The sequence below is a fragment of the Ceratotherium simum genome, chromosome 30 (assembly GCF_057802395.1).
Source record: "Ceratotherium simum simum isolate JZ-2026a chromosome 30, ASM5780239v1, whole genome shotgun sequence".
Lineage (NCBI taxonomy): Eukaryota > Metazoa > Chordata > Mammalia > Perissodactyla > Rhinocerotidae > Ceratotherium > Ceratotherium simum.
The window spans coordinates 28,241,639-28,302,612 of NC_141929.1; the positions used below are offsets into that span (position 1 = coordinate 28,241,639).

The following is a 60,974-nucleotide window of genomic DNA, read 5'->3' on the forward strand; positions in this document are numbered from 1 at the left end:
TCACATCACCTGACAGAGGTGAGGGGACACTCTACCTGGAGTCGAGGCGGGAAGGTGACCTTCTCTATGGGGCAGTTGGAAAGATTTCATGGGCGACATGATAAATAGGCCACTGGGAATTTCAAGAGATCAGAAGACTGAGAAATTGAGGAGTGGGGGGACATGTGGCAATGGCTGGAGGCTGCACTGTGTGGGGAATAGTCCTAAAATGGCCAAAGGCCAGCAAGGCTGGAGAAGAGGCCACTCTGGGGAACGTGGAGGAGGAGGTGGCAAAGCCAAGGGAGAGCAGGACGTGCCTAATGAGGAGCTGGGCCTGTGACGTTAGCAGACCCGGGCCTGGGGCTTGGAGGGGTTGGCCTCTGAGACCCAGATGACACTGTTAACAATAATAGCAAAAATACTAATGATAACAATAACAACCATTTATTGACCACTTACCCTGTGCTAAGTGTCTTTATGCGGATTATTTTATTTAATCTTCAAAATAGGTACTACTAATGCCCCTCTTTTACAGATGGGAACACTAAGGCACAGAGAGGTTGAGTGACTTGTCCATCGTCGTCACAGTGAGCAAGTGGCAGAGCTGGCCTCTGAGCCCGGGCAGTCTGGCGCCAGAACTTGCACCACTGATCACCTAGTGAAGGGCTATTTGCATCAAGAAATGAACAGTGGGCAGAACAAAAGGGATCCATCTCAAATTCCCTCCCTGTGCCCTTCAAAGTCATTAAAATCTGTCCAATGGCCTGGAGCAGGGCCCTATCCCAGGCCACTGCTCCAGTGCCGGGTATATGCCCAGAGCACAAGACCCCGAGAGCCAGAGCTTCGCTGGGGAAAGAGAAAAGGCCGTGAAAACAGCGCGAGCATTCCCCCTGCCCATCACTCAGCAGGCGCAGTCCACGAGGCACAGCCTCTCCACCTGGTGTGTCCTGTCCTCAGACAGGTGACCCGGGCGTTTCCAGACATGATGTTGGAGCCAATAGCCTCTGAGCACAGGCCAACAGCACCCCCTGGTGTGCAGCCTGGGAAAGGCTCTGGATTCCTGGGTCTCCAGCTTGGTCTGACGACAGGTCCAGGGCAATGGTGATTCTCTGCACCACGACCTCACACCCACCAAGGGAAATTCCATGCTACCCAGTCACCAAATAGCCAGGACCCTGGGCCCAGCGGGCTCAGGTGGAGGGAAAGAGCCCTCCCCTCCTGCCCTAAAGAAGCTCTATAGCCCCAGCTGCTGGTCTAAATGGCTAATGGGGGTCTTGGGAGCACTGGAGGAGGAGCCTCTGGGAAAGATGGGACTTCCTGATCTTTGCGAAGGGTGGGCTTGGAGTTGAGGACATCATAATTTGGGGAGGTTAAGGGAAAAGAGGCCCTGGGCACCGGCTGGTGAGGTCTCAGACACTGGGTGGGTCTTTAAGCAGGACGCGGTCAGACCCTCCTCAGGAGGAAGGTGGCAGGGCCCAGTAGGCACTTCCAGCGCAGGCTGGCCGGGGCCCTGCCCCCAGCAGGCAGGCAGAGGTAATGGGGCCGCTATGACCCTCCTCCTCCCTGGTCTTATTCAGTCTTCACCGAGCTCTTGGGCTAGGCAGGATGGGAGCCATCTGCTCCATGTCACAGACGTGGAAACCAACAGTCAGCGAGAAATGACAGACCCAAGGTCTACAGTAAGACCCAGAGCCAGGCCCAGGCACCGGGGTAAAGTTTGCTGTCCCTGGAGCGGAATGCCAGGGGAGGCAGAGCAACACCCTGCCCTCTGGGCCTGGGGAAGCCACGGAGGTGGAGAAGCCTGGGGTGGGGGGGGGGCGCACAGCGGCCTCTGGTGTCCAGCGGCTGGCCTGCCACCTTCTCTGGTGGAAGCGAGGGCCTCGGGCTGCAGGCACCAGGGAGGCTGGGGGTTCCCGGCCAGGAAGTCCAGACTACTGCATTGTCTGGGAGGAGATGAATGCCTCCATCGCCGCCTCTGCCTCTGCTTCCGAGCGGCACCTCTGAGAGCAGAACCACAGGAAGAGGAAGAACCCTGTAAGCAAAAGGCTGGTCAACGGGAGCATCGCGGGAGCAGCGTGGGGCCTCACCCAGAATCCAGGGGCCTCCTTGGCTGGGGGGCCTCCCTGAGGCCCAGGAGAAACTCTCAGAACCCCTTACTGGTGGAGGCCAGAAGGGGCGAAGCGTAGGAGCTGGAGGACCAGGCCACTCTAGCCCACAGGGTGCCTTTGTGCAAAGTACAAGGTGGCGCCCCTTCCTATAGCAGATGTAGCCCCAAACCAGCTTGTCAGGGGGCTAGATTTCAGCCCCCAACTCGCCCTCTGGACCTAAACATCTACCAGCTGTACAGGACCCCCGGGGGCTTCCTCCCGGCCGCCCACAGGTCCTACCGTAGAGCGAGTTGAAGATGGTGAAGAGGAAGAGCTGGGGCAGCAGGAAGACGCCAAAAGAGAAGAATGCCAAGGCCCAGGTGGTACCCAGCAGCACGGTGAGGCCCAGCACGGTGACGGTGTCCCGGCAGGCCCGGGCGCCCGGCGCCTTCTCCCGCGCCTGCAGTCTGCGCAGGGCCCGCAGCGCCCAGGCCAGCACCACCAGGTTGAAGAGGGACGTGAGGCCACCATAGCCCATGACCAGGACGCTGTGCACCCCAGGGCTCCGCACCCAGCACCTGTGGGGGGTGGGAGGCGAAGTGCCAGCATCGGTGTGGGCCGGGCGTTCCCATGGTTTCTTGGGCCCCTAAACTGCCTCCGGAATCCAGGCCCGTCTCCCGGCTCAGACCCGTTGTTTCTTGCCTGCCTGCACACGTGGTGAAGTCCTGGGCCTGGCTTTCCAGCCAGGCCACCACGATAGGGCCCACCTGCCACCTCGCTCCCTGCCTGAAGCCCCCACATGCCTCCTTTCCAGCCACGCCAGTCTCTCTCATGCCCCCATGCCTTTACCCACCTGAAAACCCTCCCTCCCATCCTGTACACCCAACTCTCCACTGGATCATTGATCCAGGGTCCTCTTTGCTGGAAACTTCTCCTTCCACCCACCACATAGTGACCACCATCTCATCACCATCTTTGTGCAACGGGCACCCTCCCCAGGACCCCCTCCCCACCTAGACTGGGCCACCTCGCCCTTCTCTGAGCAGTGAATGAGCTGCTGCAAGCTCTCCATGTGTCGACGGAGGAGCAGACGGAGCAGCAGGAAAACTCCACCCACGGCTGAGGGGAGAGCCAGCAAGGCCTGCTGGGGGCCCAGCCCTGGTCCTAGACCCTCCCTGAGGGCTTCACGCCCTTTGCCTCCCCAAGACACCTGCAAGACAGGTGCTGACTTTGCCCAGAAACGGTGTCACATGCTTTCGGTGGATTAGCCCATTCAATCCTCACAGTGACCCTATGAGGCAGGTAGGTAATCATCCCCATCCTACAGATGAGGAAACTGAGGCTCTGGCTTAGGAACACACACTAGCAAGAGGCAAAAGTGGGACATGCGGCCCCATGGTCTGAGCCCAGAGCCTGAGCCCTGTTCACCATCACCTGCTCGGGCTCCTGCCACCGCAGTCACACAGGGCCTTGCTCATGATTTTTGGGATTCCTCTGAGCTGGTGAGTGTGGTTGTGGACCATTCCTTTCACCGCCAGATAACCATCTAGCAGGGCGGCTCTGCCACATTATTATTGCAGGTTCTGTCAGTGGGCATCGGAGTTATTTTCAAGGGTTTTTTCAAATTGCTGTTTGTGTTTAGGAATACGTATATGTGTGATCTCACACCTGTTAGAACGGCTATTATCAAAAAAACAAGAAATAACAAGTGCTGGTGAGGATGTGGAGAAAAGGGAACACTTGTGCACTGCTGGTGGGAAGGTAAATTGGTGCAGCCACTATGGAAAACAATATGGAGTTTCATCGAAACATTAAAAATAGAACTGCCATATGATCCAGCAATTCCACTTCTGAGTATTTATCCAAAGAAAACAAAAACACTAACTTGAAAAGATATATGCACCCTCACGCTCATTGCAACATTATTTACAATATCCAAGATATAGAAACAACCTAAGTGTCCATCGATGGATGAACAGATAAAGAAAATGTGGGGGGTGTGTGTGTGTGTGTGTGTGTGTGTGTGTGTGTATAATGGAATATTATTCAGCCATAAAGAAGAATGAAATCTTGGCATTTGCAACAACATGGGTGGACCTTGAGGGCATTATGCTAAATGAAATAAGTCAAATAGAGAAAGACAAATACTGTATGATCTCACTTATATGTGGAATCTAAAAAAAAAACAAACAAACCAAGCTCATAGATACAGAGAACAGATTAGGGGGTGGAGGGTGAGCAAAATGGGTGAAGGAAGTCAAAAGGTACAAAATTCCAGTTATAAAATAAATAATTCCTGGGGATGTGATGTACAGCATGATGACTATAGTTAATTGCACCGTATTGCACATTTGCAAGTTGCTAAGAGAGTAGATCTTAAAAATTCACATCACAAGAAAAAAAATTCTGTAACTATGTATGGTAACAGATACTAACTAGATTCACCATTTCACAATATATACAAATATCGAATCATTATGTTGTACATCTGAAACTAATATAATATGTCAATTATGCCTCAATTTACAAAAACTAAAAATTAAAAGAAAAATTTTTAAGAATACGTATATATGCAGTACGAGTGTTTTAAGTGCAGGAGAATGAAAGTCACCAAATCCAGGGAAAGAGGGGCAAGGGAGAGGCGGGCAGACGGGGGAGAAGCTGGCTCTTAGTGGGGAGTCCCCTGATGTCCTGTCTCGTCTGCCTCCTGTCCTGCAGAAGGCTCACTTCAGCTCTTTTGTCCACGTCACATATTATATAATGAAACACAGGTTTAAAGAGTCCTGGGTCACACGTCCTCTGGGAAACGACCCAACCCTCACACGAGAGGAGCTAACCCCCTCGGCTCCACTCCTCACCTCCCGGAGGCCACGAGGGGCAGTGGTTGGGGCCCGGCTCTGGAGCCAGCCTGCCCGTGACCAAGTCCCAGCTCTGCCTCTTACCAGCTCTTAAGCCATCTGTGCCTCAGTTTCCCCAGCTGTAAACAAGGGCTGACGACAGAACCTACTTCGTGTTGTGAGGATTAAACAGGCTGATACACCAGGCCCGCCACAGAGCCGGCCCTCAGCGATCTTGAGCTTGCGTCAGCCAAGCCAGGAAAACTATGGCCAACTGCTGGTGATGGGTCTAGGGGGTTTATTTAGCTATTCTCTTGATGTCGGCTGTTGGAAACTTTTCATAACAGGAAAAAGGTTAAGGTCCTAGGGCGCTGGAAGAGGCAGCAGAGTCCGTCCCCCAGGCCCCCTGGGCCCACCTCTAACGCCTCTCCTTGCACCGCACCCCCGCACCTGCTGAGCCCGGTCTCTGGGGTGTCCCAGCCCCCACAACACTCTCTTCTCTGACTCGGAGGGTGTGAGGGCTGGCAGTGCCGTGCCAGACACAGGTCGGGGGGAGCTGGAGCCGGAGCGAGCGAAGCAAGGCGGTGGGAAGGGAGAACAGGCAGGCGCAGGCTGAGCTCCACCGGCAGGGGCGGAGAGCCCAAGGGTGGCTGGGCCGACAGCTGTGTGTTGCCAGGAGGCCGTGAGCGGGCGCCAGAGTCCATGCCATGGCTTCCTAGAGGTAGCCGGCATGGAACACGAGCCTGCCCCGCAGGAGACCTTGGGGATCCAGCGGAAGGGTGCGGCAAAGCCCCCCGTCTAAGCAGTGGCCCCTCCCTGCCCCACAGCCAGCACCCTGCCTACAGGACACCCCGTTCAGAGCCCCGGGGCCATGTGGCCCTTATTTGGCCCCAGTACCAGAGCCTGCTGCAGCCCTGAGGGCACTCACATGGACATGTTCTGGAAACCTGTGCTATTTCCCTGGCTGTCGGAGACTGGGATCGTGCGGGGTCCGTAAGCTGAGCTCTTGACAGCAAGGAGGAGCAGCACTAGGAAGGCCGGGACCCCTGAGGAATGGGACAGAGGTTCAGCATCCGTCAGGAGACCCCAGGCGGGCTGGTCGTGGGTCCCTGGGGCTGCTACAACAGAATTCCGCTGGGCGAGGGGCAGGGGAGAGGCTATTTTGAGCCCCCAGCCCCTGTGGTCCAGCTTCACAATTAGCCTAGTGGTCTTAGAGAAGACTGTCTCCAAGTTGACGTGAGTAAGGGCTCTAGGGTGGGAGGTAGTGGTAGTAGTAGTGGTCACACTGGGGAGGTAGTAGCTGGAAGCTAACAGGAGAGAGGGTCGGGGAACTGGTGAGGAAACAGACAATAAAGAGAGGGGCTAGGATGGTGGTAGAGATGCCAGTGATGGTGGTGGAAATGATTGATGAGGATAGTGGTGATGATGGAGGTGGTAGTGGGGATGTTGTGAAAGTGGTGGTGGAGGTGGTGGTGGTAGAGGTAGAGGTGGTGGAGGTGATGGTAGAGGTGACGGTGACATTGGAGGTGGTGGTGATGGAGATGGTGGAGGTGGTGGTGGAGGTAGAGGTGGTGGAGGTGATGGTAGAGGTGATGGTGACATTGGAGGTGGTGGTGACGGAGGTGGAGATGGTAGAGGTGATGGTGGTGGTGGAGGTGGTGATGGAGGTGGAGGTGGGGGGTGTTGGAAGTAGAGGTGGTGGAGGTGATGGTGGTGGTGGAGGTGGTGATGGAGGTGGAGGTGGGGGGTGTTGGAGGTAGAGGTGGTGGAGGTGATGGTGGTGGTGGAGGTGGTGATGGAGGTGGAGGTGGGGGGTGTTGGAGGTAGAGGTGGTAGAGGTGATGGTGGTATTGGAGGTGGTGGTGATGGAGGTGGGGGTGGTGGTGGTGTTGGAGGTAGAGGTGGTGGAGGTGATGGTGGTGTTGGAGGTAGAGGTGATGGAGGTGATGGTGGTGTTGGAGGTGGTGGTAATGGAGGTGGGGTGGTATTGGTGTTGGAGGTAGAGGTGGTGGAGGTGATGGTGGTGATGGAGGTGGAGATGGTGGTGGTGTTGGAGATAGAGGTGGTGGAGGTGATGGTGGTGGTGGAGGTGGTGATGGAGGTGGAGGTGGGGGGTGTTGGAGGTAGAGGTGGTGGAGGTGATGGTGGTATTGGAGGTGGTGTTGATGGAGGTGGGGGTGGTGTTGGAGGTAGAGGTGGTGGAGGTGATGGTGGTGTTGGAGGTGGTGGTGATGGAGGTAGGGGTGGTGGAGGTGATGGTAGAAGTGATGGTGGTGGTGGTGATGGAGGTGGTGGTGGTGTTGGAGGTAGAGGTGGTGGAGGTGATGGTGGTGATGGAGGTGGGAGTGGTGGTGGTGTTGGAGGTAGATGAGGTGGAGATGATGGTGGAGGTGCTGGCAGTGTTGGAGGTGGTGGTGATGGAGGAAGAGACGGTGGAGGTGATGGCAGTATTGGAGGTGTTGATGATGGAGGTGTTGGAGGTGGAAGTGGTGATAACAGTAATGTAGGAAGTGGTGGCGGGAGTTTGCAGGGATGATGACTGGTGGTCACGGCAGTGGTCACCACGATGAGGAGGAGGAGAAAGAGAAGGACAGGAGGGGGCAGACGCCCTGTCCAGCTGAAAGCCTGAGGAAGCAAGAGGGGCGGGAGGCCGTGCTTACCCCAGCCCACCGCGCAGAGCTTGAGCAGGTATCGGCGGATGTAGACGTTGTAGACGCGCCCCAGGAGAAGGTAGAGGTTGAAGCCTTCGATGGCCATCCAGGTGAGGCAGCTGAGCAGCGCGTAGTGCAGGATGGCGGCCAACGCTGTGCACGCTGACTCGGGCACGGGGGGCACGGCCAGCGCGGGGCTCAGCAGGAAGGCGACATTCAGGAGCAGCACGGAGGCGTGCAGGTTCATGTGGATGCGTGTTATGGAGTTGTTCTGTTTCCTGTGGGAGAGCACGGCCCTCTGTGACCCGGGGACATCACCCAGGCAGCGCCACCCTCTGGGCTCACAGACACGCAATGACGGGGACATAAGTGGAGAAGAGGCAGGGACCCAACGGCAGCCACACAGAGAGGCTGGTCTCCTGCCTCCCAGCCTCCCCCCTCTGGAGAAGCCCACCCCACCCTGGGGGACCAAGTGGGAAAGGAGAGGCGCCGAGCAGCAGTGGGTGGGCAGGGAATACCTGGAATAGAAGTGCAGCAGGATAGCGAGCAGCGAGGTCACGACGGAGATGCCGCAGCCCACGAGGGAGATGTACGTGAGAGGCGCCAGCAACTCTGCGGGGACCGGGGCCGGGGAGAGTTGCTGTGGGAGGGAAGGGGGGCTGGAGGCCAGAAGCATGGAAATGCCCTGCCCAGGCTCAATCAGAGACCTGCCAAGACCTCAGCTCCAGGCCCCTCTGCCCCACAATCCTAGCCATGGTCCTGACATGAAAAAAGCCATGGCAGACACAGTGGTATTGCCCCCTCCCAACTCCCGTTTCCCCTTCCTCTATGAGCCCTCCACTTCTTCTGTGAGAACCCCCCCGCCCTCACTCTCTGTGCACATGGGTGGACCCCCACTTTTCCCACTGAGTGGACAGCTGCACCAGGCCTGGCCTCTCAGAGCCCTCCCTCCTCCTGCCCACAGTGATTGGTTAGGAGACGGGTATGGGACACATTCTCGGCCAGTGAGACTCAATCCCAAGACTTTGGCTGGCAGAATGGGTAAGAGAAGCTCTCATTCTACTGGCCTGAAAGCTAGTAGGACATGAGCCTGGAACTGCTGGCAGCCATATTATTATCCCGTGGGGAGATCCTGTCTGCAGGCTAAGCCAGCACAGAACAAGCACAATTGAGAGACAGAGGTAGAGTTCTGTCTTAGTGATATTGAGCCCCTGGATCAAGCCGTGCCTGAAGCCTAACCCAGCCTTTTCAGGAACATGAGCCCATAAATTTCTTTTTTTTTTTTTCCTTAAACCCATTTGAATTGAATTTTCTGTCTCTTGCACCAGCCTTTGCCTTGCTCCTCTATCCTGGACATGGGGCCCTCTGCAGCTCTGACCACCCTCACCCGGGCTGGATGCACACATACCATGAGAACAGCAAAGTAGCTGAGATGGTTGCAGCGGCAGAGCACCTGGGAAGGTGAGGGCTGCTCTGTGTGACAGCCCTCAGGGCTCCAGAACCCCCAGTACTGCTTGCTGGCTCCCTCCTTCCAGAAGACACAGGTCACCGTGTAGGCTTCCTAAGGGAAGATACTAGAGTTGGGTGTCGCCAAGAGGTGCCAGGGTGGGCTGTGGTTCAGGGTCTGGAAATTGTGGGGGCAAAGGTGACTCAACCGCACCCTTGTCAACATTTTCCCAGGCACTGGCTGGGCTTTGGCTTCAGACAGACCCAGATTCCAGCCCCACCTCCACCATGGACACTGAAACTGACCTGGGCAAGTCACAGAGCTTCTCTGAGCCTTAGTTTATTCATCTGCAAAATGGGACCGTTTACACCCAAGTCACAAGGATGGTGGAAGAATGAAAGGCCATGAGGAACCCTGAGTGCTGGGCTCTGGCCTATACAGTAGGTGCTCTATAATTGACTGTCCCCTTCCCCCTCCTCCCCGTCGGGAACAATGATGGTCCAGACCCGTCGATGCCCGTGGAGGAGAGAGAGACTCATCCACAGACAACCCTGACGCCAAGCCGTGTGGTTGGAGCTGTGGGGGAAATGACACAGGCAGTGCCGTGGAAACCACGGAGCAAGGGGCAGAGGAGCCCTAAGGAGGGAAGGGACGATTGGGACACTGGGGCCTTAGAGGACACGTCAGATTTGAACAGAAGCGGAGCAAGGACATTCCATGCTCCAGGGAACTGGGGGCAAAGGCCCGGAGGACTGAAAGGGAAGGACCGTGTGACACTGAGAGTGCAGAGCGGCCCCGCTGAGGCTGGCGGGGGATGGGGCCAGAGCAGAGAGGCTGTGGGCTTTCCAGGAATGCCAGGACAGAGGAGCGGAGGCCTCAGGGCTTGTGCCCACCCAGCACCCTTCTTCCTTCCTGCAGTATCAGCATCTGCACTTCCCTTGAGGACCCACCCCTCCCCCAACGATGGGTCAGATGACCCTAGCCCAGGCCCCAGGCCATGTGACCCAGCCTGGCCAATCCACATATTCCATCCCCCTGGGCACAGTGGTGGTTCAGGGATGGATGCGTGACCCAGCTGGACCTCTAGGACTCCATTCTGGGACCCTGGTTTGCACCCGTGAGAAAGAGCCTGCTGAGAAGAAGGCTGCCATCTTGCCATAGATAGACTGGAGAGCCAAGGCAGGAAACCATTGCTGAGAGACGGAGAGATACTGAGTGGTTATAGCATTGTATCAGCCCCTGGATCTGGCCATGCCTGAAACTAGAACAGCCCTGGACATTTCATTTACATGAGCCCATAAATTCCCTTTGTGCTTAAGCTGGCTTGAGTTGGTTTTCTATCACGTGCAACTCAAAGTATCCTGACTAATGCAGCCAGTAAAAGCTTCTCTCTCTTATTTCTTTGGCAGGAATTTTCAAAGTATGATGGATTTAAAACAGTTTGTTTCCAAGATGGTTCCACAGGTTTGGGTTGGGTAAACCAACGTTGAACAGGACAGCCACAAGGGGGCAGGGGTGGGGTGGAAGTGGGGGGCCCCCAACAGTACCAGGCTTTGGTTGTGCCAGACGCTGATGTTGATCGGCTCACTGAGGTTGTTCACGTGTTCATGGCCCAGCTGGGCCCCCAGGACATAGTTATTGAGCAGAGACGAGTTGATGTCAGTCTGGAAGGACAGCAGAGGAAGAAGGGCTGACTGGAGGGGACACGACGAGAGCCTGGATGAGGTCCGAGAGCCCCCTTCTCCAGCCCCTCCTCTCTGGAGGAGAACAAGCAGATGCCTTTCACGTGTAAGGCATGGCCAGCCTCCCAGCCTTTGCATATGCTGTTCCCTCCACCTGGAAGGCTGTCCCCTCACCAGCCCCCTGCTGCACCTCCCATTTGGTTAGTGCATTCCAGCCTCGTCACCTCCCCCTCACCACTCTCCTAACTCACTTTCAAACCCCAGGTTAAAAGGCACCTTCTCCAGAAGCCCTCCTGGACTGCTCATTGGAAACAACCCCAACCCCACCCTGACCCATCCATCGCTTTCTATCTCTATGGTTATAATCAACCTTGAGCTAAAAGTAAGTCTCTAAGGTTCTAGCCTAATTGTCGAGATAGGGAGAGTTCTCTGAGGGGGGGATCTTGTGACCTTCTTGTCTGTCTCTCGCCTGTCTGTCTGTGTCCCAGAGAGGCGCATACACAGTAGGTTTCTTAGGTCTCACTTGCACCTTGTAATCGCGTCTCCCCACCATTCTGCTAAAACTGAGGCCCGGAGAGGGGCAGTGGCAGGCTCAGGTTGCACAGTGGGCTGGTCCCGCGTGGTGCTGGTCCCCACCCAGAGGCCAGACAGTGGCCTGGACGCCTGCGGTGCACCCAGGAAGGGGCGAGCGCCCGCCCTCCTTGGCCCCCCTCGGCGCTGACCTGGAAGAAGTAGGTGGTGAAGAAGTAGACGCAGATGAGACGCAGCTCCCTGGGGCGGGTCCTGCAGGCGCCCCGCGTCAGCTCTGCCGGGAACTGCATGGCGTGCCGGGCCTGGGCTTGCGGAGGGCCAAAGACAGGCTGAGCCTGGTGTCCGAGGCCGCCAGACCCGGCCCCAACGCCTTCACGGCCCCGCATCCCGGGAACAATTCCCAACCCTACCCCAGGCATTTCCTTCCTCGGAGCCTCCACCTGCAGAAGCCTCTCCCCCCGGGCTGCACCTCCTCCCGGACTCCCTGAGACCCCAGGCCTTCCCTCCAGGCTGCTCTGGCCTCGGGTTTGGGTTCTCTACCCGTCTCAACCGGGGCCCCTGAGGACGGGGCAGCTCAGCCCCAGCGCCCAGGCATTCAGCAGGAATCACACCAGGGTCCTCAGAGGAGCCTGGGTCCCCTGGCCTCTCCCACTGCTGCCTCCCCCCAGGGACCTGCACATGCAGGAAGAGGACGCTGCCCTTGAGGGGCCACAAGCACCCCCCTTCCCATCATTTCCATGAGGAACATCAGCCCCGTTTTACAGGGGAGACGACTCACAGCTAGTTAGGTCAGACCCCGGATTTGTGGGGGGCGGGGGGGCCAGGGAGCCTGGGGGACTCCTGACCTTACACCCCTGGAGGGTTTCTGGGGTGGTGGCACTGGCTACATCGGCCGCTGGCCGCCTCTGACCTGGGGGACCCGCTCCAGGGCAGCGCTGCTCAGCGAGAGGCCGGCGAAGTCACAGCCCAGCTTGAAGGCCAGCGACTGGATGGTGCGCGTTTGCAGGGTGAGGTTGCGGCCCCCGAAGCTGGTGTTCAGCAGGCTCCACTCCAGGCCGTGGATGAAACTAAGGGCGCGAGAGGTGGCCAGAGCCGGGTGGGTGGGGGGCAAGAGGCGCTCCAGACAGCCTGGGAGGGCAGGGCCTCGCCCATGCCACACCCCTGTCTCTCCCACCTCTGGACCTTTGCACAGAGCGTTCCTGGCACACTTTTACTTCCTCACCCTACCCACCTCCTTCTCCTGATTAACTCTTGCTCAGGGCCAGTTTGTTGACACCTCCTCCAGGAAGCCTTCCCTGGCCACTCCCCACTGACTGAGTGAAGTGCCCACAGTCCCTGTGCTTCCATGGCCAGTCATCAGCACTGGCCTCTCACCAGAGCTGCTTGGCCTTTGGGTCACAGACTCTGGAGAGCCCAGCCAGCATCTTGGAGCCCCTTCCTAGAAAACAGCAGAGACCCACAACTCTGCACCTGGTTTCATGGCATCCACGGTTCAGGGCCCTTGCCCCAGAGAGTAAACTCGATGAGAGAATCTTGTGCCAGGCATACAGTAGGTACTCAATAAATGCGTGTTGAATAAATGAATTAATGGTCTACACTGGACCAACCCTGGACCACTGATTCAAAGACAAGCAGGGGTGGGAGGCACAGCCAACTCACTCAGCATGAGAAGACGATCTCCTGCTCCTGGCAGCCGCCTCCATCGTCTGCATCCATTGCAGAGGTTCTTGGGAGGCCCCTGTGGGGAGGGAGGCAGACCTCCACCTCAGCCTCTGTCCGCAGCGGCCCCCGTCTCTGGGCCTTCTGCCCCAGCCTGAGACCGCCAGTTCACCGGAGGCTGCCCCCGCAGGCCTAGGCGCCCCCTTTCAAGCTCCCTTGGTCTCAGGCCTCCACCTCTGCCATCACAGCTAGGGGCCTGGGCCACGACTGCCCCCGGGGCCAGCAGAGCCCTCTTACCCGCTGTCCCGCTCTGCGACGTCACGAGGCACAGGCAGAGGAAAAGGGCCCCAGAGTGCTCCATGTCCTGCGCCCGGTCTCCTCCAGGACGGGCGCCGGCCCTGGAAAAGGTGCGTGCCGTCGTCATCATAGTAAAGAGTGACTTCTAACCTAGGCATGTGGCATATCTCCAAGGGAGGACGTGCAGCATCTTATGTGATCCCCACTCCTCCTGCATTTCACAGATGGGGAAACTGAGGCTCAGAGAACAAGGGGCTTTGCTCTGCTTGAGGCCACCTGAAGCCAGGTCTCTATGACTCCAGAATCTCCGACCATTTAGTAATCCCGCCATTAGCAGGTCTGCCTGAGACACTCCCCCACCCCCCCCCAAAAAACGGGCCTTTGGGGGCTTCTCCTGGGCCCTGGCCTCACCCAGGGGGAAGTCGCTTGGGGGCAAGCAGCACGTAGCCCTGTCCAGCCCTGTCGTTCACTCACTGCGTGACATTGGGCAAGGATCTGCCCCTCTCCGCCCTCGTTTTCCTCGGTTTTAAAATGAACTAATAAATTTCCGCTGAAATATAGCAAATTTATGTCTACCCCCTGAAACTCCACTAAAACGGGAGTGAGTGAATAAAGCAGGCACAAAGCCACAAAGAACAACGAGAAGGAAGACAAAGGCACATGAGACATGTCAGCAAAACTTCAGAGGCTGCAGAGTAGGCAGCCACCTGGTAAGAAATGTAGCAGACCAGGAAAAGTTGAACCCAAGTGCCCCCGGTGGGGAAGGGTGTGGAGTTGGGGGCAAGGGGACAGGGAGAAGCCAGCCGGTTCAAGCCTCACAATCTGGGGAGAACTTGAGAGCTGGAGGCATCAGGAACCTCTGAAAGTGGGGGTGAAGGGTGAGGTTGAAAAGGCGGATTATTGGTTGTGAGTCTTTAAAATGACCAGCTGGGTCCTCAGATCTCCTCTGCCCCCTGGGGTATCCAGGAACATTCCACACCATGCCACCAGCCTCAACCCCACCCAACACAAAGCTCGTTCTCTGGAGATGGTGCACCATGGAGAATCTGAGGGGAAGGGTGGGGTGCCGTTCTGGTTTAGGAAAATCAAGCCGGATCCCCTCCCCACCTCCTCCTCCACTCAGCTTCCAGAAGGCTGCAGCAGCCAAGTGATGATGCCCCAAGGCAGGAGGAAATTCTTCTCTGGAGAACTGGATCATTTCTTGGTCCATATAGCTACTCATGTTTTGGTGTTCCTCAAAGAAATGGCCAAGACCAAACTCACGGTGAAGCTTCACCACTCACCAAGCCCTGTCAAGCAACTAAGTTTTTTAGTGCTCCACTCTTAAAAGATGAATGGTCAAACAAGGATCACCACGTATTTTAAAACATACACCCTCTCTCAGAAAGCTGCTGGAGGATGCGCTCCAACAAAATGAGGGTGTAAATCAAGAGCGAAGACACAGGGTACAGGAAACCCCACCAGAGGAGAGGTGAAGTTACTTCCCAGAAAATGAGTGAAAAGAAGGCCGAGAAGTCCTGGGCAGAGGAACTAAGGCACATCCTGTTCAGAAGGCAGCGGGAGAAAAGAAGGCTCCAGGAGGGAGGTCTTGATGAGTAAAAGGAGGAGGAGGAGGACGAAGAGAATATACAGACTATCTGACAGGTTTGAACACGTAGAAACATTATTTTGAGACATGTCTCACAGAAAGCTTGCAAATGAAAAATAAAGAGAGGCAATTAGTTTCAGGAAAAGCAAGTTGTACAAGAAAGAAAATATAATCTCGCTACACAAATTGACTTCATACGGAATAAATTTATATAGTCATAAGAGATACACTGAATGGGAGACTTATCTTTTTAATTGTGTAAAAACTGTATTAAAATGATTTCGATTTCCACTTATGATGTAGAGAACCACAAAAGAACATCACTTCCATCACGACAATGGAAAGAGCCAAATAATGTACAACATCAATTTTCTGAACCCATTAGAGAGCTGAGGTCACAGGTAACCAAATAAACCGATTTCCGATGGTTGATAAGCCCTTTGAGGATGAACCTTTGACAGAACATAGGAGGAAGGGGTGGTTGCCACAAAAGCAGACAAGAAGAAAACTCATAATGAGTTCTTGAAGGCTGAGTGTGAACTAGAGGAACAGTTTAAATCCCCTGAGAGCCCCAGACACCAGGGGAGTCTGTACCCACTCAACAGCTTCCCCCACAGTCCCCTGCTGGGTGCCCATGAGAATGACGGGGGTGGGGCAGGGACCTGAGAGAGTCCCTGTGTGACACAGGCACACAGGACCTGCCAGGGTTCGAGGTGCAGCAGGAGTACTTGGAGAAGCCTGTCTGAGCTCTGGGCCAGGCAGGAGTACAAAGTGGGGACTGGTTGCTACTGAGAGACAGACATCTGCACCCTGGCCTTGCTCTGATGTGAGACCCCCACCCCACAGGTCCCTGACCTGCTACCAGGCCAAGGTCTGCTGCCTCTGGTGGACGAGTAAGAAGCCCACCAACTCCCTACCCCACGCTGACACTAGACTAAAGCCGTCTGCCACTGGCAAAGAGCAGGAAACCCACTGCCCAGGATGCTGCGCCAATATAAAGCAGAGGCCTGCTGCTGCCACCGCCGGGGGAAAGGCAGGAACCTCATCCACACCCAGGACCCCTCTACCAACACACTGAGTTTGGCTCTCATGGGGGCAAAGGGCAGGAAGTCTGTCTGCACTCTAGTACCTGCACCGAATGAGAGGCAGAGGTTGTCAGTCACTGGAGGAGAAGCAGGAAAACTAAGAAAACCCCTCTCCTGGGGCTCAGGCACAAGGGGCTGAGGCTAGAGCAAGAGAACCAAGAATCCACTGCCTCTACCACAAACGTTGCACCAAGGAACAAGAACCAGCAGTTTACCACTGCCAGAGGGGCTAGAACACAAAGAGAGAGTCCCTCTGTGTTGCATGCAAAGCTGAGCATGGAGCAGGAATACTGGGAAAATCCCCGTGGGACTAAGCACAAAAGAGTGGCAGTCCACCATGGGAGAAATTTGAAGCCTGTGGTGCACAGAAGGTATCTACGGCAACAAAACCTAGACCCAAATCAGCTACAGACTAGATTGACTCAACGCCCTAAACTAAAGCCGTGACATAAGAAATACGCCCACTTCTAGGCATAAATATCATTTACCTCACTCGCAACTGTTCTTTTACACACAATGCCTGGTATTCAATCAAAGATTATAACACACACATAAAATCAAGAGAAAGAAAAGATCCACTGTCAAGAGATAAAAGAGGCAACAGAAGCAGACCCAGAGATGGCCCAAATGTTGGAACTCTCAGATAGGGACTTTAAGATAACTGTGATGAATATGTTAAAGGATGTAGTGGAACAGGTGGACATAAAGATGTCTAGAAAATCCCAAATATTTGGAAATTAAATAACATACTATTAAGTAGCCCAGGGGTCAAAGACAAAATCACAAGGAAAATTATTAAATATTTTCAACTGAACAAAAATAAAAATTCGACAAATCAATATTTGTGGGATTCAGCTAAAGCAATGCTTAGAGGGAAATTTACAGCCTTACATGATTATATTAGAAAAGATGGATTCAAGTCAATTATCTAAACTTCCACCTTAATAAAGTATGAAAAGAAGAGCAAATTAAGCACAAAGTAAGCAGAAGGAAGAAAATAGAGAGAAGAGTATAAATCAGTGGAACAGAAAATTCAAAAGGAAAAGAGAGAAAATGATGAAACCAAAAACTGATTATTTAGAAAGATTGATAAAATTGATAAATCTCTAGCCAGAATGATGAGGGAAAAAGGGAAGACACAATTACCAATATCAGCAATAAAAGAGGGGATGTCACTACAGAACCTAAAGACATTAAAAAGATAAAGGAATAATATTAGCAACTTATGCCAATAAATTATATAACTTAGATGAAATGGAAAAATTCCTTGAGAGACGTAAACTACCAAAGCTTACTCAAGAAGAAATAGGTAATATGAATAGTTCTTTATTTATTAAAGGAATTGAATTTGTAGTTTAAAAACCTTCTCACAAAGAAATCATTAGGCCCAGACAGCTTCACTGGTTAATTCTCTCAAACATTTAAGAAAGTGATAATACCATTTCTACAGAAACTCTTCCAAAAGATAAAAGACAAGAGAAGAAATAATAACAATCCTAAACACATCCCTTCAGAAAATAAAGGAGACGGGAATGCTTCCAAACTTACTGTAGCATCAAAAACAGCCATTGATGTTACAGTCGTGTGTCGCTCAATGACGGGATACGTTCTGAGAAATGTGTCGTTAGGCGATTTCATCATTGTGTGAACATCACAGAGTGTACTTACACAAACCTAGGTGGTATAGCCTACCACACACCTAGGCTGTATGCCATAGCCTATTGGTCCCAGGCTACAAACCTGTACGGCATGTTACTGTACTGAATCCTGTAGGCAACTGTGGCACAATGGTATTTGTATATGTAAACATATCTAAACATAGAAAAGGTACAGTAAAAATATGATATAAAAGATAAAAAATGGGACACCTGTATAGGGCACTTACATGAACGGAGCTTGCAGGATGGAAGTTGCTCTGGGTGAGTCAGTGAGTGAGTGGTGAGTGAACATGAAGGCCTAGGACGTTACCATATGCTACTGTAAACTTTATAAACACTGCACTTAGACTATACTAAATTTATTAAAAAAATATTTTTTTCAATAATAAATTAATCTTAGCTTACTGTAACTTTTTTACTTTGTAAATTTTTAATTTTTTTAACTTTTTGACTTTTTTGTAATAACAGCTTAAAACACAAGCACATTGTACAGTTGTACAAAAATATTTTCTTTCTTTATATCCTTATTCTATCTTTTTTCTATTTTTAATTTTTTTTTTACTTTCTAAACTTTTTTGTTAAAAACTAAGACAAAACACACATTAGGGAGCCGGCCCGGTGGCGCAAGTGGTTAAGTGCGCGCGCTCCGCTGCGGCGGCCCGGGGTTTGCCGGTTCGGATCCCAGCACGCACTGGTGCACTGCTTGGCAAGCCATGCTGTGGCGGCGTCCCATATAAAGTGGAGGAAGATGGGCATGGATGTTAGCCCAGGGCCAGTCTTCCTCAGCAAAAAAAAAAGAGGAGGATTGGCAGATGTTAGCACAGGACTGATCTCACAAAAAAAAAAAAAAAAAACACACACAGTAGCCTAGGCGTACACAGGATGAGGATCATCAATATCACTGTCTTCTGCCTCCACATCTTGTCCCACTGGAAGGTCTTCAGGGTCAATAACACACAAGGAGCTGTCATCTCCTATGACTCCTTCTTCTGGAATACTTCCTGAAGGACCTGCCTGAGGCTCTTCTCGAAGACATGCTGCTCTTTTCAGAAATATGTCCATGGTGGTTTGCTTGGTTTGGTTTTTTTTTTCATCATAGATTGAAAGCAGATAATGCACCAAGAACATTCCTCTCTATTAATGAAAACCTTTCAGAGTTGGGGTCCACGTTTTCAAACATTTTTGTGTGTGTGTATGAGGAAGATTAGCCCTGAGCTAACATCTGTTGCCAACCCTCCTCTTTTTTGCTGAGGAAGACTGGCCCTGGGCTAACATCTGTGCCCATCTTCCTCTACTTTTTATATGGGATGTTGCCACAGCATGGCTTGACAAGCGGTGCGTTGGTGCACGCCCAGGATTCGAACCTGCGAACGCTGGGCTGCCAAAGCGGGGTGCGTGCACTTAACCGCTGCCCCACCAGGCAGGCCCCGATGTTTTCAAACTTTTTAAGGAGCTTGTTGAGGTCTGCAAAAGCTTCTGCTAAACCCTTCACGGTGAATTTCCTTGGGGGTTCTTCTTTTTCTTCTCCTGCAGTTTTCTTTTCTCTTGCTTCTTCTTCAGCTATGCATTCCTGTTTCAGATCCAACAACTATTCATTGGTCAGTTCCTCAGGGACCACCTCTAGGAGCCCCTCAATGTCATCCTCATCCACACCCAGGTTAAAGTTGTTTGCCATCTCAACCAAAGCCTTGTTGATTTTTCCAACCTCTTCATCCTTGGCAAATCCTTTGAAGGCATGAACGAACCTCTTGAGTGTCTTCTTCCAGATATCATTCATACACTCCTTGGTGACATCCCCCCAAGCCCAAGCAAGGTTCTTAATGCAGTCATAGATGTTGTAATCCTTCCAGAATTGCATCAGCATCTTCTCCGTGTCTTCCTCAGTTGCAACAATAGCCTGGGCAAAGGTCCTCCTCCGGTAGAAGGCCTTAAAAGCTGCTATAACTCCTTGATCCATTGGTTGGATCAAAAAGGTGGTGTTTGGAGGGAGAAACACTGCTTTGATATTGGGATGAAAATCACCAATAAAAGGAGGATGTCCAAGAGCATTATCAACGATGTGCAAAATCTTGAAAGCTATGTTATTCTCCAAACAGTACTTCTCCACTCCGCTGGCACGGTAATTCAGAAGGGCATCTTGGGAGAGGAGCTGGGTCATCCATGACTTACTGCCCCTGTAGCACACTGGCAGTGTGTGCTTCTTGATATGCTCGAAGGCCCTGGCTTCTCACTGTGCCAGATCACAAAGGGTCTCAATTTGTACCCTGCAACATTGCCCTCAAGCAAGACTATATTCTGTCCTTAAAAGCCTGAAACCTGGCATTGACTTGGCCTTCTTACGGATGAAAGTCCTTTCAGGCATCTGTTTCCAGAATAGGGAGGTTTCATCCATATTGCATATTTGCTCTGGCAAGTAATTTTCCTCCACAATCAGCTTATCCAGAGTTTCCAACAATTCTTCAGCTGCCTTCACATCAGCACTTGTAGACTCACCACTCACTTTCATGTTATGTGATGAATAACAATTCTTGAATCGTTTAAACCGTCCAAAGCTGGCAGTAAATTCAACATCGAAGTCAGGTCCAGCCTTTTCTTTCAACATCACAAACAAACTTTTTGCTCTGGCTGAGATGAGAGAGATACGCTTCTTTGTCTGGTCTTCAATCCAGGTCATTAAAAGTTTCTCCATGTCAGAAACAGGAACCCTCATACACAGCTGGTGGGAATGCAAATTGGTGCAGCCTCTATGGAAAACGGTATGGAGATTCCTCAAAGAATTAAAAATAGAGATGCCCTATGATCCAGCCATCCCACTACTGGGAATCTATCCAATGAACCCGAAATCAACAATCCAAAGAGGCTTATGCACCCCTATGTTCATTGCAGCATTATTCACCATAGCCAAGAAGTGGAAGCAACCTAAGTGTCCCTCGACTGATGATTGGATTAAGAAAATGTGGTATATATATATATATATATAATGGAATACTACTCAGCCATAAAAAAAGACAAAATCGTCCCATTTGCAACAACATGGATGGACCTGGAGCATATTATGTTAAGTGAAATAAGCCAGAAAAAGAAAGACAAACACTGTATGATCTCACTCATATGTGGAATATAAAACAACACATGGACAGAGAAAACTGGACTGTGGTTACCAGGGGCAGTGGGGGTGGGGGGTGGGCACAAGGGGTGAAGGGAGTCATATATATGGTGAGGGACAAACAAAAATGCACAACCCAAAATTTCACAATGTTAGAAACCATTAAAACATCAATAAAAAAAAAAGTTTCTCCATGTCTGATATAGGCCCTTCTCGAAGTTTTGTTAGTCTCAGTGCCTTCAATGAAGCAGATCCTTTAACAGTTTCCATCACTTCGTTCTTGTTCTTCAAGATCATAGCTGTGGTGGAACGGGACACGCCTGACTGGCGAGCAGTAACCATCACTGATTTCCCACTTTCATAGTCCTTAATCACTTTCAATTTCATTTCCCAGTCAATCACTCAGCATGGCCTCTTACTGGCAACATTAGCAGCGGATTTTGTACGCTTAAGGGCCGTGATGAACAAAACAACATGAGATTAAATCAAGCACAAGAGAAAACGATGGAATCAAGAGAAGCAGTAAGCACGGGACATATGAGGCTGCTGCCAGCATGACACGGCATACTGTTTTACAGCAAACCTTTTTTTCTAAGTAGAAAAGTACACTCTAAAATAACAATAAAAAGTATAGTAAATACATAAACCAGTAACATAGTCGGGTATTATCATTATCAAGTATTATGTACTGTACATAATTATATGTTCTATACTTTTTTTTTTTTTTTGTGAGGAGATCAGCCCTGAGCTAACATTCACTAATCCTCCTCTTTTTTTTTGCTGAGGAAGACTGGCCCTGGGCTAACATCTGTGCCCATCTTCCTCTACTTTATATGGGACGCCGCCACAGCATGGCTTGCCAAGTAGTGCATCGGGTGTGTGCCCGGGATCCAAAATGGCGAACCCCAGGCCGCCGCAGCGGAGCGCGTGCACCCAACCGCTTGCGCCACTGGGCCGGCCCCTGTATGTTCTATACTTTTATACGACTGGCAGCACAGTAGGTTTGTTCACACCAACATCACCACAAACACGTGAGTAATGCCTATCAAGTTACCACAGCTACGATGTCACTAGGTGATAGGGAACTTTTCAGCTCCATTATAATCCCATGGGACCACCATTGTATATGTGGTGCATCATTGACCAAAACGTCATTATGCAGCACATGACTGTACAAGACAACCACAGGCCAATATCCCTCATGAATATAGATCCAATCCAAGTCAAAATCCATGCAGGATGTTTTGTAGAAATTGACAAGCTGAGCCTAAAATTTATATCAAAAGGCAAAGGACCTAGAAGAGCCAAAATGATTTTGAAAAAGAAGAACAAAGTTGGAGAACTCACACTGCCTGATTTCAAGGCTCACTATAAAGCTACAGTAATCAAGACAGGGTGTCACTGCATAAGGACAGACATACAGATGAGTGGAACAGAACAGAGAGTCCAAAAATATACCCACACATATATGGTCAATTGATTCTCAACAAAGATGCAAAAGGTAATTTGGTGGAGAGAAGTATAAAACTTCTAGGGAAAAAAACAAAAGAAACAATTTTTCTGACTGTGGGTTAGGCAAAGCTTTCTTAGAAACAACACCAAAAACATGATCCATAAAAGAAAAAAAATTGATAAATTGAATTTCATCAAAATTTCAAACTTCTGAATCTTTGAAGGTCACTGTTAAAAGAATGAGAATACAAGGCATAGACTGGGAGAAAATATTTGCAAACATAAATCTGATTTAAAAAAAACTGTATCTGGACTATATTAAGAACTCTTACAACTAAATATGGAGACAACCCAATAAAAAACGGGAAAAGACTCAAACCACCACTACACCAGAGAAGATACATATATGGCAAGTAAGCACGTGAAAAGATGCTTAATATCATTAGTCATTAGGGAAGTGCAAATAAAACCACAATGAGCTATTACTACACACCTTCTAGAATGGCTAAAATTAAAATGACTGGTAATACCAAGTGTTGTTGAGGATATAGAACAGCTGGGACTCTCATACATTGGGAGAGGGAATGCAAAATGGGACAGCCACTTTGAAAACAGTTTGGCAGTTTCTTACAAAGTTAAAGATACACTTACCACACAACCAGCAACGCTACTTCTAGATATTTACCCAAGAAAAATGAAAATATCTGTCCACACAAAAATCCATATGCAAATATTCATAGTAGTTTTATTCAAATAGCCAAAAACTGGAAAACAACATAAATATTCATCAAATGGTGAAAAGTAAACTATGGTATATCCATACAGTGGAATACTATTCAGCAATAAAAAAGAATGAGCTGCTGATATAGGCAACACATGGATGAATCTCAAAATCATTATGCTAAACGAAAGAAGCCAGACACAAGGGACCATAGACTTTACGATTCCACTTATACGATTTTCCAGGAAAGTCAAAACTATAGTGTTAGAGAACAGATCAGTAGTTGCCAGAGGGTGGGGAGAAGGTATTGCCCACAAAAGGACACCAGGCAACTTTCAGCAGGAGAGGAACATTCTATATCTTGATTGTGACTCACGTGTATACATGACTTTATACATTTGTCAAAATTCATCAAACTGCTCTCCCAAAGGGTGAGTTTTATTGTGTGTAAAGTATTCCTCTATAAACCAGACTTTAGAAAATCAAACCAAAAACATACGAGAGGAGAGAGAAGAGGAAAAGGGAAGAGGAGAGGAGGACAGGAGAGCTCATCTTCCTCCTCTTGTAAGGGAGAAAGTCACAAATCAACTCACAGGGCTGCCAGGAGGGAGGCCACATAACTCCAAACACCTATTTGATGGGTAGCGGCAGAGGGAAGTAGTTAAGAGCATGAGTTTTCATTTCTCCACCACTGGATTTGCAAAGATCTGAAATATGACAGCACCCACTAAGAAACAGGCACGCCCCACTCCCCTTGGAGCTCAGTGATCTAACCTCTCCAAGGGAATCGTTCCGCAACACGTACAAACTTCATTCTGAATATCCTCTGACCTGGGAAACTCATTTCTATGAACTTATCCTATGGAAATATGAGGACAAGCCAGAAATATATACCTAGAAAAATATTTATAATACCATTGTTAATCATAAAGAAAAACTGAAAACTATGCAAATGTCTATTAATAGAGGAATCGTTAAATAAATTACAGTTCAGTGCCACTCTGGGAAACAGTTTGGCAATTTCTTATAAAACTAAACATGCACCAAACATATTACCCAGCAATCGCACTCCTGGGCGTTTATCCCAGAGAAATAAAACTCGTGTCCACACCAAAACTGCAGACGAGCTTCATAGCCACTTTATTCACAAGAGCCCCAAACTGGAAACAATCCCAGTGTCCCTTCAATGGGTGAACGGTTAAACAAACTGGAGTACATCCAGACCACGAAATACAACTCAGCAATTAAAAAATATATTGATACACACAACTTGGATGGGTCTCCAGGGAATTAGGCTGAGCAAAAAAAGCCAGTCTCAAAATGTTGCACTCTGTATGATTTGATTCATCTAACATTCTTGAAATAACAAAATTATAGAGATGGAGAACAGATTAGTGGCTGCCAAGGGTTAGGGAGGGGGCTGTGTGTCTGTAAGGAGGCAGCACAAGGGAGCCTTGTGGTCGTGGAACAGTTATGTATCTCGATTGTGGTTGTGGTTACAAGAATCTACATATCATAAAACTGCACAGAACTAAACACACACACACATATAAATGAGTGTATATAAAAGTAATGAAATCTGAATAAATTCTGAATTGTACCAAAGTCAGTTTCCTGGTTTTGATCTTGTATTGTAGGTGTGCAAGATGTTATCATTGGAGAAAATTCAGCAAAGCACATACAAAACCTTTCTGTACTATTTTTTTGCAACCTTCAGTGAATTTATCATTTCTTCAAAATTAAATGTTAAAAAAAATACAACATAATGGATTTCCATTTCACTATTAAAAATTATGATGTAGACAGTGATGCAGAAGAGGAGTACAGTGTATTGCCAAGTGGAAAAAGCAGGCTGAAAATAACACATATTAGATAACCACATTTATGGAAAATTAGGTTTATATGCATGCGTAAGCCTAAGAAGATATCCAGAAGAATGGTTGCCAAAATGTTCATAACATTATTTTGGAGAGGAGAGGTTTTTTCACTTCCTTTTTTATGTTTTCTGTATTATTTGAATTTTCTCTAACAAATGTGTATTACCTTCACAACAGAAAAGCAAATTTTTTTAATGCTTAGGATTTTTTTACATGCTCCAAATGACTATTTATCATTATGGAAAAAAATAACAGTGACATATTGCTTATGAAAAACAAAAAGCACGTTGCAAAACAATATAATCCAGGGGGCCGGCCCCTTGGTGTAGCGGTTAAGAGCACATGCTCCGCTGCTGGCGGCCCAAGTTCGGATCCTGGGCGCTCACCGAGGCACCACTTGTGAGGCCAAACTGTGGCAGCATCTCACATAAAGTGGAGGAAGATGGGCACGGATGTTAGCCCAGGGCCAGTCTTCCTCAGCAAAAAGAGGAGGATTGGCATGGATGTTAGCTCAGGGCTGATCTTCCTCACAAAAAAAAAAAACAACACAATATAATCCAGTAGGGGGTGAGCTCCTCAGCCCACCTGTTTTGTTCATCTGTATTTTCCAATGAACATTACCCTCTACGTTATAGTTATACATTTCTCAATTTTTCTTTAGCTCTTTAGATAGTTCATAAATTTACATCTTTCAAATATAAACAATAAATAAATACAAAAGGGTATAAAATGCAACACGTCCCTGCCTCCTGTGTCACCCAACCACTCGGTTCCAATTAGCCACCCCCAGGTAACCGCTGCATTAGTGTTTTGTGTATCTTCCTGAGCTTCTGCATACAAGTACAAGCAAATATGATTTCCCCCATTTTATTAAAAAAAAAAGTAGCATACTCTATACACTGTTCTTCGCTTTGCTTTTTTCACTTGAAAATACATGTTGGAGAGCTTTCCATAACAGTACCTAGAGCTTCCACTCTTTCTTTTATAACTGCATAGGTTAATGTTAATAGGCTAATAGGATAAATTGTGATTTTCTTTTTTTTTTTTTTAAAGATTTTATTTATTCAGTTTTTTTCCCCCCAAAGCCCCAGCAGACAGTTGTATGTCATAGGTTCACATCCTTTTAGTTGCTGTACGTGGGACTCGGCCTCACGTTGGACGGAGAAGTGGTGCCTCGGGGCGCTCCCGGGATCCGAACCCAGGCCGCCAGCATCAGAGCGCGCGCACTTAACCGCTAAGCCACGGAGCCGGCCCAATTGTGATTTTCTTGAGTCCCCTGTTAATAGCCATTTGCGTTGGCCCCAGTCTTTTGCTCCTACAAACAGTACAGCTGCCCTTACATCATTTCCCATAAGTGCAAGTTCCCCATCTGCCCCTTTTTATCCTGGGTCAGGCTTTTCCTTATTAACTTCTACAAACTCTTTGCATAAGAGGAAAATTAGCTCTTTATCTATTACATGAGTTGCAAATATTTTTCCTAGTTTGTCATTTGCCTTTTAACATTACGTATGGTCGTTTTTGCCATGTGGAAAAGTCTATATAGATGTGTGTTGAATAAAAATTTCCAGTATTTTCTCTTTTGGCTTCTGGATTTTGAGTTATAGCTAAAAGTTATAGTTTTAGCTAAAAGTTTGAGTTATAGCTAAAATCCCGTATGTGGCCCCACCTGCCCCCACTCCAACACTACGATGGAATTCTCCTAAGTTTCTGCTAGTACTTTTAAGGTTCCATTTTTCACACTGGAATCTCCAGTCCATTTGCATTGATCCTGGAGTACCGTGTGAGATATGGATTCAATTTTTTTTTCCAGGTGGTCATCCACTTGTCTTAAAACTATTAATATATCTATTTATTTTAAAAGAGAATAGGGCCGGCCCTGTGGCTTGGTGGTTAAGTGCGCGCGCTGCGATGCTGGTGGCCCGGGTTCGGATCCCAGGAGCGCATGGAGGCACCACTTCTCCGTTCATCCTGAGGCCAAGTCCCGCATACAGCAACTAGAAGGATGTGCAGCTACGACATACAACTATCCACTGGGGCTTTGGGAGGAAAAAATAAAATAAATAAAATCTTTAAATAAATAAATAAATAAATAAAAGAGAATAGAGGCTTTGGAGTCATGGAGTGCTGGGTACTTATTTCCTTGGCTACTTGGTTATTTATTGGGCTGCATTACCTCGGGCAATTCACTTACCCTCTCAGAACCTCAAAGATGAGGGAAAAGGCTTGGGGAGACAAAGGAAGGCGCTGAATGAAACAATTTGAAACGTTTCAAGTGAAAAAACTGAGGACTTGATAGTGTAGAAAAAAGACATTGGACCATCTTGTCCACCCCCTTACGGTACAAAATGGGAAACTGAGGCCCAGACAGTGGTATGGATTTGACCTCCAGAGTATGAACCCTAATGCTGCTCCCAGGCAGACACAGCGAGAAGAGGAGCCTAACCCCACCACGCAGCTGGGAAAATCGAAGCCAAAGCAGAAGTGACACCTGCTCTAGGCACCCCAAATAGAAGTTGTGGTTTCCATCCCCTTTCCCAGGAGCAAACCACCATCTTCACTTCCGCTTGCGACCGTCAACATCCCTCTCCCCACCCCTTCGGAGAGGCCACCACATGCTATTAACCCAGCCCTCAGCCATCTCATTCTCCGCCCTGCACTTCGTTATTTGGGGCCCTCTGGGAAACAGGAATCCCTTACCTGACTTCCAAGGTGGTTCCAATTGACTGTGGGGAAGCTGACTGCCACACAAGAGTTTGCCCAGGGCGCTACAGCAGGCCAGTGGTCAAGCCGGGACTCACACCTCGGGGGGTGGGCGGAGGGGATGTCCAGACTCCAAGTCGAATGCTCTCCCTCCCACACACCGCAGCCTCCCAAAGATGGCTGGGCGCCTGAGTTGCCACGTGGATGAGCAAGACCCTATTTAGGCAGATAGAGAGATGAGGAGATATTCAGAGAGCAGAACAGAGCCCTTGGATGCAAATTTGATCATTACTTCCGGTATTCAGTGCCTGGGCTGTGACATTGGGCAAGGAACTAGACCTCTCTGTGCTTCGGGTTTTCTCATCTGTAAAATGAGGCCAAAGAGTTCTATTTCCCAGGGAGAGAGACTCAAATAACCATTTCCATGATCCACACTCCTGCAAATCAGGGCCTATGGCGGGTCCAGGGCCCTGACCCAAAGTCCATGGCCAGGAAGACATCTGAGCACGAGACTTGGGGACCCCTGCCTTCCTCTCTGGAGCTGACTGTGCACCCCGCAGCCCATCCTCTCCCCAACAGCACCAGGTCCTGCCGAGCCAGCCACGCTCCCGTATGTGGCCCCACCTGCCCCCTCCAAACCACAGGCTGGCGCCCCCCTCTTGGCCTCGCCCTGGCCTGGGTGAAAAGGGAAACTGGTCTCTGCAGGAAAGCCCTGATGGGTGCTATTATTAGCCCCATTTCACAGGCAGGGAAAGGGAGGCCACACCAAGGCCCAACCGGGAGTCTGTGATGAAGCCAGCACAGAGCCACTGCCCTGAGCCACACTGTCCCCCGGCTCCATCCGGGTTGCTCTGCCAGGAACTGCACCAGCTCCAATCTGCCCAGCACAACCTCTGTGCCAGGCCTGTACTGAGCACCTGAGGGGCCCTCACCCCTGTCACCTGCAGTGCAAGTTACCAGACTAGCCCATTTTACAATGAGGAAATTGAGGTCCAGAAAAGAAAGGTCCAATCACTTGTCCCAGGCCCCATGGGGGGAGCTAAGATTTGAACCCAGCACCTACCCACTCCTTAATTTAAATTGCCTCTTTTGTCAAAAACATAGATCTCTACAGTCCCCTAGATCTGGAGTGGCCACCAGGGCAACAGGACTGGTGAAAGGAAGGAAGGTGGGTCCCCAGCTTGCGGCTCCTGGGATGTCACCAGCCAGGTGCCCGCCTGGGCAAGGGCACGCCAGTGCCTGCTGGGGAAGCCGTGGATAAGGACAGAGCTGGGGGAGTGGGGAATAGAGGCCCTGGGGGCTGACCTGTGAAGCTGGCGCCCGCTGCCGCTGCTGTCTGCAGTCCCGCCGGCTGCCGGCTGCCAGAAGAAAGGGAAGTCAGAAGCTCTGTGCTGCTGGGGCCTCCCTGCTCTGTTGACCCCAAGCCCTCACAGCACACTCCCACTTCACTTCTTCCCCCAGCAGCAGCCTTCTGGCTTCCTCTGAGCTGACATCACCCCCTGCCCGCCCCTTGATCTCAACCCACGCAGCCTGCAGCCCTTCCCGGGGGCGGCCGCACCTCCGCGGAGGGGCTCGGTGTCTCTGTGGAGAGGGAGGGGGGCTGGCCAACGTGGCACCCTGCAGAATCTGACAGCACCTCAGCTCTGTGCCCTTGGGTAAGAGATGTCACCTCTCTGGGTCTCAGTTTCCCCATCGGTAGCGAGGGGAGAATGATCCCTGCCTGACCTGACGACCAATGAGATGGATGATGGCAAGGACCTCAGCTAAGGGCTGGGTCACACTGCCTGGGTTCAAATACTGGGCCCACAGTTTACTGGCTGGGTGACTTTGGGCAAGTGACTAAACCTCTCTGAACCTCAGTTTCCTCTCTGTAAAGTGGAGATAATGACAGTACCACCTCATAGGGTAGTGTGGGGCTTATTAAAGGTGGTGTTGCAGAGTCACCGGAAGCGCTCCATGATGCCCTCCTGTTCCACAGCTGGGAAGCTTGAGGCCTGGAGTGGGTGAGGGCGGAGCCCGGAGCTGCCCTGTGGCAGAGCCCTCTGGGGAAGGGCCTCAGTGGGAGCAGAGCTCAGAAAATGCGGCCAGAACTGGGGGCCTGGAAGGCTAACCAGCTTCTCCTCCAGCCAGGGGTCTGGACAAGCCTGTCCTACACCAGCCGCCTCCTCCCCGGAACCCTAAGGGGAGGCGTCTGCGTGCGCTGGTGGGGAGACAGTGCTCTCTCTTGCCTGGGCCCCAGCCAGACTCCGTGGGAAAATTCTGACTCAGGAATGTGCTTTTCTACCCCTGGGGTGGGATGGGGATGCAGCAACAGGGAGAAAGAGGCAAGTCCCAACACGGTCTCCCCCCTCTGCCCCCACCCCGGGACCCTTCCAGCATCAGCCCCAGCGCAGCCCACAGGGAGCTCAGGTGGCCTCTGTGGGGAGGGGGAGGGGAGCGGCTCCTTGGAAGGAAGGGGCATCTCAGGGAGGCGCAGGCCCATGTTTTCGGGCCCCCCACCCCAACTGCAGTGCAAAGGCTTTGCAGGGACACCTGTGCACCTGTGTCCTGACCCTCAGCCACACTCCTCCTGGGTGATTTGACAAACCCTCGTCCTTCTCTGCACTTTGGCCGTGACCCAGACCTTCACCTCCAGGCCCTTCCTCTCTGAGGTCTCCTAGCCACCTCTAGGGTTGCAACACCAGCAGCCCTCCTCCTCAAGCTATCTGCGAGCCCAGGCGGCTGCGCTTGGGGCCGAGGAGGAAGCCCCTCTATTTTGCATCCTGGGTCTGTGCCAGCCTCACTGTGCCCTGCCTCACTTGAGGGTGCTTGTTACGTAGCCCTGCACTCCAGATCCTGGAACTCACTGCCAAGACCCTCCCCAGCTTAAAAGCCAGCAGTGGCTCCCTATTTCCTTCATGGTCCAGTCCCAGCCAACTTCTACTTCCACCCAGTTCTGGATGTGCTTGCCTATTTATACCCCTCTCCCTGTTCTGTCCCAGCTGGGACACACACACATATACCTGGATAGCACTAAACCTGCTCTCCATCCCTCAGGGCTCAGCTGGAGCCCTGCCTCCTCTGAGACAGCTTGCCTGCCTCCAACTCCCCCATAAGACATTCCAGATGCTTCCACATTAGGAGGTAATGCAAGCCCCTTGTTCAGTCCCCCAGGCAGGGGGGAGGGCAAGCCACCTCCCATTCCCCACCCAGGGGGAGAGCCATACACCATCCTTAGGGAAGTGTCTCCCCATGGTGGGGGGCTACTCACCTTGGTGATCTGCGAGAGGACAGTAAGTGGGAGCCCCGACAGCACATTAGATAAACTGAGTCACACCACGAAAAAGTCATTTACGTTTCAGTCTTTCTCAATCCCGGCTGCATCCAGGAGAAGCCTCTGTTAGAGCTAAATTGTCTCTAATTCTTCTCGACCACTGCCTTGTGTTTTTTTTTTTCATTCTTCAAGCTTTTTTGGACATAGAAAACAGGATACCAGATTTTTAATGATTTTTTTATTGTAGCAAAATATACATGACAAAATTTGTCATTTTAACCATTTTTAAATATACAGTTCAGGGGTATTAAGTACATTCACATTGTTGTACAACCTTCACCACTATTCATCTCTAGAACTTTTCCATCTTCCCAGACTGAAACTCTGTCCCCATTAAAGAATAACTCCCCATTCCCTCCTCCCTCCAGCCCCTGGCAACCACCATTCCACTTTCTGTCTCTATGGATCTGACTACTCTAGGAACCTCATAGAAGTAGGATCATACCATATTTGTCCTTTTGTGACTGGCTTATTTCACTTAGCATAACGTCTTTACGGTTAATCCATGCTGTAGCATGGGTCAGAATTTCCTTCCTTTTTAAGGTTGAATAATATTCCTTTGAATGTATAGACCACATTTTGTTTATCCATTCATCCACCAACAGACACTTGGGTTGCTTCTACCTTTGGGCTATTGTGAATAATGCTGCTAAGAATAGGGGTGCACAAATTATGTCCCTTTTTACACAGAGAAAGTTTCTAGCTAGATCAATGATGTTGCTTGTTTATGTGATATTTATTTTTATGATTTTCTTCTATTTACGGCAACTGATACAGACATCCTATTTACCCTATGATACACTTATGTACTAAAAGGTGAAAAGATATAAAGAAAAATGCTAAGTAAATAATGGCACAAGTGCTGTGTGTTAACGGCAAAGTGGTGGCAGAGATACAGAATGGAGAAGTGCTGAAGTGAAGGAAATACTAACGCAAGCCTCAATCAAAAACCCCACTGTGTGTTGGGCCGGCCCCGTGGCTTAACGGTTAAGTGCTCGTGCTCTGCTACTGGCAGCCCTGGTTCAGATCCCGGGCGTGCACTGATGCACCGCTTGTCCGGCCATGCTGAGGCCGCGTCCCACATACAGCAACTAGAAGGATGGGCAACCATGACATACAACTATCTACTGGGGCTTTGGGGAAGAAAAACAGGAGGAGGATTGGCAATAGATGTTAGCTCAGAGCCAGTCTTCCTCAGCAAAAAGAGGAGGATTAGCACAGATGTTAGCTCAGGGCTGATCTCCCTCACCAAAAAAAAAAAAAAAAAAAAACCCCACTGTGCTGAGTTGGGGAGAGAAACCCCTCATGGCCACTAGGAGGCTGGCACCAGATTAGCACTGCATCCAGAGGCCTGCCCGAAGTGTGGTTTTAGGAACAGGAGTGACAATCGGGGCTCTGAGACCTCCCAGCTGTGACCCTGGGCCTGTCCCTTGACTTCTGATCCTCACTTTTCTCACCATGAGATGGTGGTAACAACCTCCAGCTCACAGGGTGGCTGTAAAACTGAGATAACCCATGTGAACTGCCAAGCCTGTGCTCAGCACCCATCTTGGTTCCATGAGTGGGTGGCTCCCCCCACACCACCCCCTGCAAGAAACTCCCCTAAGACAGTATTTTCGTGTCCTCTCTTATGAGAGAGCGTCCAACTGTGATGACGTTATAATTGAAGCTTAGGTTCACCATCAGCTCAGCTTCCTCCACCTTCTCCATCCCTTTCCCCACCTCCAGAAACTCTGGGAAAGAAGCCTGGGCTCTTGGTCCCTGGCCGTGCTTACTGGCTGTGGGTCTTTGGGTAAGTTTGAGGCAAAAGCCTCCCTGAGCATTTCCCCAGCTCTAAACTGGGGACATCCCTGTCCTCTGAGTACTCCATATCTGAATCTCACAGGTCCCAGGAGCACAGCAAGCAAAACTCAGCCACTGCAACATTTACAGATCAGTTCCCTGTCAAACACCACGAACCCGCACCAAAATCTGTCTCTAGGCGATTGTCAGATGCTACCCACGTTTCCCCGTGCAAATACAAAGCAAATGAACCAACAGAGAAACTGCAAACTTTGCAAAAAGCGTGGGATTTTATGAAACTGATGGAAGTGATGCGATAGAACGGAGCAGCAGCTGACCACAGAGGAAAAGAAACGACCAAGACCTTCCAGAGAGAATTGTTTGACTCTGAAAGGATTCAGAGTGACCCTTGGATTTGAAACTCCCAAATATTTTTGCAAAAATGAATCGCTTGCCGCAAAGAGCTGAGTCTTCGTGCATTCTAATGCGTGCGTGGTTACAATCGTAATCTAAATATTGTTAATTACGGGTTAAAACGAATTTATCTTCATCATTTTTATTCTATTTCGAGGTAAAGTCTCAATCAGGCCGGGTTCCAGTCAATATCTGTGAATTTCTGGTCCTCTTTTTACATGGATTTACCTCCCTCGGCCTCCCGGCACCCGCCCCACCCTCTCCCGCCCAAACCGCAGACACCCTACTTCCGAGGGAGGAAGCCCCAAAGCGCCCCGGCACACGAAAGGGCGCCTTACGGTAACTGCCTCAGGGGCTGCGCGGCCCGGCCACGGGCTTCCTACTGCCGCAGGCAGGAAGCACCACTGCACTCGGGAGACCACCCGGTGGGCCAGGCGTCCCCCCACGCTTCTCAACACGAGGGAGGTGACTTTGTTCAGCCCTTTTGTTGTATAAAGGGGAAACTGAGGCCCGATAAGGGGCAGAGACTTGCTGCTCCACGTCCACTCGGTGGCAGAGGTGGCACCAGGAAAAATGCAAGTAACAAAAGTGAACACTTGGGGAGCACGCTCCACGTGCTGAACCCGGAGCAGACGGTGCCCACGTCTGCTGCGGGGCGCCTAGTACGTCGCTGACGCTCGAGAAACCTGAAGCGGGAAAGCCGAGCACCGCGGGGCCCCGGACCCTGCCTTCCGTCCCCCCACTCTCGGCCCCATGCGGGGGTGGGGCCTCTTGTCCAGGTCCGGCCCACTCCCTAGCACAGCCCGCGCCCCTCGCCCCAAAGTCAGGCTGGTGCCCCCATCCCAAGACTCGGCCGGCCGGGGTCACAGCCCGGCCGCAGTCTGCCCAGGCCCCCCGCCCCCGCCCCCGCCCGGCCGTCTCCTCTCCCTCCCCCTCACCCCCCACCCCGAGGGAGGAGGAGACTCCGCGGCCCTCCCTCGGCCCTCCCGGCGGCGGCCGCAGCAAGCCCCGTGCCCGCCCCGCCCAGCCGCGGCGGCTCGGACGTCCGGAGCCCGTGGGTCCCCGGCCGAGGTGAGCGGGGACAGCAGTGCAGGGGGCGGAAAGCCACCGCGTCCCGGGAACTCCCTCCAGGCCGCGAACCTTCCGCGGGAGGGAAGGGGTTAAGTTGGAGGCGTGCTGGAGGAGAGGGGAGCAGCGGGGGCTCCCGAGTCCGCAGCAACCCCCAAACTCAGCAGAACTTTCTAGTCCCCTCCCTGGGCTCCCCCACCTCCCGGGGCTCCCAGCCTCTGGTGTGGAGGGGCTGCCAGGGTTGGGGGGAGGGCAAGACCGCCTTCGGAATGCAGCGGGCCGGGGCCGGACGGGAGGGGGCGGCGGGCGGGGGCGGAATTTGGAACGCTCCCAGGGGACCCACGTGGTCACCACGGCGAGTGCGGGATGGACGGGCGGCGCGGGCCAATCGGAGCACGGCATCCGCGCCCCAGGCCCGCGGCGGTCGCCAATGGGGGCCGGGCGGTGGGGTGGGCGGGACCGCGCCGCGCAGGGCTGGGAGACCCCGCACGCCGCTAGGGGGAGCGGGGTGGCTGGCCGGGGCGTGCGGCTGGGGAGGGGGCGAGGAAGTGAGGACTAAGAGGCGGCTCGTGGCAGTGGGAGGGCAGAAAGCGAATTTCTGGAAGGAGTAGGGGCATATGGAGCGACGGCTCAGTGCGAGGACAAGGGAGTGGGCCTCCGTTGCCCTACCGTTCTGATGGTGCCAACCGGTGCTATCTGTCCAGCCCGTTCCCCACCTGGGGCTTCAGTTTTCCTGTCTTAAGTGGCGGCTGTACAAGGTTGTGTGGGGCTGGCATAGTTCAGGTTAGTACAAGGTCTGCCCACTTGTTCGGCGGAGCTTTTAGGAATCTTGTTAATGCCTCTCCCCATCGTATAGTTAAGGAAACAGACGCAGAGAGTGCAGGGACTTGTAGATATCACACAGCATATCAGCGGCAGAGCAGGGAGTAGTGGAGTGTCTGCTGTGCCGGAGTGAACGGTTCAAGGAGTTGCTGAGAGCCCCAGAGCTGGGGGTCGGCCCCCATGAAGGGCGTCCCCCCTCCCATACCAGCTATGCCTGGCCACTTGGTCTGATGCCTGAGGACCCCATCGTGAAGGTGGTCCCAGGGGCATCTTGCCCCTCAGGTAGTCATGACTCAGGAGGGGAGGCATCCAGTCCCAGCACTGCAGCCCCTCACCCCCCGGCTTTGCTGCTGGTCCTCTATGTGCATGTGGACAAGTCGCGGCTCCTCTGGGCCTCGGTTGGCCCATCTGAAAAGAAAGGAGTTCCAGTCAGTGGTCCAGAGTATCTTTGTGGCTGCCGGATCTGAGATGGGGGTACCTGGGAACAGGCCAGGGGGTGCCTTCCCTGGGACTCAGGTCCAGCCTGCAGGCCCAGCTCGCCTCCCTCCTGCCCTCTCAGGCCTCTCCTGGAGGTCCAGCGGGTGGAGCCCGGGCAGCTGGTTGCAGGGACAGGTGCCCGTAGTTTGTGGCTGACCAGCCTCGGACCCTGCACTTATCCAATCAGGCTGTCCTCTGTGGTTTCCTGCCGGGCTCTGCTCCTGCCCACAGCCAGGCCTGTGGCCATGGGCCAGCCCCGGAGCCCTACCTGAAAGGTTCTGGGAGGACAAAGGGGGTTTCTGAGCTGGAGGGAAGAGTTGGGCCACTAGGCACGCCGCCAGTCCCCTCAGCTGGCCCCCATCCAGACCTCAGCATTGCTCACTCCTCTTGCTGGTTGTTGAGAGTCATCTAAACACATTAAGGACTAAACACAAAGTTGTCCCCATGTGGGCCAGTTAGGCTTCCTCAGGTAAGAGGCCTGACCCCTGACCTGGCCATGGATGACCTCTGACTGTTCATCTTCCATCCATCAGCCCGGGAAGCATTTATGCAGCATCTGCTGTATGCTGGGCCTTGTGCTGACAGCCAATAAAACCAAGATGCCCTTGTGGACTTCACAATGTGGTCATTGCTGAAGAGCAGGGAGGTGCCAGTGCTTTGGGAGCAGTAACATACTCTGTGTACGAGATCAGGGAAGGCTTCCCAGAGGAGGAGAAACCGAAGGTGGGTCTTGAAGGATGTGTAGGAGTTTGCTGACGGAGAAAGAAAGAGGGAGAGACATTCCAGACAAGTCCACAAGCAACAGGAACCACTGGTCACTTTCCGTGGACAGGGCTGATGAGAGCCTAGCCTGAGGCAAGTATCGGGTCCAGACATCCTTGTTTCTGTCCTAGAGCGGGCCAGCAGCTGCCTGGAGCAGTGAGGATGGCTGTGGGGCTGGGGTGCAGGAGTTCTGAGTCCCACTCAGCCCTGCTGCCCAGCTAGGGGGGCGCCAGGTCACAGTTCAGCCTTCTGCTCTCCACTCCACCAGCCAACTTTAAGCAAATCCTGTAGGCACAGTCTGTCCTAGACGCTCTGGGTGGCACGAGTGTCCTGTCTGGGTGGGGGGAAGCCTGTGCTGCAAGAGAGAGGGCAGCTGGCCAGATCTGGCTGTGCTCCCTGGGTAGTGGGTGGGGCTGGAGAGATCAAGGCATTTCCTGGAGGTGGTGGAACTGAGCTAGAAGGATGCGTGGGGAGTTCTGAGTCGGGCGCGGGGGTGGGGGGCATTCTGACTGGGGGGAACAGCCTGAGCAGAAACCCTGAGGGTTAGAGCAAGAAGAGACCCGTCTGGCTGGTGGGAGGCAGGAGAGGGGAGGGTGGGGTGAAGAAGGCTCCCTGGGGCCTGTGGTGGCTGCTCCCTCCCTGACTGCTCCTTGGGGGGCAGTGATGCCCTGGGGGAATTAGGAGCTTACCACGCACATATGCACACCCCATGGGAAGAAGGCACTGAGCCTGGTGGGGAGGGGCGGCAGGGCAGGGCACCTGGAGTCTGTCTCTGTAACTGTGAGCTGAGCCTGTGTGGCATGGGACTCTTGGTGAGTGTGTATGTTACCAAGGCTGTGTTATGTGAGGGGTGGGGGTGAGGGGAGGCGTTGCTAGGCAGGGTCTGGCTGCCCTTGAATCTGCATGGGTCTGCAGGGTTCCTGGTGTGCTGGGGGAGGGAGGGGGGGCTTCTCCAGAAAACCAACCTTGGGAGCCCACCCCCACCCCTTCCCCTAGGTGTGCACATACACCTTCCAAGAGACCTTGGCCTGCAGGAGGGCAGTTCAGAGCCCATCTGTCCCCCCTGCTCCCCTTCTTCCTCAGCCCCCAGGAGGGGCCAGGCCAGACTGCTGGGGAGGGGAACAGGAGCTGAGTCTGGAGCCCACCCCTGCCTTTAGCATGCGCGCCTGGAAGCCATTAGGAGCCTGGGTGGCGCCTGCCCTGCCCCTACGCGACAGGCTTGGGATTCCTGGAAGGAGCGGGCTGCCCCTTCCCTGCCAAGCCCATGCCAGGCTTGGCAGCTCCTATAGGCAGAGAGGATGTGACGGTGGCCCCATCCCCGCCACCGTCTCAGTTTAGGGCTGCAGGAAGGGCCCAGCAGACAGGGCCCAGGCCCAGGCCCCACTGCTAGCACAGCTCAGGGCTGCCGGGCTGGCACTCGGATTTCCTGTCTCTGTCCCCTCCCCCGCAGGCTCTCACATTGTTTTTCTTTTCCAAGAGCTTCTCCACGTGGAGCTGGGCCAGGAAAATAGGGAGAGGAGGAGTGTGTGTCCCTATGCGTGTTTGTGTGTATGTATGCGTGTGCATCTCCTTGACTTAGGACTGTGTATCTTTGCATGTCTCCATGTGTGTCCATCTGTATGTTGGCCTGTGTATGTCTTCAGGTGTGTCTGTTACTCTGTACCTACAGGTGAGCATCTCTCTGCATCCGTCTAGTTGTGCGTGCATATGGGTCTGTTTCTGAGTACATGTGTCAGCCCGTGTCTTTTGTGTCTGTTTATGTGTGTGGGATTGCGTGTGAGTCTCAGATGTGCCTGGGTTTGCACAGATGTCTGTGTGAACATGTGGGATCAAGGCCAGCCACCTCATTGCACAGGTGGAGAAACTGAGTCACAGAGAAGACCCTCGGCTTGCCAGTGGTGTGTGGGGCCCTGAGAGCTGTATGGCAGTGTCTGGGTGCATAACTGTCTGTGCAGGTGTCGCTGGGGTTGTGACATACTTGTTTGTGTGTATGAAACTATGGATGGTGACAGAACATCACTAACTACTCCCATGTCCCAAACTTGGACGATTCAATGCGGATTCCCAGCCCCACCCCCCTGAACATGACTCTGGGGGGTGGGGCCCAGGAACTGCATTTTAAGCAAGTGTCCTGGTGAATCTGAAGGACCCCTTGATCAAGAAGCACTGGTCTCCCTCACCCTCTATCCCCGTTCTACTGGTGGAGAAACTGAGGCCCAGAAAGGGGCAGTGGCTTACGTGAGGTTATGACAGAGCCGGGCCTAGTGCTGATGCCTGGTGAAGGCAGGCAGACAATAAACAGACAGCAGATGGACTAGAGAATGCAGTAGGATCGCTGAGCAGCACCGAGGAACCGGGACGTAGTGCTCGTGAATTTAAACTGACACTGTCCCCATGGCGGGGTAAAACCTGCGATGCCGGGTTATACAGGGGAGGGCAGGAGCAGGCAGAGCAGTGGAGGTGACCAGGGTGGGCGTTCCCTGGAGAGACAAGGACAGGAGAGGGGGCTGGGGCACCGCAGGCAAGATTAGGACCGTGGAATGTGAGCTGGGCCAGGGGAGAAGGGACCGAGTGGGTGGTGCCGACAGTGAGCAGGTGGTGGGATTGGTGGTTAGCTCCTTTGGGGATTGAAGGATTTTCGGAGTTGGGCATCCCAGAGGGAGTGAGCTTGCAATTGACACTAGAGAGGGGTCAGAGCTATTGGTAACGACAAAAGGTGTGCCCACTGGCATGATCAGGTTTGCATTTTTAAAAACTCTCTGGCTGCTGCTGTTAAGAATGGAGGGCCGGCCCTGTGGCTTGGTGGTTAACTGCGCGTGCTGCGATGCTGGTGGCCCGGGTTCGGATCCCGGGTGCGCATCGAGGCACCACTTCTCCGTTCATCCTGAGGCCGAGTCCCACATACAGCAACTAGAAGGATGTGCAGCTACGACATACGGCTATCCACTGGGGCTTTGGGGGGAAAAAATAAAATAAATAAAATCTTTAAAAAAAAAAAAAAAGAATGGATTTGGGGGCCGGCCCAGTGGCGCAGCGGTTAAGTGCACATGCTCCGCTTCAGCGGCCCAAGGGTTTGCAGGTTCGGATCCTGGGCACACACCGACGCACCACTTGTCAAGCCATGCTGTGTTGGCGTCCCATATAAAGTAGAGGAAGATGGGCACGGATGTTAGCCCAGGGCCAATCTTCCTCCGCAAAAAGAGGAGGATTGGCAACAGATGTTATCTCAGGGCTGATCTTCCTCACACACACACACGCAAAAAAAGAATGGATTTGAAGGGGCCTCCCCGTGGCTGAGTGGTTCAAGTTCTGCGCGCTCCGCTTCAGCATCGCAGGTTCACTGGTTCAGATCCTGGGTGTGGACCTACGTCACTCACCAGCCATGCTGTGGCGGTGCCCCACATACAAAAAAATAGAAGAAGATTGGCACAGCTGTTAGCTCAGGGCTGATCTTCCTCAAGCAAAAAAAGAGGAAGACTGGCGACAGAAGTGAGCGCAGGGCAAATATTCCTCAGCAAAAAAAAAAAAAAAAAAAAATTGGATTTGAAGAAGGCAAAAGTGGTTGGGGGAGGGGGTGGGCGGCGGTGACTGCAGTCGCCCAGATGGTGGCCTTGACAGGTTAGTGGCTGAGTAGGAAGAAGGTGGATAGCTCTATGTGATGTGTGGCAGACTGACAGGACTTGGAGGTGGCAGGTTGGGGGCTCAGAGAGCAGATTCCAGAATGTTCCCCATAGCACAAGGGAGTGAGGAAGTGCTCTTTTCCCAGAGGGGCCATCCAGAAGGAGGAGCTGGTTGTAGGGGGAATGGAGACGGTGAATTCCGTTTTGACCAGAGTCTGAGTTGTCTGCATGACATCCTAGTGGGGGTGTGGGAGGTTCTGGAGGGCAGCCTGGCTGGAGAGAGATTCAGGGGTATTGAGGAAATTGCCAAGGCAGCGGGAGAGGAGAAGGGGGCCCAGGACCAGATGACACCAGCACTCAGGGGATGAGCCCAGGTTGCCTACCAGGATGGGGAGCAGCTGGAGAACGTCCTGGAAGAGAGTGATGCAGAAAAGCAGGAGGGACGGATGGCGCCCAGAGCTAGAGAGGGCACATGGGAGAGGGCTGAGACGTGCCCAGTGGGTAGAGCCGTGGGGCTGGAAGCCAGCCTGGCATGGCCTGATGAGAGAGGGTGAGGGAGGTGGGCAGGGTGGAGACAGCAAGTTTGGACCACTCCGGATGGGCCTTGAAAGGGAGGAGAGAGGTGAGGCGAGAGGAAATTGCTGGGAGAGCTTCAGCAGGGGTGAGGCCCCCTGGAGAGGGCATCATTGGCAGGGATGGGAGAAGCTGGAGGAGGGGGACCTTTGACCCAAGGAGGGAGAGCCCCTCTGTCCTCTTAGGGGCAGAGGGGAGGGGGCCATGAGGCTTGGGGCAGGACAGGGAGGGAGTGCCCTTTTCACTGCAGACTCGGACATCAGATCACCTGCGGAGAGTGAGGGGGTCAGAGGCTGAAAGAGGGTGAGGAGGGGACACAGGGTTGGCCAGGCAGTGTTGGGACCAGCCGGTGTTGAGGCCTCTGCCGTGGTGCTGAGTCCCACCAGCAGTGCACTGGCCCCTCAGAACAGGGAGGGATGGCAGTTGGGGTGGGGCCTTAGGGGCCCGGGTGAGGATCGTGGAGCAGGCTCAGGTGAATGGGGAAGGAATCTCCCGAGGGGCTCTGATGGTGGTCAGCACGAGGCCAATGCAGGGATAGTGCGTCAGCTTAGGGACAGAGAGGGACATGTGTCTCATTCATTTTAAAGGGGATGTCGCCCATGAATAGCAGAGCCCGGTGGTGGGCATGGCACGGCGCCCCCACCATCTAATAGACACTGGTTTATGTCCATCATACCTCCAGGGCATGCCTGTATTCACCAGACCCTCACCAGTGTTCACATGGACTCCTGGATACCGTATCTGGATCCCCTCCCGGGTTAACCTTGCTGAGCCTCCCTTTCCTCCTCGGTAAATGTCGATAATGTCCCTGGGGTCTGTTGAGAGGAATAAATGATAGTTCACATAAGGCATGGTACCTGACCTGTAGTTGGCCCTCCACAAGTGTCATTGTCATGTGCTAAGACTAAAACTGGCCAGGAGCCAGCCCTTGCCTTCAGCAAACTCACAGCCTGGGGTGAGGCTGTGGAGCAGATGGATACTGACGGATGGTACAGCAAGGTTAGAGTAGTGATGGAGACCCGGGCGGGGGCTGAGCCCCTGGCCTGAGGTGGTCCAGGAGCACTTCCAGGAGGAGGAGGTGATGTCTCAGATGAGCTTTCAGGATGAGAAGAGTTAGCGCAGTGCCAGAAGAGGCAGGGAGGGGACTCGTGGCAGCAGGGCCAGCCTGGAAGCATCTGCATTCGGGGTCGAGATGGGGGAGTAGTACAGCCATTCAGCGCCTGAGGTGGGACCTGAAGGTGGAGGATGGCAAATCAAGGTGTCAGATCAGCTGCCGCTGCTGCAGGATGAAGGGACTGGGGGGTGGGGTGGTCTGGAGGCCAGTGCGGAAGCGGTTGCAGGCCCTTTCTCACCATTCCAGCCTCAGTGGGGCTCTCCTGGAGCAGACCATTTTCTCTCCTCCTGCCGTTGCCCATGCTGTTCCCTCTGCCGGTTCCGCCCTTCCCATGTCTGATCTTATGATATGGACAGATGGTGGCCACAGCCTAATAATGGTTGTGTTCTTCCATAGGTCTGCGGAGGCGTCCCCCCCGGTGGCCATCATGCGCTGTGGCGTCACATCCGCCACGCGACCCCCGAGCCGCTCCTGAGCGCGGCCGCGAGTTCGAGCTCAGGGCCCGTGAGCCCGTCGGCGCGGCCGCACCATGAGCCACGGGCCGAGCCCCCGGCTGGCCGAGTCCCCGCAGCTGTCCAAGGGCAGCCTCCTGACCATCCTGGGCAGCCCGTCGCCCGAGCGCATGGGCCCGGCGGACTCGCTGCCGCCCACGCCGTCCAGCGGCACGCCCTCGCCCGGGCCCCCGCCCGCGCTGCCCCTGCCGCCGGCGCCCGCGCTGCTGGCCGACGGGGACTGGGAGAGCCGCGAGGAGCTGCGGCTGCGGGAGCTGGAGGAGGCGCGGGCGCGGGCAGCGCAGATGGAAAAGACCATGCGCTGGTGGTCGGACTGCACGGCCAACTGGCGCGAGAAGTGGAGCAAGGTGCGCGCAGAGCGCAACCGCGCGCGCGAGGAGGTGCGCCAGCTGCGCCAGCGCCTCGACGCGCTCACCAAGGAGCTGGCAGGCGCGCGGCGCGAGCGCCAGGAGGCGCAGGGCGAGTGCGAGGCGCGGGGCCGCGAGCTGGCGCGGCTGCGGGGCGCCCGGGGCTCCGCCGACAGGACGCCCGACGGTCCAGAGACGGAGCCGGAGCGGGAGCACGAGCCGGTGCGCGACGTCGGGGCGGAGAGGCCCCAGGGCAGCCAGGTGCGCGCAGGGCGAGGCCTCAGCGCTCCGGTCTAGAAGTGGGCGGGGCTGATTGTTGACGTGGGCAGGAGTGAGGGTCCCAGGGCTCAGAGAGGGATAGTAAGGGCCTGGGCCCCTGGGAGGTTTCACTCCGCTGGGTCGGGCAGGGCCCCAGGTCACCTCCCTCCCGGAGACCCCCAGGGCGGAGAGTCCCGGGTTCCGGTGGCCCCTCCACTCCCCTTTGAGCGGGAGCGGGATCTAAGAACTTGCCTGGAAGGCATCCGTTAGTAGCAGAGCTGAAGCCATTTTTGCGTTCAACTTGAGTTTGACGGGAGGGGTAAACATTTATCACTCTCATCAATCAAAGTTGTGGGGTAGGGGGTTGTCAGGGCACCAGGAGCACAGAGGAGGACGCTGTTCCATGCTTTGGGGAGGGGGCTTCACAGAAGCTTTCCTGGAAGAGTTCCCGTTTAAGCTGAGACTAGGGAGGATGCAGAGGAATTAACTATGGAAAGTGCAGGAAGGCGTTACAGGTGTGGAAACGGCTGTGCAAAAGCCCGGGGGCAGAGAGCGCCTGGTGAGTTAGTGAAATGGCAATAAGAACAGCTCCCGTCGTTCAGTGGGCGCCTACACGGGGTGCTAAGCTCTGTGTGTGCGTTTAGTTAATTCTCACAGCAACCCCAGGAGATATTTGCTTTGTGGAAGAGGGCACTGAGGCATGAAGAGGTTAAGTACCAGTGTCTCCCAGCTGGTGATGAGTTGCTGGGTAGTTGAACGCAGGTGAACTCAAGGCCCTGGTAATAATCAGTATGGCTGGAGCATTAACGGTGGGTATGGAGGGCAGCCTCCCCGGACCAGCAGGCCTGCACCAGAAGGCCATCCAGGGGCTCAGCTTGCCCCCAGCCCATCCCCAGATAGACCAGCTCCTCCAGCTGCGACTCTTGGCTGCCCCCTCCCTTCCCCTGCCCAGCCCTCTCCACTGCTGTAGGCTGGAGTGGGCCCTGCTGCCTCCTGGTGGCTGAAGCCCCCTCTTCCCCAGGCCTCCGCGGTGTTTGGAGGTGACATTTATTGCTCTTCTTTGGTGCAGATGGTGACAGCCCCTGTCAGCCAGCCTCACGGCGCTATTCCTGTCCTGCCTTGTTCTGGTTGTCAGTCACAGTCGGGGAGGTGGCAGGTACAGCAGTGGCAGCCGGGGGCTGCATTCTGAGTTTGCTCTCCAGCCCAGCCACTCCTGTGCTCTGTGACCCAGAACAAGTCCCTTCCCTCCTGTTTCCCCATTTGTGGAACGGCTTTGGACCAGGTGGCATCCGAGGCCCCCACGCAGACAGTCTGAGCTACAGGAGGAGTAGAATCTCACTCCTCAGGGGGTCCTCGGGGCCATTATCCCAGTGCAGATAGGGAAACCAAGGGCCGCTCAGGGAAGGGGCTGGCCTGGACTCGTCTGGGAAGGCTGTGGGGGAAGCCCGGCTGGAGCGGAGGTCGTGGGCATCTCGGGTTTGTGGTCAGAGGCAGGCCTTGGGGGTGGGCAGGAGCAGGCTGGAGGTGGGGGGGGGCTTGGCATTGGGTTCATAATCCCTCTACTTCCTGTCTGGGAGCTGGTTCTGCTCACAGAGGCTGCCTTCCTGTGCATCTTGACCATGTCACTCATCTCCCGGTGCCTTAGTGTTTGCATCTAAAAAATGGGATAATAGAACCAGCATTCCTTTTGAGGGCATCTAGGTCTTATCCATTGTGGGACTCTGCTTCTATGTTCATTCACACCGGGGACAGGGAGCTCACCACTTCTCCTGGGAAATCTTCCAGGATACAGGGAACCTTGGTGGCTGATTCTGTGTGCAGTTCCAGGAGGTGAAGGGGGAATCCCAGAGGAGGGGGTGTCCCTCACTCTCCAGGGATGGAGAGGCAGGCTACAGAAGAGGACACTGGGGACCAGAAGGGCTGTGTGACTTGCCCAAGGTTACCCACCAAGCTGATCCCAGATCCAGGGCCTGGGAGAGGCCATGAGGAAGGCCAGGAGGGTGAGGGCTCAGGAGCCACTGGTCCAGCCTCCGCCTTGGTCCCCACAGGAGCTGGAGCTGGTGGAGAGCCTGCTGAAGAGCAGACCAGAGGAGCCCGAGGGCTGCTGGGAGGCGCGCAGCGTGGGGGCCGGGGGCCCACGGGGCAGCTCGGGCCGCCAGGAGCGCAGCTGGCTGCCCTGGGAGGACACGGCCACCATCGAGGAGGATGCCTCCAAGTTGACCGCCCTACGCCTGCGGCTGGATGAGTCCCAGAAAGTGCTGCTCAAGGAGCGAGAGTGAGTCCCGGGAGGCGGGCAGGGGCTGCGGACGGGCCAGGCCACGCCTAGGCACCCTCAGAGTCCCAGAATGAAAATCAGTGTCACAGAACGTGAGGCTCGCTGAAGGGGAATGGTACTGTCCGGGCTCGAGTCTTGGGATGTTCAAGCAGCCGTGTTCTGCCCGAGGACCCGATGCACAGTTTTTTTTATTAATTCAAATAATACATAGTGGGCATCTGCTCTGGGTCAGGCACTGTGCCTGGCAGTGAGGACACAGCCATAAATAAGACCAAACAACCCCGCCTTCCCGGAGCTTACATTCTAGTGGGGAGACAGTGCCGTGGGCAGAGGTTAAAGCAGGGAAGGAGGGACGGGAGGTTGCAGGGTGGCAGGTGGGAGTTTGGTTTTGGACATGTTAATTTTCAGATGACAGGGAAGCAGTTGGATACGTGAAAGAGTCTGGGGTTCATGAGACACCTCTGGGCCGGAGGGGAAAATGCAAGAGTCATCAGCAAATAGATGAGATTGAAAGCCATCAGCTGGGGAGAGTGGGTGGGGAGCGGTCAGAGGACAGAGCCTGGAGCTGACCAAGTATAGAGCAGAGGAAGAGGGAGGCAGCAAGGGAGACCTGAGCTGGTGGCGGGCGGGGAAACCGGGAGAAGGAGGAGGGAGTGTCAGCTGGTCAGGTAAGAAGAGGACTGAGCACTGACCAGTGGATTTAGAATGTGGAGGTCACCAGTGACCTTGCAGGGCCACAAGCCTGATTATAATGAATATCTCATAATGCCCCCTTTTCTGTCCAGACGCTAAATGCACAGATAGTATAATCTATCTACACACATAATTTTTCTTTTAAATCAACATCGTGGCTTTGTGAAGATGAAGGCAGAGATCAGGGTGATGCTTCTGTAAGCCCAGGAACACCAAAGATGGCCAGCAGACCTCCAGAAGCTGGGGGAGAGCGTGGGACAGACTCCTCCTCACAGCCCCAGAGGGAACCAACCCTTTCGACACCTTGATCTTGGACTTCTAGCCTCCAGAACTATGAGACAATACGTTTCTGCTTAAGCAAAACGAATGGACAAAAATCAACGTATTGTACTAACTGAAGTATAAAGTGGAAAGGAAAGGAATTGATGATAAAATCTATGCATCGTGACGTGGAGATGCTCGGGCACAGCTCCCCCGGAAGAAATCACGAAGTAGTCGGATTCTGGGGCCTTTATTCGGGACGAGAGTGCTGAGAACCCTGGGAGCAGGTGCTTACGTGGCACGTCCTCCGAGTCGGGCACAGTGCTGAAGCTTTCTGTGTCTTTGCTCATCTAAGTCACTCCCAGGACAGCTACAAAAGCGGCAGGTGCGGTGAGCAGGGCTGGCAACTCACACGCACGAGTGGTGTCGCTGTGGTGACGTGATTTCGTGGGGGACGAAGAGCCTTTGGTGAAGTTCTGAACGAAGCCGAGTGCGGTCTTGCCTCAGTTGATACAGTGATTCCGTTCCTGGAAAACTCGATGTTCATACAAAAGATACTTCTGTGTGTGTGTCAGTCAGTGTGAGGTCTAGGCGCAGATCTAGAAAAGGATCTCCTGTTCACCCCCAGGGATGTCCAGTGGGACACACGCGCGTACACGGGATGGAGGATGATTCCTGGGTGGACGGGATGTCCCGGGTATGCAGGGCGTCAGGTCCCCGTGGTCCCCGCCCACTAAATGACCCCGTCATCGTGATAACCAAAAATGCCCCCGCGGGTTTCTCACATGCCTCCTAGAGGGTGCCAGCGTCTCCTCGGAGAACCCCACGTTAGAGACATGAACGTTAGACTTGCAGAAAGGGAGACCAGGGGCCGGCCCGGTGGCGTAGTAGTTAAGTTCACACGCTCCGCTTCAGTGGCCCGGGGTTCACAGGTTCAGCTTCTGGATCCCGGGTGTGGACCTACACACTGCTCATCAAGCCATGCTGTGGCAGCGACCCACATACAAAATAGAGGAAGATGGGCACAGATGTTAGCTCAGGGCCAATCTTCGTCAGCAAAAAAAAAAAAGAAGAAGAAGAAAAAAGAGCAGCACGGCGTGGCGTTGTGAAGCACAGCCTGCTGGGGTGTAATGATCAGCGCAGCTGGTGGTTGAGCGCCTACTGTGTGCTGGGGCCAGGCACCGTGCTCATTACCCATGGTGCCTCATTCGTGTTCAGGGAGAGTGCAGAGTGGTGATCCTGGGAGGTCCGCCCAGTGGATCTTATCCCTCTTGTCACTGGACAGTGTTTTCCAGCTTTTCTAACTGTAAAACTGTGTTCAGAGCAAGCCTTACAGGAGCCACAGTTCATAAAACAGGAACAGGGTCGTATTTGGTAGATGAGCGTGGGGCCCAGAGAGAGGGAGGCACTTACCCGGGGACGGCCAGTGCCCTGGAGGCCTGGTCACCTCCTCACACCGTGAGCTGGGCACCTGCAGTTGTGTAGGGGGTACAGCTCCAGGAGAAGTGCAAAACCAGGGAGCCTGCCACGGTGTAAGGTGCCAGGGCCTTGAATGCCGAGGCAAGGACTTAAAGATGGGGGCCCCACAGGTGCAGACTGCACAGGAGGACTCTGAGCAGAGGGCCCCGGTGGGCTCACCCCTGTGTCTGCCTCTCCCCTTCCCTCCCCAGGGATAAACTGGCACTGAGCAGGAACATTGAGAAGCTGGAAGGGGAGCTCAGCCAGTGGAAGATCAAATACGAGGAGCTCAGCAAGACCAAGCAGGAGATGCTCAAGCAAGTGAGTCTTGGAGACCAGGGGTGCTTCCTGGAGGAAGCAGCATTGTGCTGTTGAATTTCAGCAGTGGGAATGGGAGAAAGAAGGGAGTTCGTTCACTGTCAAGCGCTGGCCACGTGCCGCGCAGTGTTCCGATGCTGGGGCAGGTAATGTCTCTGCCTTCAGGAGCTCACCTTGTGGGGGCCCCGGGTGCGGGAGACCAGCAGCAACCAGGCAGATAAATCCATAAGCTACGAAGGAGCAAAAATGAGATGAGAGAGATGGGGTGATGGGTCAGGGAAGGCCTGAGAAGGTGACATTTGAGGCAAGACCCAAAGGGATTCGAAGAAGCCGTCCTTGAGAGGATATGGGAGCGGAGTTCTTGGCAGGAGGCATGGCAAATGCAAAGGTCCTGAGGCCAGAACAGGCCGAGGCTGTACAGGAAACAGGCCAGTGGGACTGGAGGGTAGTAAGTGAGAGATGAGGTCGCAAGGAGAGCTGAATCTCACGGGGCCTCGTGGACCAAGACAAAGGGGCGGGGTCTGGATGTAGCGTTCAGCGGGCGGTGGCGTGTGCTGGATCTCACGGAAGCCTCGTGGCTGTCGAGGAGCCCGTGTCCTGACGTCCAGTCTTACAAATGACGCTGAGGCTCCAGGGCAGGCAGGGGTCCGGCTGGGCGGCCATTGCTGCCTCCACTGCAAGCCCCATGGCCACTAGGGGGCGCGGCCACCCAGAGAAAGCCGGCTGGATGGGTGCATTTCCAGAACATGGGAGGATCACAGACCTCAGCCTGAAACTGCCCTGTCAGGGACGAAGACGGGTCTTACAGTAGAATCTGTTAGAGAATCTCCTATGATATAGCTTTCTGGACCCACCCTCACCCTCCTGAATCAACATCTTTGGGCGTCAGGTCCAGGAATCTGTCTTTTTAGTCTTTTCAAATTATGAAGTGTAATCATTTGCAGAAAAGTGAGTAAAGCACAAACATACAGTTTGGCAGATACTTGTCAAGATTCCCCATTGTATGTGCTGCTTTCCGTCAACATCACGTATTTAAGGTCATCCCCATAATTGCAGCAAGTGGAAGTTTGTAGGTCTCCCTGCTGTACCGAGAATCTGCACTGTGTTGAAAGCACCCTCGGGGGTTCTGATGTGGCCAACCCGGCACCCACAGGCAGACCCGTGTTCACATCCACTGGATGTGTCCAGCCATTATACATTGAGGGCTACCCTGTGTTAAGGCGATACAAGGATACAAAGGTGGATAGACAGACAAGCTCTCTGTTCTCCTGAGCTCACATTCTTCTAGTAGGGATTAGGATGGAGAGCAGAGGAGGCACCTCCTCTAGGCAAGGAGGATAGGAGAGGCCTCCCTATGGAGAGGGCATTTAGGCCAAGACCAAAGAATGGGAAAAGTCAATCCTGCAAAATACCTCGGAAGGAGTGTACCAGGCAGAGGGAACCACACGTGCAAAGGCCCTGCAGTGGGCAGGAATTCGGTGTCTTTGAGGACTAGAAAGGAGGTTGCTGTGCACAGTGAACTAAGGGGAGCGGGGCAGGAGTTGAGATAGAGGAGAGATGGACGGGTCTGATTGTGCAGGGCTCTATGAGACCGTAGGAAGAGGTTGGTCTTTATCCTAAGGAACCCAGAGATGGGGATGTGAGTGAATTTATCTTTTTTAAAATCTCATTCTGGGCTACTATTGTGGAAAAGGAGTTGACAGGGAGGTCAAGAGCGGACATCGGGAGGCTAGATGGTAGTGAGGTAGGAGGTGAGAGATGTTGGACGCAGCAGAAGTGCTCAGATTCAGGGCCTGTTCTGGACACCCAGGGGCCCATTGGGTACCGCCCCAGGCTCCTTGCTGAACGCTCCTGCACCATCGGGTGGTCCTCCCATAACCAGGCTGGGCTGTGTCCTGCAGCTCAGCATCCTGAAGGAGGCCCACCAGGATGAGCTGGGCCGCATGTCCGAGGACCTGGAGGACGAGCTGGGTGCGCGGTCCAGCATGGACAGGAAGATGGCGGAGCTGAGGGGCGAGGTGAGGGGCCTGGGAGGGCCTGGGGCTTGAGGGTCTGGGGGCCCTGCCTCCGTCTGCCGGTCACTCGAAGAGGGCGGGAGGCAGGCCTGTGCTCTGGGGGACAGGGACAGCCCGAGGGTGCCCGAATCTGCAGGGGGCGGACCTCCCTCCCAGAGAGCAGCCGGCCCTGGCAGCCTGCGCACGGGGAGGTGAGCCCGGGGTAGTTCTAGCCGCTGGAGGGGGGCGCGTCCGGCTCAGGCCCTTCCGTGCCGCTGCCCCGGGAGCCCTCACCCCGCCTGCCCTGTTGCAGATGGAGCGGCTGCAGGCGGAGAACGCGGCCGAGTGGGGCCGCCGCGAGCGGCTGGAGACGGAGAAGCTGGGCCTGGAGCGCGAGAACAAGAAGCTGCGCGCGCAGGTCGGCGACCTGGAGGAGGCGCTGGCCCGGCGGCGGAGGCAGACCGCCAGCGCGCTGGACTGCGACCTGCGGGCCAGCCAGGCCGCGCTCTTCGAGAAGAACAAGGTGGGGCAGCGGGGGCGCGGCCAGGGCCGGGGCGGCCCCACCTCCGTCCAGCCAGACAGAGCAGCACTGCGTGTCCACTCCAGCCCGCAGGGGGCCGGGGACCCCTGAAGTAACAATGGAGGACAGAGGTGGCGATCGCCCTGGAAGCTGCTCCTGGGCACCCCCTGTGGGCCAGGCCTGGTGATTATGATAGAGGCTGCATTTATTGAGCACCCGCTGTGGGCCAGGCCTGGTCATTATGATAGAGGCTGCATTTATTGAGCGCCTACTGTGGGCCGGGCCCTGTGTCAGTGCTTTTTGTCTGTTATATCAGTTAATCCTCTCAACAGCCATTTTATTTATCCTACACATGTCTATTGAGCACCGACTGTGTGTAGGCCTCGTTCTAGGTGCTGGGGACACAGCAGTGAGCAGACAGGACGGACACGGCCTCCCCTCCTGCAGCCAATGGCTTAGGGGTGCAGACGTTGCTCTCTCCGTCAGGCACACACACTGGTCACACAGCTTCGTGGCTGCCGGCGGGAAGAGGGAGCACCAGGGACCTGGTTTAGGCCCAGGGTCCTGGAAAGGCTTCCCTGAGGCAGTGATATTTGAGCCAAAAAGTCTCAAGGAAAAGGAGACGTTACCTGGGAGCGAACTGACTTGGGGAGAGGAGTTGGAAATAATGTGAATAAATGTCCCAAGGTGACAGGGACATGAAGCTTTGGAGGAACAGGGAAGCCAGTGTGGCTGGAGGGGAGTGGGCAAGGGGGACATGGCAGGAGGTGGGGCCGGGGCTGTGGGCCACCTTTGAGAATAAGAGGTGGGTGTGAGCAGGCTACAGTTCAGAGTGCTCACTGGCTGCCGTGTGGAAGGCACATGGGAAGGCAGGCCAGTGGGGAGGCTATCGCTGTTTCCTGAGGCAGCAAGAGATGATGGAGCCCTGGACCAGGCTGAGGCTGGTGGAGATGGAACAAAGAGGGGGGATTCGAGAGACCTTTAGACAGTGCCTAGCCCCATTTTACAGATGTGAAGACTGAAGCTCGGAGAAATCACAGAGCTCAGGAATGGGCATCTCCTTTCCAAGCTGCTCATCCTCACCCCAGCCACTCCAGCCTCTGATCTCTTTTCCTCCGACACTGACTCCCCAGCTGAGCTCATCCACAGACCCAGGGCTTTAAATACCATTTATAGACCAAAGGCTCCAGAGCCCCTTCCTCCCCAGAAAATCTGACTCAGCTCTACTGGCCTGCTGGACATCTCCACCGTGTTTCCAGCAGGCGCCTCAAAGTTACACATCCAAAATGGAGCCACTCATCCACCCACCCGGTCCTCTCTGCTCATTGCCCCCCAAGCCTCTCACCTCACTAGATGCCACGTCTGGCCTCCAGCCGTCCAGCCAGACCTCTGGTGCTCGTGTTTAGAGAGCAGGTGGAGAGATTGTGGGGAGAAGGGCCACCCGCATCCCAGGACCGCCGGACCCCTGGGACTCCCTGGCGCGGTGCCCTCTGACACCCAGCCCTCCCCCGTCTCTGCTGCCCGGCAGGAGCTGGCGGACCTGAAGCATGTGCATGGCAAGCTGAAGAAGCAGTGCCAGGAGAAGGTGGCGGAGCTGGCACACGCCACCCGGCGTGTGGAGCAGCACGAGGCGGAGGTGAGGAAGCTACGGCTGCGGGTGGAGGAGCTCAAGAAGGAGTTGGCCCAGGCTGAGGACGAGGTGAGCGCCTGCTGGGGCCTTCAGACCTCAGCTGGGGCAGGGCGGGGCTGCAGCGCCCTCCTGTGTGGCGCCCTGCTGGCTCCCCAGTGCCTAGCAGGAGCCTGACTCTCAGGAGGTGCCCAGGGTAGAGTGGGTGGGTGGGCGATGGGTGGATGGTGGTAGATAAGTGTGTGGGTAGGAGGGTGGGAAGAAAAATGGACAGACGAGGTAGATGAGTGGTTGAGGAGATTAATGGGTGGATGAGTGGGTGGAGGCATAGGTAGTTAAATGGAAGGAGAGAAAGATAACTCTGCAGTGATGAACAGATGAGTGAGAGGATAGGTGGATAGATGGATGGGAGAGGGAGGAAGGATGTAGGGATGAGATGTAATAGCAGATGTCTGGTGGGTGATTGGATGGGTAGATCAGTGGATGGGTGGGTGGATGGATGGATGGATGGACAGAGGTGGATGAGTGGATAGGTGGAAGGATGGGTGGGTGGATGGATGGATGGATGGATGGACAGAGGTGGATGAGTGGATAGGTGGAAGGATGGGTGGGTGGTGGATGGATGGATGGAGAGAGGTGGATGAGTGGATAGGTAGAAGGATGGGTGGGTGGGGGTGGATGGATGGATGGATGGAGAGAGGTGGATGAGTGGATAGGTGGAAGGATGGGTGGGTGGGTGGATGGATGGATGGATGGATGGGTAGGTGATTGGATGGATGAGTATATGGCTGTATGGAAAGGTGGATGACTGAGGGGACAGTGGAAGGATGGATAGATAACTGACTAGACCAGTGGGTAGAAGAATGAATGGACAGAGGGGAACAGGACAGGAGGCTAGATGGGAAGGTAGGTGTATCTGGAAGAGTGGAAGGACACGTGGATAGAATGAGGGGAATGGGTAGCTGAATAGATTAATGAATGCTGAATGGGTAGGTGGTGTTTCCATGGGCGCATGGATATTTCTGTGGCTGAATGGTCAGATGGACAGACTGATAGGGATAGATGGGTGGGTGGGTTGATGGACGGATCAGTAGCTTGGGGCATTGGAGGATGCGTAGATTGGGAAGCGAGGGGCAATGGGAATGGAGAGGAGGAAAAAGGATGCTTCCCTGGAGGAGGTGGGCCTTGGTCTAGGCCTCACGGGAGAGACAGGGATTGCTCTCGGGGAAGGATGTTCCCGCAGAGGAATGGCAGGAGGGGCTGGTCCTAGGCGGATGGCAGGCGAGGCCGGCCCAGCCCAGCCCAGCCCAAGGTCATTCGCATGCTCTTGGCCATGCTCACCCCCAGCTGGACGAGGCCCAAAACCAGGCACGCAAGCTGCAGCGGTCGCTGGACGAGCAGACGGAGCAGAGCGAGAACCTGCAGGTGCAGCTGGAGCATCTGCAGTCCAGGTGGGCCCCCGCGTGCAGCCCCCGGTGGGGGAGAGGATTCCCGGCCAGGGCACAGAAACAGGGCAGAGAGACTTGCCGCAGAGGGAAGCCACCGGGTCAGGGTTGGAGCCCCAAACTCAGGCTAGAGGGGGAGACAGAGAAGGAAGCATCCGGGCTCCCTGGGGCCAGAATCCTGTCCCCTCCAGGCAGGAAGGGCCAGGGCCAGGAAGCCAGGGACGGGGAGCGCAGGAAGCCGGCCCAGCTGGGAGCCCTGCAATTGTCTCCTCCGGCAGGTGGGCGGGTGGCGAGAGGGAAGGAAGGTCAGGCTCAAGGCAGGGCAGTGGGTAGGGCCAGTGGGTCTGTGAGTCGTTAACAAGAAGAGCAAGCAGCCCCCCGGTCCCGGGCTGGGGCAGTCCCAGGCCAGCTGGGATCTGAGGGACTGGAGGGCAGGGAGCCATGATGGCAGGCCAGACCCCCTCAGCTGCAGACAGGAGTCGTCAGCCACAGTGAGGCCTGGGGGGTCTCTGGGGAACCCACCCCGCACACTCTGCGTCCTCTCCTGCCCCCCCCATCCCAACGTCCTGTGAATCACACCCTGTCCCTGGCTCCCCTTAGAGCTGTGAAATGTCAGAGAACATCAAGTCCAAGCCCCTGCCCCTTCACAGCCCCCCACCCCAGGGGCGTCGTAACCAGAGCCCTGACCGGCTCTTCCCGTGCCAGGCCCTGGGCTTGGGCCCTCCTTGCACCCTCTTATGTCACGGAATAGAGGGAGCCCGGCTTTGCAGCCAGGCCGCCTGGGTGGCGGGAATCCTGGCTCTGCCCTTAGTGGCTGTGTGGTCGTGGGCCACTTCCCCTCCCTGGGTGAGTTTCCTCATCTGTGCAATGGGATGGTAGCAGTTCTCCCCTCTTGGTCGCAGTGAGAATTAAATGAGCTGATCTCTGCTTATAAAAGAACCTGGCACATAATAAATGCTGAGTGACCGTCGGCTTCTGCTGCTGTTACCACCACGCCTGGCTGGGAGCTAATATTTGGGTCAGATATTCTGCTGTAAGAATCATGCTCCTGTGAGACGTGGGAAGGGAAAGAGATTTTTTCTAGGGGTCTGGCAGATGAGGAAAGTAAGGTACAAGAGGGTAAGCCTTCCACAGCCACACAGCTGGTGGGCAGTCAGGCCGGATCGCCCCCTGGCCATCTGCGCCCTTATTTACTGAGCATGGACTCTCTGCTGAGTTTCCGTGACCGCTAAGAGTACAGGCTGTGGAGCCAGACCTGACAGCTGTGTGACATGGCCAGCCGAGCCTCAGTTTCCCCATCTGCCTGGGATGTTGTCTTATAAAGCGTTGTGCAGGGCCCCGGGCATGAGTCCAAGTCAGCCTCGGTGTCTGGCCAGCTCTGCCCACTCCGCCCTCCCAGCACACACCCCTCCAAAGGCCGCCCAGCCTCGGGGCTTTCCCGCAGTCTTGGCCGCGTTCTTCGGGAGCCATAAACTCCCGCAATGGGCAGGCAGGCCCTGCCTCTCAAGGGCCTCCATCAGGGCTGGCGGGCGGGGCTCCAGGTCTGCTGCGTCTTTTTATTTCCCAACTTTTTGTGCTTTAATGTTCCGGGGACAGCTCACTAAATCACAGCGCAGTAATGGAGGCCCCCGCCTGGGCCCCTCCCTGCCGTGTTAATAATTCATGCCTTCCAGTAAGGTGCAACCAGGGCCGCCCAGCTGGGGGATGGGCATTTCCTCCCCCAGCCCTTCTTCGAGGCAAGTTCACCTCTAAATTTCAGCTTTAGGAATTTTAATGTGGGGCAGGGCGGAGCCCTGTCTCACTGACAGTGGGGGTAAAGGGGACTCAGAACCCCCGCCCTCAAACCCTCTCCCTGTGATCTTTGGAGCCTAGCTTGGGTTCGAATCCCAGCAGCTGGACCTTGAGCCAGCGGCTTCACCTCTCAGCCCCGGCCCACTCCGGAGCCAGCGGCTTCAGGCCAGAGCCCAGCCCCACTCCGCGCTGTCTGTGGGACTTCGGGCAATTACTCAACTGCTTTGTGCCTCAGTTTCCTTGTCTGTAAAATGGGGGTGACAGCACCTCCCTCGTTTCAGAGGCTTCTGGGGGGATGATGTGAGATGAGGTAATGCGTGTCAGAGGTCCGGTCTAGAACCTGGCAGCGGGGAGGTGTCAGGGAAGGTGTAGCTGCTGTCAGTACCTCCTGTCCCCGCCACAGGCTCCGCCGGCAGCAGCAGAACGCCCCCCTCTTCGGGAAGATCCGCAGTGCCCGCTTTGGCGCCGAGGAGGCTGGGGACGGAGCCAGCGACCTGGACGAGGACGAGGACCTGCAGATCCAGGTGGCCTAGAGCTCCTAGGGCTGTGCCCGGCTGACCGGCCACTCGAACTGACGCAACTGCCTGGGCTCGCTCTGGGAGCAGACGCCGCCCCAGGCCACGGCCCACTGCCTTCTCTCCCACGGTGCGCATCCGTGGTCCCACCTACCAACGCCCCGTGGAAGGGAAGCCACGGCCTGTGTTTTATATGTATATTGTATGTATATGCCCGGGGTCCTTGGCCCCGTTTGGTGTCATAAACCCCGGGACCACTCCAAGGCCCCGTCTAGGTGCCCCACCCACCCGAGACCTTTGTGCAGGGGAAGGGGGGTGTCAAGGGAGGGCTGGTGGGGCTCCGACCCAGGCTGCTTCTCTGGGCCTTGGGGGTCGGGCAGGAGCTGTTCATAGTACAATGTGATAAACCCAGTCTTTTGTAATAAAAGGAGTTCAGGTTCTCTGGGCGGAGGCCTGAGAGTGGCAGATGTGGGCAGGGGGGTGGGGGACAGACAGCATCAGCCTGCACCTGGCACAGAACCTGAGCTCAGGAATGTCAAGTGACAATAAATGAATGAATGTGAGGAAGAATGAATGAATGAACATCTGAGCTGCTGAATGGTCTGGAATCCAGCTCCTATGAGGGGAGGGAGAAGACACGTGCATGTCTAATCTGGAGAAGAAGAGACTTCAGTTCTGGCTCCGGATGGGTTCAGATCTCTGCTCTGCCCCTTACTGGCTGTGCAACCTTGGAGAAGTTACTTGCCCTCTCTGAGCCCATTTCTCCATCTGTAAATTAGCTGTCTCGTAGAGCCATCACGAGAATTAGTTGAGTTCATCTGGAGCTCAGTAAAGATTAGGTATTATTGAAATACTTGAAAGTATGCCCTGGAGGGGAGAGATTTGCCAGCTGGGTGCTGCCATAAGGGCTGAAGTTCAGGGGACTGGTGGGAGTTTACCCAGAGGTTGGCGTCAACACAATAAATAATAAATCCTCTTATCTTTCCCCTAGCCCTGCTCTGGGTAGTGAAATCACAGGTAAATTTAATTTTCGGTAGTTTAGTTGATGAATTCTCAGCTCCAAGGCCTGCTCTCTGCAGGAGGCGGCACTGTCCAAGTTATTCTAGCCTGCATAAGGTGGTGAGTTCCCTGTGTTCAGAGGTGTGCAAGGAGCAGCTGGGGCTCTGAACAGGGGCCCCCTGCAGCCTGGGAGCTGCACTGATGACTTTTTCTCTTGTTGTCCAGTCATGAGGGCCCCCCGAGGCCACAGTACTGGGTGCCCAGAGCTCTGGGTGCTGAGAAGAGGGGAGAGGCAGGCCCAGGAGCCCTGGGGGCGGGGGAGTAATAAATACAGGCACTGAAATTTTTACCTGTTGTGAAGCCTAAACTAATGGTGCTAGTGAGGTGGGGTTTGCTGTTGTGGCAAAGAGGCCCAGGTCCCTCCTGGGCTCTGAGGGCGTAGGAGGGAGTGGGCAGGACCCGGCCATGGGGATCCCCCCTGTAGGGTCTTTCCGCATAAGCCAGGGCCAGCGGAAAAGGGGCTGCAGGAAGAGGACCGTTTCCTGCCAGGGATCTTCTGTTTTCTCTCCCAAACAGGAAATTGGCCCCTGAAGAGGCTGAAAGTGCTGCCCTTTGACCCCAGGAGCCAGGAGCCAGGCTCTCACTGACAGCAGCCCTGAGAGCCACTCCCCAGGCCCCGGGGCAGACCTGCCATTCCCAGACACAGAGCAGGCCCTGTCCGGTGAGGCGGCTCCTCCAGACTCCGTGGCACCTCTGGCGAGATAGCGCTGAGCTGGGGCCCCAGGACAGCCCTGTCTACGGGCGGACGGGCTCCTGGGAACGTCCATGAGAGAGGGTCCGGCCTCCCCCTCCGTTGTAGGGAAAGCTGGGGTCTCAGGAGGGGAGCACACCGCAGACACAGGGCTGGAAGGTTCTCTGGGCCTGGAATGTGCATTCCCTCCATGCTCACAGCCCTTCCATGGTTCCTGTTTACCTGCAGCAAAAGTCACCAGTGGTGGCAGCAGCAAGTGCCAATAGAAGCGTCAGCTTTGGCTCGTGTGATGCTTTAGAAACTATATTAACGCATTGCTAATATTAGCCATGGGAAGTTTGCTCATAAAAATGTGCATTTCCTTCTCTTGAGAAATCGGTACCTGGGACCACACTGGGCTCACAGTCCCGCATGGCCACGGGCTGAGAGGCAGGTGCTCCCTGGAGTGGGTCTCAGGCGCCCCTGGGGGCCACACTCCCCACTGCTCCTTACGGCTTTGCCCTGCCCCCACCTCAGTTATGTTACTGCCTGGCCCCTGGGGCATGCGAGTGCTTGTCCTCTGGCCTAGTCCAGTCTCGCTGGCCAGGAGAGGAAACAGTGACTGAGAGGGAGGCGCTGGCCCGAAGTCTCTCCATCACTGGCTAGGTACGCATGTCACTTGCAGGCTCCTCATCACCACAGGGTGACTGCCAAGAAGTCTTAGCGTGTATCGAGCCACACCGTGTGCTTCATAGCCCTGTGAGGCAGGCACTGCCATCAGTGTCTCACTTGATGCCGAGGAGCAGAGGCCCAGAGGGAGCAAGTAGCTAGGCCAAGGCCACACCGCTGGTTAGTGGTGACACCAGCCTTCCTGGTCAGTCAGTCTGAGGCCAGAGCCCACTCTCCTGATCGTGACGGCCCTCCAAGGCAAGGCCCCATCTGGTGCGGCCCCTGCCTCCCTCTGCAGCCCCACCCCACCCCACCCCACTCCACAGACCCTGCAGCTGCCGCCGTGGTAAACTCCCTTGCTGCCACCCAGAACTGCCCCTCCCCCATCAAAGGCCCACCACCCTTCAGCGCTCAGCTTACTGGGTTCGTCCTTAGAGTGTTAGTGGGTTGTGTACTTATCTGCTTTTCCCACCGCCCCCCAGATGCTCCTGGAGGGCAAAGAATTCTTCCAGCACCCAGCACAGTGCCCTGGGCCTAATGGGCATCTTTAAAGGAGGGAAAGATGGATGCATGGATGATGGATGGGATCATAGAAGGTTGAAGCCAGAGCTACCGCCCCCCACCCCACCCTGAAAGTCCAGCCCCACCTCAATATCTGCAGGACTGGTCCTAGTTGGGGTTTTGTGCTGGTCAGCTACGCAGCCTCCCAAGGCAGATGGCCAGGTACTAAAATCCACAGCAGCCCAGGGGCAGCAGTGCCAGGGCCTCCCCTCACAGGCCGGGAGTGCCCGGACAGGCTGGAGAACCAGACACTGCTCCACCCAGCCCCTCCTGCCCCTGCAGCATGAGGCTGGGGCCCTGGAGCCTGTTGGCGTCCTCACTCTCCAGCCGAGGCCGTTTTTACCCAGCCTGACTCCACCAGGCAGCCCCTAGGCTTCCCTGCCTTGAAATCCGTGCCCAGGAGCGAGCTCCGCACACCCCAGGCCTCCAGACAAACTTGGCTTCTAGACCCAACTGCTTTCTGATTGGCTGTGTGTCTTCTGGGAAGCTCCTGCCCCTCTCTGGGCTTTCATTTCCTGATCTGTAAACTGAGGACAATAGCAGCTGAGTTGTCCAAACCCACATTTTACTGTTAGTACTATTTTTCTGGCTTTCCCTATGCTCTGCATCCCCTCCCAAGACCCCAGTGCCTTGCCTGCCTGGGGACCCACCAGCCACCCTGGGCACCCCTCTGGGGCAGTAGGTGAGGGAGTTGGAGGCAGAGGCAGCACCCAGGAACCAGCTGCAGCTCTCAGCCCGCCGCCCCCAGCCTCCCCTCACCCTGCTGCCACCCGGCTCCTTTGCCTGCTAATTGCAGGCTTGGAAGGTGCCAGCTGCCTCCCAGGCCCCAGGCGGGCTCCTCCCAATGGAGGGGGCTCCCTGGACAGCCTTGCAGTCCTCCGGCCCCACAGACCCGGCTGCGCTGGGGGCGGTCTCCATGGTGCTCAGACACCCCCTGTCCCTCTGCCCACTCCGGGAAGTGGCTTTAAAAGGTATAAACATGAAGATTTCCTCCATGGCTTTCCCATTTCTCAGGCTTCCCCCACGACAGAGAGGAGCAGCGGGCCTCCCCCTCCCCGACTCAAGAATAGTCTTGGCTCCCCACTGCCGGACAAATAAAGTCTCACCCCCCATCCCAGCCTGTGGGGGCTCCAGGCTCGCCCTTAAGCACATGCCCCAAGTGTTCTTGGTCTCAGGTCCTTGTTGCTCCAGGATCAAGTCCAGATGCGCCTGTTGCTATGGCCTCTCCCTCCCCCACTGGCTTCCCCAGCATCCTCCCTGTACCTGCCCTGGGCCGGAGCACCAGCGGCCTGGTCAGACTGGGCAACAGCTCCACAGTGATTGGGGTGTGCCTCATCTGTGGCACCTGGGCTCGAGCTCTGAGGGCAGGGGTCCTGCCTGTGGGCATGTGATCGCCCAGGAAAGGAGGGAGAGCATCGTTCAGAGCTCATGCTCCCCCTCCCTAGTGTCATTGAACTTGAATCTTCACAACAACCCGGGAGGTGGCCAGTGGCAGGATGAAACCAGGAGGGAAGAGACAAGCCAGTGAGGGACAGGACCGGGATTCGCGTGCAGGCAGCTCCGAGGGCCAGGTGTTCTCAGCCACAGCCTCCGCCAGGTCTGAACCCGGTTCAGAGCAGGTGCTTGGTTAGTGTCTGGGACAGGAGGGAGGGAGGGAAGAGAGAGACAGTGATGGAGCAAACGACATCCTCAAGCTGTCTCCCCTTCAGATCACACTGCAAAGCCCCTTCTCACCCAGCGCCCCACGCGATGCTCTAACTTAGGCAGGGCGGAGCTGGGACCCTCGTTGTCTTGGTGAGTAAACCCAGGTCCAGAGAGCAAAGAGGCTTATCCAAGGGCACCCAGCAACTGTGGGGTCATAACCCTGCTAATAGGGTCATAATCCTTCGCTCCTTTGACCTCCCCCATTGTAACTGGAGAGAGCAGCCAAACAGATGTGGACTCGCCCACACCCCAGACTCAGCTCCACCTCCCTGAGCCTCAGTTTCCACATATGTAACACAGGTGCTGTGGGGATCAGAAAGGACATTCCCCAAGCCCCCAGCGTGCGGTGCAGCACGCGGCATTTCTGTTGCTTGTCTCTCTTGTCCAAGGGCACCCCTCACGTCTGTGCGGGAGACCAGTCGTCCAGGCAGAAAAAGCGCTCTTGTCCACGCTGGGGTGGGGATGTTCGTCCCGGATCTGCCTCCGCCTGCGTGGACCGCCACACCCAGCCACACTCAGCTCTCCCTGCCTCAGTCCAATCTCAGAAACCTCCACCTGCCATCCCGCAGTTCCCCAGGTGTCTTCATTCCAGGGTGGAGTGGGGCTTGGAGGGAGCGCTGGGAGAGCAGAGGCACCTTCGTCTGTTCCTGGACCACCCACCCCTCCACCTCCCAGACCCCATCAGCTGATAAACTGGAGTTAGGGAGGTAACAAAATCCCTTGGGAATTTGGCTGATGGGAATTCCTTTTCAGATAAAGTTTATCTGATCGCCCAATCCCCAAGGGGTAAACTGAGGAAGCTGCCAAGCTAAGGGAGGTAGAGTCAGATTGAAAACAGAGGTGCCACGCCAGGCAGTTTGCCTCTCATTTCTTTTGATGCTGATGACAGCCCAGTGAGGGGATCACATTATTATCCCACCTTACAGGTGAGAAAACCGAGGTGAAGACCGTCAGCAACTTCCTGAGATCTCACAGCAACTAAGAAGCAGGATTTG

The 60,974-nt window shown here is 54.5% G+C and overlaps 2 protein-coding genes across 5 annotated transcripts; one reads left to right on the forward strand and one right to left on the reverse strand.

The window, feature by feature from the left end:
* Positions 1 to 1,847: 1,847 nt before the first annotated feature.
* ADGRG5 (adhesion G protein-coupled receptor G5) lies at positions 1,848 to 28,724 on the reverse strand. Its single transcript, XM_087420199.1, has 13 exons — positions 28,663 to 28,724; positions 27,355 to 27,573; positions 13,171 to 13,271; positions 12,874 to 12,952; positions 12,125 to 12,281; positions 11,406 to 11,516; positions 10,549 to 10,665; positions 8,963 to 9,115; positions 8,073 to 8,194; positions 7,564 to 7,832; positions 5,832 to 5,949; positions 2,367 to 2,644; positions 1,848 to 2,011 (listed from the first exon to the last, which is right to left on the reverse strand). The coding sequence occupies exons 3-13, from the start codon at positions 13,232 to 13,234 to the stop codon at positions 1,911 to 1,913; spliced, it is 1,569 nt and encodes a 522-aa protein (XP_087276325.1). The 5' UTR covers positions 13,235 to 13,271; positions 27,355 to 27,573; positions 28,663 to 28,724; the 3' UTR covers positions 1,848 to 1,910.
* Positions 28,725 to 33,783: 5,059 nt separating this feature from the next.
* On the forward strand, positions 33,784 to 55,761 carry CCDC102A (coiled-coil domain containing 102A). 4 transcript variants are annotated; one of them, XM_087420202.1, is made up of 9 exons: positions 33,784 to 33,937; positions 41,699 to 42,422; positions 44,468 to 44,694; positions 47,319 to 47,427; positions 49,326 to 49,442; positions 49,732 to 49,941; positions 51,467 to 51,637; positions 52,913 to 53,016; positions 55,205 to 55,761. In XM_087420202.1, the coding sequence occupies exons 2-9, from the start codon at positions 41,832 to 41,834 to the stop codon at positions 55,332 to 55,334; spliced, it is 1,659 nt and encodes a 552-aa protein (XP_087276328.1). In that variant the 5' UTR covers positions 33,784 to 33,937; positions 41,699 to 41,831; the 3' UTR covers positions 55,335 to 55,761. The 4 variants fall into 4 exon arrangements, with proteins under 4 accessions (XP_087276328.1, XP_087276327.1, XP_087276326.1 ...); XM_087420200.1 differs by lacking the exon at positions 33,784 to 33,937 and adding an exon at positions 34,564 to 36,088; XM_087420203.1 differs by lacking the exon at positions 33,784 to 33,937 and adding an exon at positions 40,872 to 40,977.
* Positions 55,762 to 60,974: the final 5,213 nt, after the last annotated feature.

Excerpts from the sequence above, each read along its gene's own strand:
- ADGRG5 (XM_087420199.1), bottom strand. The coding sequence starts at position 13,234 with ATGGAGCACTCTGGGGCCCTTTTCCTCTGCCTGTGCCTCGTGACGTCG. Across the intron at positions 9,116-10,548 it reads TCTGGCACAACCAAAGCCTG|GAAGCCTACACGGTGACCTG; the intron begins GTACTGTTGGGG and ends ATCTTCCCTTAG. Across the intron at positions 8,195-8,962 it reads GCTACTTTGCTGTTCTCATG|CAACTCTCCCCGGCCCCGGT; the intron begins GTATGTGTGCAT and ends TCCCTCCCACAG.
- CCDC102A (XM_087420202.1), top strand. The coding sequence starts at position 41,832 with ATGAGCCACGGGCCGAGCCCCCGGCTGGCCGAGTCCCCGCAGCTGTCC. Across the intron at positions 42,423-44,467 it reads AGAGGCCCCAGGGCAGCCAG|GAGCTGGAGCTGGTGGAGAG; the intron begins GTGCGCGCAGGG and ends TGGTCCCCACAG. Across the intron at positions 49,942-51,466 it reads CGCTCTTCGAGAAGAACAAG|GAGCTGGCGGACCTGAAGCA; the intron begins GTGGGGCAGCGG and ends GCTGCCCGGCAG.